The following is a 51198-nucleotide window of genomic DNA, read 5'->3' as shown; positions in this document are numbered from 1 at the left end:
TTCGTTGTGCAGGAATACGTATTGAGGCAATCGAGAGAATAAAGTAGGCATTAGAACTTGTGAATAAACTGACGTAGACGAAACGAAATGGCGAGAGGGACAAACGGCGGATGTACGGTGCCTACTTGCTTAGAAGTTAGGGGCTTGGAATTGGTTGCCGCTCCCCGCAACCATTAAGATAAGTAATGCATGCATGCGTAGTAAAATGAAATTAAACTTCTTTTACAGTCAAGACTTTTTTTTTTTTTTAAATCATCAAATCATTATAAGCTGTATCTGGCATTTTAATTACTTAATTTCTTCTATTCCCATTATAAAATTCTTGCACAGCAAAACATTTGAAAAAAAAAAAAAAAAAAAGAGCTCACAACGTCATTCATTACGAATATGCACGTCTGAAGCTCGTAACTCGCATGTGTTCGGAGATCACAATAATGTCTATCCATCTACTCTTTGTTAGCTTCAAATATATATATATATATATATATACGTACATATGTATATGTATATGTATAAGTATAAGGTACCCTGCAGATCCAAAAAACGCCTGGGGTCGGTGGGAGTGCCGGGAGCACGTGCCAGTGAAGGAGAAAAACATTTCTTGAAACACCCAATTTAGATTTTTCTTTTTTTTTTTTTTTCTCAAACAAAAATGGTGAATAAGCTACTGACATATTCAGACACGGCTCCATGGGACCATGTCTAATGGAGTATCTGATTATGACCAATCTCTGTTTAGTTTCTCCAAATGGCAAAGGGAAGCGTGTAAAGTCAAATCCAGACTTAATTATAGAGAGGACGAGATTCAGATGAACGATTAATACTGGTGTGTTTGGATAGTCAAATAATGATTAAAAATTACTTGTTTACATCACAAATATAATTTTTAATAAAATTTTTTATTTTTTTATCTTACATACATCACATCACAAAAAGTATTACGGTAATTATTTCAATTAATATTCCAAATAATCTCCTATCCAAACACGCTTGAGCAGGCAACCATGGAACGGAAGTTTACCTAGAAAGAGGTAACGAGGTTTATTAATTGATCGTCAAGTTGATTCAAAAACAACAAGATCGAGATCCAATTTTTGCTCTAAAACAGCAGTCCAATGTCCGGTGATTCACACTAATCGAGCATAGGCCCGTTGTCTTAGGATTAGGCCTATTAATTATGTTCCTGAAAACTATCTTCCTTCGCCCAAAAAAAAAGCCCAAAAATCTCAAACCTTTTTCTTTTAGCACAAAAATCTAAAAGGTAGCAAAATTCTTTTTCTAATTTCTCTTGCTAGTTTGTGTGCATGGTATCCTAATCCTAGTTTACTTTCTTGTTGCTCTATATAGCCTTCTTTTTTTTTTTTCCCCTTTAAGTGAGCAGTGTTAAATTTAGAATCTTTCACTTACAATCATTTTCACTTTACCACCCCAATCTAATCCTCGCAAAAAGAAAAAGAGTGAGCAAAAGGAAGATCTTACTTAGTAAGTGAGTGATATTATTGATCTATATTATTAGAGGTTCAAGCATTACTCTATTATACATATAGTTATTAGTTAAATGAGCAAAAAATGTTCCACTTCTACATTAGGTATTCTTAAATGCCTGTAAGTTACAAGTGACCATCTTATCAATTAAATAAAAATTTCTAGTTGAAACACTAAAATATACAACAATTGCAAATTTTGTCAAAGAAGTAGTTTGTTTCTTTTGTCTGCCTTAATATGCAGTATGGCCTTACTTAAACAAGTAATAATCCAAGTTTTTATCAACAATGCCCAAAGAATGCTTCCAACCAAGATCGCATTTTAAGAATGTGATCATTCATGTAATAAAAAATCAGGGTTGTAGACAAGTACAGTAGATTACTGCTTTTGAAAGCATGAGGACGGCAACTTTCCACCTTGCATTGTAAATGCTGCTTTTCGTGATATGAATGTACAGAAAGTTTCTTTTTCCTTCAAAAAAAAAAAAGAAAGCTTGAGGAGTGGCCCTCAAATTTTGGTTTTTTTTTTTTTTTTTAAGCTTTCAGTCCACAACATAAATGTCCCACAAGGATAAAAGTTAGCGCGGAGTTCAAAGCAATAACACCATGGTGAATCATAAGGACGGGATTTCTGACTTTCTTCCAATTCAAATCCTCCTCTTCTCATTCTTTACTAGGATTCAAACACTTGAATTGATAATATTTTAAGCTCAAGATTCATAATCCCCAATTAAATATTTGATTTCCAGCCCGTGTTTCTGTTTATGACGAAACAACCCCTGGCATTTAAGCAAGTTTTACTGCATCATTATCTATGCATACTGCTAATTCAAACCACAATCTTTTTTTTTTTTTTTCAGCCACTGATCTAAACTCAAAATGATTGTTGAATTGCTGACGTACTAGTAATTCGTACTGTAATTATGAATAAGGAAAAAATGAGGATGAAGAATTCAAGTTATATACTCCTACAGGAGTAAAAGAAGTGGTACTCGCTGTTAATAGTTGGACACTCTGGCTTCTGAAGAGTGGCATTGATATTTGATACGGGTAGATCACAAGTGTTCTCCTGGACTTCCACAGTTTCTTCTTCCACCCTCTCTCTCTTTCAAACTTCCCTCCTTATATGTATGAGTTTTTAGAAGACAAACAAGCAACAAGGATAGACTTCTTGAGAGCAAAGTTACAATGGAAACCGACTCAGTTTCCAAATTGGTCATTTTCTTCTTCAGCATTGCGTTGTTAATGGGCGCTCAGCTAATCCAGTGCAGTGTCACTTATGATAAGAGGGCAATTATCATCAATGGGCATAGGAGAATTCTTCTCTCTGGCTCGATACATTATCCAAGAAGTACCCCTGATGTACTTTCCATACTATTCTTGATTTTTTATTTGTGGATGCTGTGTTAAAGTTTGTCGCTTTCTTGTGATTTTAAATGGACAATGTTAATCTTTGTGAAGTATGATGATATGGGTTGTTTGCAGATGTGGGAAGATCTTGTAATCAAGGCTAAAAATGCTGGCTTGGATGTTATTGACACCTATGTTTTCTGGAATATCCATGAGCCTACCCAGGGAAATGTGAGTCTCCTAGATCTCCTTTTGCACTTCTATTCTTTTGCATTTTTGGACAAGAGTCGAGGACCTTTCTAATGCTTTAACAATTTTTTGCCTTTGAATCTTATTTAGTATAATTTTGAGGGAAGATATGATCTTGTACGCTTTCTAAAGACGGTGCAAAAAGTTGGACTCTATGTTCATTTACGCATTGGACCTTATGTTTGTGCAGAGTGGAACTTTGGGTAATTGATGAGCCCTTTATCTTTCCATTCTATCCTTTTTTTCGAAAACCTTGATTTTGTTGATGCTTCTTGCTTCATTATAATTAACTATTTTTTTTTCATGTTAAAGCTTCATTTTAGTGTTTTTTGTCCAATATTTTCTTCTTGAAACTAATTGAACTTCATGAGCTCCTGACTTTTCTGATGCTCTTAATTCAGAGGATTTCCTGTTTGGTTGAAATATGTTCCTGGAATCAGCTTCAGAACAGATAATGAGCCCTTCAAGGTTTTATCAGCTAAACCATTCTTTATTTTTTATCTCCACTCTATAAAGCTTCATGACAATTTGATGTTTACTAATTTTTTAATTCCACGTAACTGAGAAATTTTATAATATATCGGTGTTTTTCTGCACTTAAATGGGAAGGTGATTCTAATTAGAACCTGTGAATGGAAAATGACAGGAAAGTTATCAACTACTAAATTATGGGTACTCATTGACACTCACTTTGTTTTTCTTGGGGTAAAGGTGGCAATGCAGAAGTTCAGCCAGAATATTGTTGGGATGATGAAGAGTGAGGGCCTGTTTGAATCTCAGGGCGGTCCCATAATCCTATCTCAGGTAAATATCATGTAGGTCATGTGACATGATGTCCGAATGTTCTATTCATGTGTGGAGTCTGTACTTGGCAAATGCAAAAGCTGGAGAAGAAAATGGTCAGATATCATTTACAGCATTCAGGCTCATAGCATTGCTTTTCTACTTTGACTCTCATTTGTATAGATTGAGAACGAGTATGGAACAACAGAAAAAAGACTTGGAGCAGCTGGTTCGGCATACTTAAAGTGGGCTGCAGGAATGGCGATTGGATTAGATACTGGGGTTCCATGGGTCATGTGCAAACAAGATGATGCGCCTGATCCAATTGTAAGTACTGCTTCAAGTGCACAGATGCTATAGGCCACCGTTTCTTCCTTTTTAACTCACTTTTATCCATGCACAGATAAATGCATGCAATGGTTTTTATTGCGACACATTTTTGCCCAATAAACCATATAAGCCCACAATGTGGACTGAGGCTTGGAGTGGCTGGTAATTGTTACTTAAGGAATCAGATCCATTGTAATTTGTTCATGATAAAAAGTATGTCCTGTTGTTCAGTTCATTGATTTATGGTTTCTTCTTTTTTCTCTAATTGAGAAAGGTTCACGCAATTTGGTGGGACAATAAGTCACCGCCCAGTCCAGGATCTGGCATTTGCAGTTGTTCGTTTCATACAAAGGGGTGGCTCATTTGTTAACTATTACATGGTAAGCGATTTTATCATGGATAAACTTGAATATATTTCGAATCTTACAAAGTTTACAGCTTGACTAATAAGCTTATGTAGCGTTTTAAGGTTCTTCTATCAATCCAAATTAAGTCATTCACCCTTTTTGTGACAGTTCCACGGAGGGACAAACTATGGGCGCACTGCTGCTGGTCTTTTCGTTACAACCAGTTATGACTATGATGCTCCAATTGATGAATATGGTAAGTGGCAAATCTAATGCAATATTGTTATATAAGAAATTCAAACTTATGCAGGATGCATATTTTTAACAAGAAATACTTGACCCACCAAAAATGTCAAGGACGATGAATGATTAGCAGTAATTTTGTATCTTTTTTTCGTATCTCTATTACTTTTGAAGATATTATCTATGGTATTTGTCTTTTTAGTTGAACCTTTAAGCAACTCTTCAGGTCTGCTAAGGCAACCCAAGTATGGCCACTTGAAGGAGCTTCATACGGCTATTAAAATGTGTGAACCAGCTCTGGTTTCTTCAGATCCTGCTATTACTACTTTGGGAAGCTCTCAAGAGGTCATCCCTTAAATGTACCTTTTATTTCTCATTTAAATAGTAATATGCAAAATATGTTAACTTAGATCTTATTATTGTTTTTCTCTAACTTGTTCTTTCAGGCCCATGTATACTCTTCTGCCAAGGGAGGCTGTGCTGCCTTTCTCTCAAACTATGACAGCAATTCTGCTGTGAGGGTGACATTCAACAATATGCACTACAATCTTCCTCCTTGGTCCATCAGCATCCTTCCTGACTGCAAAAACGTTATCTTTAACACTGCAAAAGTGAGTGGAGTTTACTTTAAAATCAGCCTAAAGCAATCATCAAATTAACATATGTACCAAAATGTGTTTGGTTTAAAGTTCTGTCCATCTAAACCCACCAGAGAAGACATAATCAAACTAATTACTTTCTGACTCCCCTTTTTGAGCTGGCTGAATGGTGCTTTAGTTTTACTAAAATAGATCAATTTATGGCCATGAAGGTTGCAACTCAAACTTCACATATACAAATGTCACCAACGAACACTCAACCACACTCCTGGGAGACCTATGGTGAAGACATATCTTCTCTGGAAGACGGTTCAACTTTGACAGCTGTTGGACTTCTGGAGCAGCTGAATATCACAAGAGATAACACTGATTATTTGTGGTACATGACCAGGTAAATATAATCTTGATCACCTTTAAAACTACCTCCCCAAACTTTAATTCTCCATCTCATATGCTGCTTCGTGATTTCAACTATTAAGCAAAACTTCGGGAAGTACTCCTTGTATGGAATTACAATTTCATTGATATGAAAAGAGGATGGTAAAAACATGATAGTTGCTAATGCATGTTCATCATTAAGTACAAGTGTAGTCTTTCAAGACATTTTTGAGGTTTTCAAGTCATTATGAATGGTAATCTTTTGGATCCCCATCTCCAATGGGTCCAACTTAATAATACTTTTCTTCTTGCAATCCAGCATTGACATCAGTCCATCAGAGTCATTTTTTCGGGGACGACAAAACCCAACTCTCTTTGTGCAGTCAAGAGGTCATGCAGTACATGTCTTTATAAATGGGAAGCTATCAGGTAATATGTCCAGGTTACTCTTAACCAGGACTCATGTTCTTTAACAGTAGATCTTAGCTGAAACCTTCTGCACTTCACTCCATTATACAGGATCAGCTTACGGTACACATCAGAGTATTAGTGTTAGATTCAATGGACCTGTAAACCTTCTAGCTGGAACGAATAGGATTGCCCTGCTGAGTATAGCTGTCGGACTACCAGTAAGTAGTTTCTCAATCAGTTTGCTTCATATTGTAACTTGGTCTAAGACTTATCAAGAAGTCATGATTGACTAATTGAGCTCCATGGTCCTGGTGTTCTTCAAAACCAAAGGAAAGTCAATAGAACTCAACTTCTCTGCTTTCATAAACAAGTAGACTTATCTATGATAAATAATGATGGCATTGTTGCATTACTTTGAAGAACAACGGCATACATTTTGAGAATTGGAACATAGGAATTCTGGGGCCAGTGGTGCTGCATGGTCTTGACCAAGGTCACAAAGAATTATCGTGGCAAAAATGGACCTACAAGGTAATTGCGACAGAGTAGGTCGTTTTTGTATATTCTTGTCAATGTGTCCTAAAATCCCTTTATCTTACATAGGTTGGCTTGAAAGGAGAGTTAATGAATTTAGTCTCTCCAAATGGGGTCTCCTCTGTTGAATGGATACCTGGGTCATTGGTGGTCAATGGTCAGCAGCCTCTAAAATGGTACAAGGTAAAATATTAATAAATCACAGACTATGAAATGTTCAATAGGTGCTGACTGGAGGAACTTGAAGCTCATCTGACACTTGCAGGCTTACTTTGATGCTCCAATGGGGAATGAGCCCTTGGCCTTGGACATGAAAAGCATGGGTAAGGGTCAAGTATGGATCAATGGGCAAAGTATTGGAAGATATTGGATAACTAATGCAAATGGTAACTGTGGCACTTGCCAATATTCTGGAACATTCCGAGTTTCAAAATGTCAACTGGGCTGCGGTCAACCAACACAGCATTGGTAATATTCTGTCATTCCTATCCTTTTATCTTTAGGTACTCCTTGAAAATAAGGTTAGTTTAACTTCAGAATAGGATGTAGTAAATGTTTCTCTTCACCTTTGAACTTGTCTATCAGGTACCATGTGCCCAGGTCCTGGTTGAAGCCATCCCAGAATTTGCTGGTGCTTTTTGAAGAAATAGGTGGAGATGCATCAAAAATATCTCTAGTGAAGAGAGCAACTACAAGTGTTTGTGCTAGTGCGCAAGAGCACCGCCCCACCATAGTAAATTGGCATATTGACAGCAATGGAGAGAGTGAAATGCTTCGCCAGGCCAAAATTCACCTGGAGTGTGCAGCAGGACAGACTATTTCAGGCATCAAGTTTGCAAGTTTCGGGACTCCTTCAGGAACATGTGGTGCCTATCAGCTAGGAACTTGCCATGCAAAAAATTCGCATGCAGTTATAGAAAAGGCACTCATACAAGACTCCTCTTTTTCACTATATGTTTAACATATTCTCACATACTTCAAACCAAATTTGCCAGTGAGATATTTATACTGATGTAGTTGCAATCTTGCAGATGTGCCTTGGGCAAGAAAATTGCAGGGCCACGGTCTCTGACAATTTCTTTGGGTCTGATCCGTGCCCAAATCAGTTGAAGAGATTATCTGTTGAAGCAATTTGTTCAACCTCAGTTTCCAAATTTTCAGATTCCATTATGGGGTGAGTGGTGGTAGAATGTAAAGAATATGGATAGCAGTATAATGAAGATTATTCACGTAGAACAGGAACGAAGGGAGGAAAGAAGCAGTGCTGCTGAAGGTGGATAAGGAAGAGTTTTGACTTTCCGGATTGACAAATTGATGACAGTCTTGAACCATGGCCTTCAGTTGCTCCGAAGTTCACTGTATCCCAATTGTCCATAGTTTTGGAGAGTTCATTAATTTTGGAGGGTAGGCAGGAACGAGCGATAACTTGTTCAAATAAGCCATCAGTTCCAAGTGTAACTATTCTCCAGCAGTTTTGAGCCTAGTTGATAGTCGTTTAAGATCTCCTTCCTCAAATTTAAGTCATCTGAAGATTTTCAGTGTTACAACAATATTCCTAGCCTCAAGAAAATGAAGTAATCCAGAAAATGTCGTATACTGATTTTAGTAGCTGATCTGTCCAATTCATCGGGAAACGGTTAAGAGGACCCTTTGTGCCGATAGTTGGCACTTTTTTGTTGTGCAAGGCTGTTATGAGCTTTAATTCTCTTTATTATCTTAGCCAACTTTTTTGTTGTGCAAGGCTGTTATGAGCTTTAATTCTCTTTATTATCTTATGGCCAAGACCAAGGATGATCCCCTTTCCCTCTTCATTTGAGGCGTTTGGTTTGATTGTAATTGAGGCCTTCAAAGGTGAGCTCCATTCATCGTCTGCCCACGGCCATTCCCAGCCAACTATTTACATTTTGTAGCTCGGGGGTTCCAGAATCCAGAGTGAAGGGTGCAAATTACTTGGTAGGGCAATTTTTCTCTAGACTATGTCGGAGAACTATGCATAAGAGTTACCAGTTAGAACACAATGACCTCTCGAGGAAGTTCGCATCAGAGGGACAAAAGCTGATGAGAATAAGGATTAAGGAGAGTAGTTAACTAGATAAACGAGGAATTTGATTATTTATAGAAAAGTAAAATCTAGCAGACACTGGATGAAAACCATGGAAAAGTAAACACACAATCACATCCACTACATCTAGAAATTTATAACATCCTTGCTACGACAATCACTGACGGATAAAGTTCCTTATTAAAAAGTTTGTTTCCATGGTGAATCAAACTGAAACAGAAGCAGTAGTAGCAGTAGCAGCAGCAGCAGGAGTAGCAGTATCAGCAGCAGTAGCATGCTTGGTAATAACTTGCAGAAGTTCATCTTTCTTTGCACCGACAAATTTCTCCACAATGTTTCCATCCCTGAAGAAGATGAACGTCGGCATTGCCTCCACTTCATATTTCTCAGCAACAGTCTGCACATGCAATTAAAAATTCAGCCAAGAAATCCACTAAAGAAAAAGAGAAAAATCGCTAATCCACTCAGTATGCTAAGCTGTTTATATTTAAAAAAATATTAGTACGATAACACGCAATTAGAAAGAGAAATCCACCTTCAGTTCATCCACATCTACTTTGAGAAAGATGACATGGGGAAGCTTCTTGGCAAACTCTGCTAGAATTGGAGCAATGAAACGGCAAGGTCCACACCATGAAGCTGTAAAATCCACCACAACCTATAAAAAGGATCAAGTCATGGTACATATTAGAACCTTGAAGTAGTGCCAGAAGATTAATGCATAAAAGATGCAGTAATCGGTAAAACACATGGAAGACACTCAATATAGCTGATACAACGTAGACTTTTACCAAAGCAAAGCATCAACCAAAAACAGGCATCTATAACAACGGCAAACTGCAGTGTCCTGCTAGCTCGAGAAGAATACAGGTTTAAACTTTTCATGCACACAAAACATGTAGAATTTAGAAGAGTAGTCAAGAACCTCAAGTTAACACAATTGCTTCAGGTTAAAATCATTAAAAGCATCCATAAGAACCAGTCTCATTCCTCCCTCGGGCATGAAAAATTATACTCCATAGGTATGACCGATCCCACCTCTGTTAATTTGCTGTTGTCGTATGAGAAAGTATTCTATCTCCCGGGAACAGACGCATTTTTACTAGATATGAAGGTCAGTAAGTGGAGAACCAAATCAGAGCACAAGAAACACAAGACAAAGGAAAAGACACGTACTACTAAGCTAAGTTAACAGTAATATTTTGGTTAAATCACTTAGCTTTCAAAATTCATTTCATGCTAACAAACAAACCTGGTCTGAAGCATCATAAGCCAGGATTTCGCAAATGATTGGATTTAAGCCAGGATTTTGCAAATCATTAAACTTAAACCACAACTACAGAAGGAAACAACGCAGAGACATCTCTGCATATAGCATACTATGAGCAAGTAACTCGACCCAAAGCCAAAAAACTACTACATCAACTCCACCAACCCCACACCACCCCCTCCCGCAAAGAAAAAAGAAAAAATCTTTGGGGCAAGCTCACATCTTTACACAACAAAATATGCACCTAGCAAAACTTACCATCTTCAAAAATAAAAAACCAAACGAAGAAAAACAACAATCGAGAGAAAGAATCAACAACCAAAATTTAAGGAATTAACACCAAAAGAACAAAAAAAAAAAAGACGATTAGTACAGAATAGAATAACAAACGCTTAATCAGTAATTTTCCAAAATTCCTATTACAGGTATGCATCCAACCAGAGTAAACCTAATACTATAAAAGCACGAAAATTTTGAGGTACGATTACTGAAGTTCGAGAATCCCATCTCTTAAATTCGACCACAGCATCCAAACTATTAAGGGCGACAATTTCCCAAAAAAAAAAGGCATATAATCAAGAAGCCCCTAAGCTTATAGTAATATAGCATACCAGCTTCTTGGATTCAACGCCCTTGGTGAAATGCTCATTCCATTGATCAACGCTGTGGCAACCGATCACTTGTCCCTCTTCTGCTGCCATTGTTTACTCCACTCTTGGAATCACAGAAAACCCACAAAAAGATTTCTACTTGGTCTGTTTTGTCTCTTGCTTTCTTGGAACGCTAATGCTTTTTTCCCAACGCCAAACCGGCCTTCTTATAGAGGGGGAAAACGGGGACGGTTATTCATTTATTATTGTAATATTATCGTGCGAGGAAATATTGCGGAAAATCCTATTAAGTATTGCTGTATTTACTACAAGAGTATGCTAGAAGGAAAAGAAAATGACAATACTTAGTATTGTGTATTGGTGGTAATACACTTATTATGCTGACCTAATTGCTTACTACAATTTGCAAAATAGTACCTTATGACATGTGGTAGGATGTCATCTAATTTTCTTACAACCGACTTAACGTCACATGTAAAGGCAAAAAGGGTCTTCGTATCTCTACATAGAATGAATGATGAGTAGGCTGCTTGTTTGTGGATTATACCTCGGATAGGACTTTTCTACAGGCATGCATCAGCATCAGCATCAGCATCAGCAGCGGGATTAAATGTATGTTATATGTATAAAAAAAAATTGAGAGTCTAAATTTTGATTTTGTAGATATTTTATGCATTCAAATTTGTGTGTATACATATTAACTGTGTTTAAATAGAAGACTATATGATATAATTACTGTAACGGTTCTATTTCCTTTTTTTCTGTGATATTATTTCTATAAAATAAAAAAAATTAAAAAATATATTTACAATACAAGTAAAGTAATATTTTAAATAATTATAATATCCAGACACACCCCTAATTTATCTATTAGTATAGCAAAGATTTTACACATAACCAATTTATTAATTGCTTGTTTGAAAAGCAATGACTAAGGGATGTTCTCATTGTAAGAAAATATGATGACATAATGACGTTTGGTCACATTACAACAAAGAAATGAATTTAAATTTTAAATGTAAATTTCTCTTATGTGACATTTATTTAATTATAATAATGTATAATACACGATCAATAACGATCATCATGCTTAACCAAATTCGATAGGGAGCGTAAACTTGATTAAATCAGAACAATAGTTTAAAGAAGTGACGAGAAAATTCTAGAATCCGAAACTAGGAGGGAAGCAAGTGTAATTATACACTCATTCTTTTTCTTCCCTAAAAAGAAAACAAAAAAGTGAAAAAAGGACGAAAGAAAAAGGCAGACACGTGCATCGTCTTGGTTGGTTTGAGTGGAGTGTGTGGTTTGGAGAGCAGCAAGTGTGAAACATGCGCAGTATCCGGAAATTATCCACATGGAAATTGTCTGGACTGACTCTGGAATCAAGAAAAGCCATTCATTTTTTTTCGCACGGTCGGCAATGGATGACCTTCCCCATTGCATACTCATGATGGCTCATACGTTGCGTACCCAATGATATTGCAAACCCCCGCTGGCCGATGGCTCAGCGGTTATCAGGAGGAACTTATGTCCCTCTTTGGATTGTAAGTAAGGGTTTAAATTTCATTTACAGCGAAAAAAATTTAAAAATAATGTCATAATACTTTTTTGATCTAGTTGGGTTCGTATACCCACTAACTCTCTATTATAGTCTTCTTAAACTCCCCCTCCCCCCTAGATTATGATAGAATAAGTTATATAAATGTATCGTTGCTGACAAAAAAAAAAATGATATCGCAAACCGATATATGAACATCCAAGAAGCAAATACTTTTTTTTTTTTTGTCATTTGTCGCTATTTTTATCTATATCAAACTCTATCCTAATCTATCTAAGGGAAGGCTCAACTGAACCTATGGGTGACAGGTAGAGACTGAATCACCACCGGACCAAACGGGTGTATTACGCACCCGTCTGAATTTTTTAGAAGGGCCACTACGAAAATGTTGGATTATTTTCTTGTAATGCACCGGTTTTGTTCCCAAATTTTACACTTAATCACAAGGCAATGAAGCTGATGATAACAATATTGATTTTCTTTTTTTTTTTTTACAAGAATATTGATTTTAATTACCATGTTTACATTTTTCAAATCCTCAATTTTTTTTTTTTTGGTTTAAAGGAAACTCTGAAAACTTATTGAGAGGAAGGGAAAATAAGAGGGCTAGGAAAAAAATTGAATGACCTCATCAACTGTTTCATTAATATCGTCATTGCCAGTTAAATCAGCGACAGTTTGTCATCTTTGTGGGACACGGACAACTTGTCATCTTCGTCACGACTCACGGGTCTTTGTCACAGGGCCGCGGATAGGGCATGGAAGCCCAGGACTTGGAACAGCCCATTGATGTGAAAGTAGTGGGCTAACTACTGCCACCATATTCGGTTACGGTGAGCCGTCCAACTAAACTAAGTGCCGGAAAAGTATCGGACAGAACTCCTGTCCAAGCCCAGGCTGCTGCAAGCCCGTTAGTCCAAATGGTTAAAGAAGCCTGATAACTTCTTGAGAAGGAATAAACTTTTGACAAAAAATAATAATAATAATGAATAAATAAATAAGAGAAGGAATAAACTCTTGGAAACATACGCGTTTGTATAAATGATTGTTTGGAAAAAAAATTACTATTTTGAATAATGTTGCAGTATTTTTGGAATGTGATTGATACATGTGAAGTAAAAAAAAAGTACTGATTTAATTGAGAAGGTAAAAATTGATTGAAAAATATATTTATAATACAAGTAAAATAATATTTACCAAATAAATAAATAATGCAGCGTTCAATCTATCTTATTCACCTCTTTAGTGAGTCATAGTTATATGCGACGTCTGTGGATCCCCATTCCACATCCCTATCTTATTAGTGGAATTTATGCCACTTTGAAGTTTGCAAAACCATAAATTTACGAGTGAAATCTCCACCAAGCAAGTTTTTGCATTTCTTCCCTGCCCCATGAAATGAAGAGCTGCAAATATCTGAACACAAATCTGCTTAGATTTTTTTTTTGACTTGAGAAGGTTGAGGAAAATGACGGAAATGAACTCTCGAGTCAATGGACAGGCCAAACCTTCCAAACCATTCACTTCTGAATCATGTTCTCTTCCCTCGCAGAAAAAAAAAAAAAAAAAAACTGAATACTCCAAACATTCATTCTCATTAGTGCAGCGTTTTTTCCAGTTCTCCTCTTATGATAAATTATTAATAATAATAAAAAAGAAAATTTTCAAAATGTCCAATTAAAATTGCACGTGCCCCACAAGGTCCGGATAAATATAATTTCCACGTGTAATCTTCTAAACCACAGCCCAGAAATACCCCACCACAACACAAAATCTCAACTCCCTTGTTCGTATTCTCCCCTCGCATTATTATTAGGGATAATTTCAGAAACCTCCCCTCAGGTTTCTTGTAATATCACACCTGAAGTTTTTAAAATCTCACTTACCTTTATTAGATTGACATTTCTTGTAACATTTTAACTCCTTTGGAGAAAATAGAAGAACAATAAAACTTTGTTTCAATACTACCCTTATATTATCCTACTTATATAATTTATAACAACAACAAAAAATAAAACAAGGTTAAATTTTTATAAGGTGTAAATTTCTTGATATAAACTATTTATTTTAGTTGTATTGGAATAAAAGCAAAATTTATACATTGAAAAATTCACACGTATGACGAGATTATTTTAATTTTCAATATAACTTAAACTACACCATGAATTAAAACATAATTTTCCAAAAAATTTCCTGACTTCCTTAATTGTAACTGTGCATGAAATTTTTAAGGTGTTATTTACTCTCTAAAATCCTCCTAAGTGGTTGATCTTGATTAAATTTAATTTATTCATATCCTTTGCTATTCTACCATGACTTCAATGTAAAGAAATATGGACCATTATTAACTAGCAATTTTTTTAATTTACATTTTTTGCTTTTAAAATCTTATTTTGTTTTGATTTTTTGGTTAAATAGTTATTAAGAGCAATGGTAATGTTGTTAATTTATGACATTTGATAGGAATATTTAGTCTTATCAAGTTGATAATGGAGATAAGTGAGATTTTTAAAAATTTAAAGGGAGCTGAGTGATATTAAAACAAACTTCAAGGTAGGTTTCTGAAATTATCCCTTATTATTTTCCCCACCCCATATCTCAGCTCCCACTCAATACCTCAATTCCACCATCATCACCTTTCTGCATTTGATTAGATTAAAGCCACAGTTTTTATGCTCTTCTCATTCCCTTTTTTTCTTTGTTGTCTGAGGCTCTGAACTCTGAGCTCAGTCACTAACTACTCAGTACTGCTACTACTCCTACTATGCCAATCAACAATTTTTCTTCTCCTAATTACTACTCCTACTATTATTCTCGTCGCAATTCTATTTCCATGCCTTCTTCTTTTCTCATTTTCTAACTTTTGTTCCTCTTTTTTACTTCTTTTCTTTTGATAGGAAGAAAAAAAAAGCTTAGCTTGCAACAATATATTTCCAATATGGCTCTGCCTCAAATCTTGCCATCCACTTCTTCTTCAATAATCCCAAGCAAATCCCACTTAAACCCCCCTGCTAATTCCCACTTAAACCATCCCCTTAAACCCTTCGTTTCTTCCCCATCAGCACCACCGCCACTTCACCACCGCCAGTGGCGGCGCAGACCCAATCTCCTCCGCTGCTCTGCCTCCTCATTCTCCGAGAAACATCACACCAACTCCCCCAAATCCGACGACGTTGTCGAGCTCCCGCTCTTCCCTCTCCCTCTCGTCCTCTTTCCCGGTGCAATCCTCCCTCTTCAGATCTTCGAGTTCCGCTACAGGATCATGATGCATACCCTCCTTCAGACTGACCTCCGTTTCGGCGTGATTTACGCCGATGCCGCCACCGGCACCGCCGACGTGGGCTGCGTCGGGGAGGTCGTCAAACACGAGCGTCTCGTCGACGACCGGTTTTTCTTGATCTGTAAAGGCCAAGAAAGGTTCCGGGTAACGAAACTGCTTCGGACTAAACCATATTTGGTCGCCGAGGTGACGTGGCTGGAGGACCGCCCGTCGGCCAATGGGGACGAAGACTTGAACTCCTTAGCTAACGAAGTCGAGACTTACATGAAAGATGTGATACGTTTATCCAACAGGCTGAACGGGAAGCCCGAAAAGGAGGTCCAAGATTTGCGGAGGAATCTGTTTCCGACGCCGTTTTCGTTTTTTGTGGGGTCGACGTTTGAAGGGGCTCCCAGGGAGCAGCAGGCGTTGCTGGAGTTGGAGGACACGGCCACGAGATTGAAGAGGGAGAAGGAGACTTTGAGGAATACTTTGAATTATTTAACCGCGGCTTCTGCGGTAAAGGACGTTTTTCCATCATCTTGAAAATGTCGAACTTTATACGATTATTATGAAGAATTATATGTTATGGATTTTGTAAATGTTGATAGATGGATGCTGAATTACTATAATGGGCAGCTTTCAAATTTTTTTCTTTAGCTAATCAGATTAATGCAATGCAACATAGTAAATGAATATGAGTCGAAACCGTAAGGTGATAGAATAATACTAATAATAATAATAAGCAGAAAAGAACTTGAGAAACTTTATCCTTTTTTCTTCCCCAGAGTGAAGCTGGGATTTTTTCCCCCTGGTAACAACTATCTTGGATTGTTTGCTTGGTTTGTATCTAATCAACATGTCTTTGGAGTGGTACTGAGTCTGTGTGATATGCGATAGCTAGTGGCGTCTTGTAATCATGAATTTCATGAGGAACTGCTGATTGGCAATTTAATTCTTCTTAATATATTGCATGTTTTGAGTAGTCTAGCAGGGGAGCAAGTGAAGAATACAGGAAATAGAGTAACTAGACTTTCAATACATGATGGAAGTGGATGAGATGGTTTGAAGGAATCCTAAAGTTTGTTCTCTGTGCCTATTGTGGGATCTTTTCTTATGATAAGCACAAGTAGTGATTGATGGTAGCTTTTTGTTGATTGTGATGAGTGAGATGATCGAGGAGATAGGAACATTCCAAGGTGATTTTCTAGTATTATTGCTGTTGATTTATGCCAGTATGTTGTGCTAATTTTGTTTAGAAACATTTTACATGCAATTGGTGCAAGTGACGGTGATATGACAAAGGCAGTTGAGCTTTGTTTTACAATTATATTATGCTCTGGCCTGTGTGATTGAGTATTCGAGAAAAAGTTTGCTGTGACCTTTAAGTGTGGAAAATCTAGTTGCTATAAATCTTGGAACTCCTGACTTTTTGAGACTTTTTCTCAAAGCATACGAAGCATTTGCACTCATTTATTTATTTAGGAATTCTGCAGCAGTCAAGCTTGATGTTCCCTTTTTTATTATGCTTCTGATGGTTTCACCTTTTTTTTTTTTCCCTTTTGGAGGCTTTTTATATATGGCTCTATTGCTTAGAACGGTTGTGCCTCAGATTTTCTGTTCTGTAATCTGTAATAACATTGGTCTTTCAACATGCTGAGTCTTCAAACACTCTTTCAAATCGTCTGAGGTTTCTGTTGGAAATGTGGAGAACATTTGTCACAACAGAGCTTCCACACACAGCGTCGTGGAACTAGCAGATGCCATGGTGGAACTTTTCAGCGCAATAGAGCTCCTTCTGTTGCGCACAATGTCGTGGTGGAACCATCTATCATTTTATTGGAGCTAAGCAGATTTCTTGTGCAATAATTTCAAACTGATACTACTACAGTGTGCTCGTCGAAATCATCCTCTGTGAAGGTGTAGGTGGGAATTTTATTTGCAGGTCGTGGTCCTTCATGGTGTTCCCTTGTCGTCCCAGTATTGTGTGCGTCTCTTTTTCCAATAAAGATTCAGGAGATAGATCCATGGAACATTATTATTCTTTTGTCCTGGAGATATCACCATTTCTGACTGGTATTTATTCACTTTGAAGGTTTTCTGGGTGTGCACGTTCCCGTATTGTAGCTCTACAATTTAAACTGCTTAAGAGAGATCCCAAAAGTTACGTAGCATGCACATGGTTTAGCAAACTGGGAGATTTGTTGCGCATAAAAAGGGGCTATGCCAACTCCTCTCCTGACTTAAAGACAGATTGTTCAAAATTGTTTAGCGTGAGGGTTTGTTTATGACGAAGCAACAGCTTCCCGGACAGTAGAACAGATTGGAAGATGCAGAAAAGTTGTGGCAGACGTGTTAGCACCATTCATCCCAGGAACACAATTGGTTTAAACTTGGAAGTTACTGGTGAAATGCAGGAAAATTCCTTATCTAGTGGCATAAGGCCTATCAAAATGCTCCTTTAAAGACCTCATCAATACCTATCACAAGAAGAAAAGATTAAGGAATGATAATTACGTTACAGATCCCAGACATTCTTGTCATTGCCAAAGATACCACACTCGATCTTAAACATATTAATATCCTGTAAATAAAACGTATTGACAACCAAAGCCAGATGCCTTGTGTTGGCAGCGTACGACATCAGTAGGAGAAGCAGATGCATTTCAAGGCAATAAGATTATACACAGATGAAGCTCCCAACAAACTAAACTCAAATCTCTCGGATGAAATCCATTCTTTTTTACAGTACCAGAGTGAAATCAGGAGCTTCTTATATGAGGTGCAACGAATGACGAGCACCAACTCTACTCAAGATTCAGTGGTAAATACAGCTATACTTCAGTATGTAAAACATTATGTAACTTCAAAGTAATTCAGTACACATTTATGAAAAGCTTATATCTGGTACTGATACATGCTACAAGAAGGCACTATTAGACTACTTCTAGTTCGCAAAGAGGGAACTCCAATCACCAAATTTTCCGGAACGGCCTCCATTCTTGAGCTGTTTAACTAACGTGGAATTCCCCATTCTCTGCAATCACATTTACACCTCTGTCAGATAAATCAAAGAATAAAACTGCAGCGAGTAATCATGTCAGGCATTGCAAATAAGATGGAAGCTGCTTTACAGCATGATAAAGCTGCTTCTATTGAACAAATGCAATGAAGAAGGTAAACTTAGAGCAATCAAAAAGTGTCAGTACCAATGATTATGGTGGCAGTAAAGAAAGGGACAGGATTTTATCACAAGTATGAACATTTGATAAGGCCAGGAGACATCGAAAAGCACAGAAGTGTAATCAATGTCTATGCTACCAAAGGGTGCGACAGTTGCACAACAAAGTAGCTTCAACTGTACTTAAAGATATCAACTAAATGAAATGGGTTGCAATGACATAATTGAATAATGAACCGGATGACGTCGATCTGGGAATGAGTTATGGAGCAAAACTTGAGAATCTCAAGTTAATGATCCACAATAGCTAAGCAGACTTGTTCATCCATTGAGAAAAGTTCAAAAAACTCTCTCCAAGCCTTTAATTTTCTAGCATTCTGCTGCTAATGAATTCAAGGCCTCATCAACCGGATTCTATATGGATGACAGTGTTGCCTTTTCTGCATTAGTGGATGCTAAGCCAGGACACTTGTACTCATTTTAAGCAAGTGGATATGAAGAATTTAAAACGTACCCTGAGACACAAATTCCTTTTGGTGTCACAAATTGGATAATCATGAGGGCAACAGTGAAGACGGTCCTTACAGCAGACAGCAGATTCCAGATCACAACACTTCCATGACAAGCATAAACCCAGAAATTCCATTGAACAGCAGCAGGTTTCACCTGCAGGGCAGGAGGAGAAGAGGCTACATTTTGTGGGACCTGGAGGAGGGGATGGTGGAGGATTGAGGCTACTTTTAGTAGGATAGGATGCCATCATGTTAATCCCACATACACCTGCTGAATTGCCAGAATTTCGAATTATGTGAATATAACCATTTATTCCCCAACTTGTTCCCCACGAATTCTTCACGATCCAGTAATCCGCGCCATTTTTAGAATCATAACCAACAATCAAAACAGCATGGTCCAAAGAGGTAGAGCATGGCCCTGTAAATATCCCCTGCAACATAGTTTTAGAACAGATTATAATTTGGTTTCACCTGGAATTTAGTAAAATGTGATGGAATTTGATAGAAGCACCAACCCCAGAGTATAACTGAAATCCTCTTTCACTGCCACATATCCCAACACTCACAGGTTGTGCTGCTACAGCTTGTAGAAGCTCTTGCTCATTATTTGGTGGTACATCTATGTAACCATCTATACTCACAACACGTCTTTTCAACTGAAATGGTGAATAACAACTGGTTGTCAAGCTAGCTTTGGATGTCAGAAGATGTATGAGAAATTCTAAACTCAAGATCAGATAGAATGCAGAAACTAGAAACCTTGTTACTGTTGCATGTCCCGTCCCGACCTTTAAAAGGGTAATCCTGTTCAGTGTCAATTCCACCATTTTTTACAACAAATTCATAGGTATAGTCCATGAGTCCACCATTGCAGCCATTGTTATAAGATCTATCACAGTCAATTAACTCCTGTTCAGACAGGCTTACTAAAGATCCAGTGACAATCTCATTGATACCTTCAATTGCACCGGTAGCTGAAAATGCCCAACATGCACCTAAATAACATAACTAAGAAGTGAGCAGGACTATGGCAGTTGATAGGTAAGAAGATCAATTGGAGTTCCCTCAAGTAAAAATCAAAAGATAAGGCAGAAATTCTCATCCTTAATCACAAATTCTAAAAATGGAAATTGAAGCTACTACTACTTTATGTACATTTTTCTAGCCAAAACTTCTCAAGAATCAGAAGACATGGAATTCAAGATCCGAATTCAGAGAAAGCTCTCAGTCACCATCAGTGCAATACCCAGTTAAATTTTTTCACCAGCCAAATGAAGTTCCAAATTTCTAGACAAAGAATAAAACTTTGCTGAAAAGCTTGAGGTACAGATCAGGAGTTACTCTGACAATTCCTACAGAGTTGCTACTTGGGTCACTTCCGTCCACTTCTTTCATACTAGATTTGTTTGTTTAGTTGCTACTTAGATCTAGATTACTACTTCGTCTTTTTCATCATTCTGGAAAAGGCTAACCGCTCTCCGCATATACACAGACTTCGACCAACAAACTAAGTACAGGTGATCAACAAATCAAATACCAAATGAAGCCAAAGGTACCGTGCATAGACTAGTAAATTGAAAAAAAAAAAAAACATAAGCATACCATCTTCAAACAACCCCATAATTTTAGATAAAGAGATAAAGACTGAAACTTTGTATCTCAACAAGATCATGATAAGATGAACACAACTCTGGATATATGGGAAAGAAAAAACTATACAAGAAGAAACAATCACATACCACAGCTTCCCTGGTCTTTGACATTGGTGACAGTTCCTTTATTCCTCCAATCCAGGGATGAAGGGATATCATATTTACCAACAGCACCAGAAGCTCCAATTGATGATGACCCACGATTCAATCTAATCAAACCATCGGCAGAAGCCGAGAAACCCAAATACTTAGCTTTGAACTCATGGTGAGTGAGATCGGCAAAGGCGTTGAGGGAGAGGGTGTATGTGGAATTTGCCAAACTGTTATGTTTTGTAACATAGTCATAGTTGTCTTCAAAGACTCTGAGTCTGTACTGTTTTTCTTCCTCAGAAGGATAAGTCTTCCCATGTTGTTTGCACCAATTCTCAAAAAGATCAGCTGTGAGTGAAGATTTGCATATGGGCGGATGAAATACTAGCAAAACAACCGTCAAATACGACCAAAACCAACTCATTCTTCTATTTTGGGAAGAATGATGGAAGGAATTAAGATTGTGATTTTCTCAGTTCTTGAGTTTGGAGACACTAACGATTGATTCTCCTCGGAATGTGGTGGAACCAAGGAGCTGGAGAAACATACGCCTTTTTTATTATTGGTTGGATTTTTGTGCCTAGGAAAGTTCCAGTTTGCCGCGACCAGCAGGGACATAAGGGGATGACCACACACAAGTGTACAGCAGATAACTGTACTGATCAGTCGAAGTCAATTGGTCGAATCCAACCATGAACCTTTTTTTCTTCGTTTGTGGTAATTCATGCTAACAAATGATTCCCTCATTTTGGTGGTTACTCAATTGAACACGTCTTTCTCGTAGGGCACCCAATAAAGAAAAAATCATCTATCGAACGAACCATGCATGTATTAAATCTAGATAATGACTTTTCAGTTTTTCTGCTGCTCGAGAAGTTACTAGGTGTTTTTCCTTCTTCTGTCTCCACCTACCCGTTACCCAGTGTTTTGTCTTCTTTTCTAGCTGTTACCATACACACCACACGGGTGGAATAACTCAAAACTTGCGCCGAAAATTGAATGCTATATCAATTAGCATTTACATTTACCTTAAAATTTCAACCAACCAAGTTAATATGATTGATTTTCCTATAGTTTCTGAGAATTTTATAGCCCTATAGGTTTTCATATGTTAAGTTCCTTTCATTTTTGTTTCTTCTCTTAGGTAATCTTTTTACCTTCCACTAATATCACCTCATAGCTGCCATTGACTTCACTAGAAGAAATGGAAAACCTGCAACCAGCCAAAGTTGCCGAAGGCCATACTGGTAGTACAAAAGTCATTAGCTAGCTTAGAAAAAATATCGGACTGACTTTCTTTTACTACGATTTTCACCATTCTAACATGTTGAAAGTTTGTGGAGCATGGCATGGCATAATGAATATGTTAAGGCAAAACCTGAATGTGTCACATAGGTTAAAGTAACCTGAGTGTGTTACAATCTAGAACCTATTTGCCTCAACAAAAGCTATGGTTTTGTTTTTTTCCCTTAGATTCGTGTGCTGATCTTTTCGCATTTCACTGATAATCTAATTTAATATTTAAATTTAATGGGTTCAAAATTTATGTTTAGATGTGTTAATCGGATTCACGTGTTGATATGTTCAAACGTATATGATAATAACGAATATAAACTCTTAATTAATTAAATGGCTCTGCATTGCTTAAGCAAATCTTACTTAAATAAAAAAAATAGAACGTCTTAATTAATTAAATTTAAATGCCTCTAAATTATTTAGACAAAACTTACTTAAAACAACAAGTGATAAGTTGTTTATTTATCATTTAACGCACAGTACTCTCAAATATTAATATTTCAATACTTAATAATTTAGTAACTTAACAAATTCAAATTTCACTTCAGTTTTTATCAAATGCATATTGAGTCACAGCCAACTAAACAATCATATTGAGTCCACAAGTGCCTCCACGTGACATGAGGAGCTTGTCCAAGGCTATTATACTCTATTCTATTCTATTTATTTATTTTTATTGAAGACTCTAAACCTTGAGAGAGATGGTTGAACCTACCCATATATTACACTGTGAAATTAAAGTTCTCATAAGATATACATCAAAATATTTACAAGTGCTCAAAACTTTGGCTTGATAAAGAAATGTAATGAAAGAGATAGAAGAAATAGAACGAATAGAACCTCAAAATCAAGAAACAGAAGAACGAAAAAAAATCCCTTTTTTCCTTTCGAGAAGAACAAAAGAAGGTAATTTCATTGCAAAGATGGCTAGAAATCATCCAACACGCACAATTGGAAACTAAAATAAAAAATGAAAAAATTATGGATTACGTTAGCACTAAAGCCCATTTTTTTTTTTTTTTTTTTTTTTTGTCGACGGAGTGGATGTTCGGGTCAAGTCCGTAAAGGCGGTCCGACTAATCCCACTCCGGCCCGGTCCAGCGCCCCAACCAGACCTAGCATGTTAGATGCACGGAGAAGCCGATATTGCTGCGGAGGTTCGACCCCAAGACCTGACGGTCCCGAGGAAAAGGCGCCAACCACCAGCCCATTCACGTGGGGGACTAAAGCCCAATTGCCCACGAAAAAATGTAGGGGAATCTAAAGTTCATGGGCTATTTTGTAACAATCCAATGTCTAAATTAATCATCTGGGCTCTTTCAAGGTACATTTATTTGCCCAATGGTAAGGAAAAACCACTTAACCAGCAAGGAGGGTAGACGGTGCAAAACAGCAAATTTGATTTTCTTTTATTAATGGGATAATTTCACAAACCTCCCCTAAACTTGTTCAATCATCCTTGTCAAATCATACCGGTCACAAAAATGGTGCCAAATTTCTTCCTCAATTGGTGCCTTTCTGTAACGGACTATTGATCAGCTTAATTAGACATCAAATTTCTATTATTCTAGTTAAATGTAATTAATTAATTCAGATGCATTTGTTCCCCATATTTACGTTAGTCATTAGTCCCAAATTCATAGGACGAAGCGGTAATTTCAGCTATCACAATGTAAGCAAAGGGCCTCAAATCTCTATTAGGGGAGGTTAGCGAAATTTTTAAAACTTCAAGGGGTGTCAGTGTAAGTATTAGAAACCTCAGGGGAGGTTTGTGAAATTATCCCTTTATTAATTGCGGTTCTCCCACGAGGGAGCATATAAAAATGCGAGTCCAGTGTCATATTTCCTAAAAAAACCTAATTCTGAATCTCTGATCCTATAAAAGTTAATTCTTTTTCATACCAGTATTTTTTTTTCCAGTGCAAATCCTGTGCCCAAAACTATGCTTTAAAGTCTGAAATTGTTATAGTCACCGTCTACCTGGAAAGATCGATCTTTAGCGCCCCTTCCTGGTTAATCAAAAAAGGCCAAATTTCCTAACCATGGACCAGCGTCTACCAGCAGGATACGGTACGTCAAATACGCTGAAGCTATGAGACACGTATCTCTGCCACGCCACGCTATTCTTCATATTTAAGCACACAAGGAAATACGCTACGAACATCCTTTTCTTTTTTTCTTTTTTTATTTCCCTTAAAAACAGCAGCATAGATTCTCCGGATAATATCTTGTCGGTGCCAATTATGGATATTGATCCTCGGCAATACGAGAATGTCGTAAGCTCCGCTTGTTTTCCTCAATCTGGGTTTATCCTATTTCTCTCGATTTTTTTTTTAATTTTTGAATTTGTCATTGATGTTGACTTTCTGAACCAACTCGAATGAGCAAGGGTTTGTCAGTTTTGATTTTAATTTGGGTTTTGGAAATTAATTGTGGGTCTTTTCCTCGGAGCCCAGCAAAAGTATAACAAAGAAAATTATAAGGTACGAGGGTTTTGGAGAACTACATGTTTGTCTTTGGGAAAATTTGTGTCATGCAATGTTCAGCAGCAAGTTGAATTTTTTTAAAAAGATGGTTTTCTTCTCTTCTTCTTCTTCTTGTTTTCTATCGTATTAATCGAGGGAGACCGGAGGGAGTAGACGTGGTTAGTTACTGGAAGATCAGTCTGGAATAAGAATCACTGTACATTGTTGAATTGGATTTTTGGTAAACTGATTGTTTTTTTAGTATTTAAACTGTTTAATCATTGATTGAAGTAAAAGAAAAAAGGATAAATTGTGCAAAGGGAAATTGGACCATTTTGGCTTTTAGCTTTTGCTCCCATGGTCAGGTGAGGAATATACTGATATCGTCTTTGTTTGACATGATCAGTTGTAACTCTTCATTATACCTGTCTCGTTGTGGAGTTTTGGATATTGTTATAGTAAAGTGATGCTTTTGACATACACTTGGACAGAAGATAGAGAAGTTCAAAGGCATGTACTTTCTCAATTGTGATACATTTCAATGTTGATAGGAAAATCTACCAAAAAAAAAAAAAAGGGAATGTGGTAGGAATTAAACGCGGTTAACTACTAATTTATGCACTTCAGGCTTGAAACTTGCTCAAACTGCTAATAGTTAAAAGGCCTTCTTGTGATGCATTACTTTTTGGAATTTATTTTTGCCTATGTTCTTGTTATCTGTCTGTAATTTTAGTCTTTTGCATTAACATCTTAACTATCCATGACTTCATGTTTATCTTGGATGAAACATACCTCTGGAGGCACTCTTCAGTTTGACCTGTTGGCCTTAATCGTCCCAAAGTCTTCTGAGCAGTGTTGATCCCATAGATGTTAATTCCGTACACAATAAAGATCAAAATAGAGTCCTGTTGCTCGTTTATTGAAAAAACTCTATGACGCTCTTCAACTTCAATTTTGCATGCCTTTTTGACAGGCCATTAATGACAGTGATATCCACAACATTGTCCTGTCATATCTTGTCCACAATTGCTTCAAAGACACTGTGGAATCTTTTACTTCCTCAACTACAATGAGGCAGTCAGTTGATCATCTCGAGGACATGGAGAAAAGAAAAAGTAGGTGTTTATCTTTAATTACCAATAGATAGAGTAATATTTGTGAAATGAGATCTATGATTCTTAATCGTCTCAAATTTGAAAGCTTGTGGTAAATCTGTTAAACCTGATATTCTGAATTGGCATATTTTGGAAATGTATCCTGATAATATTTTTCGTGTGTCATCTTCTTTAATAGTTTTTATTTGGCATGATAATATTTTTCGTCTGTCATCTTCTCTAATAATGTATGAGGTGGCTAATAAGTTTGAGGTATCAAATAGTAATCAGTTCTGGACCTACTGTCAAAGTTAATATTTGTTGGTGACTTGCTTTCCCTTTGAAGAACTAGTGGTCAGAAGCTGATGTTGGAGGATACATGGTGGATTGTAGTTCTTTGAATGGCGTAAGAAGTTAGATTAGAGTTCTACAAGCCAGCTTTTTGTGCAGTTTTCTTGAGTGCATTGTGTCCTGATTATGAGTTTGCTGTATCATATTTATTGCGGTTTCCCACATCTTTATATGGCATAGTTAAGTGATGATCTTGCAAATTTTTTGCTCAGAAATATTTCATTCTGCATTAGAGGGGAATGCTTTGGAGGCCATTGAGTTGACTGGACAGATTGCACCTGACTTATTGGAGAAAAATAAGGACTTACATTTTGATCTTTTAAGCCTTCGTTTTGTTGAACTTGTGTGCTCAAGGAAATGGTGAGCAAAGTTGCATGGTCTTTTCTGACTTGCGTTGTGTCTGATCATCTTCTTGGCTAAACTTCTATTTCTATGGCAGCACAGAAGCGCTTGGATTTGCTCAATCAGAGTTGACTCCTTTTGGGAAGGTGCAGAAACACCTGAAAAAACTTGAGGTATGTTCATAAGCTAGCTGAGTTATCTTCAAATTTACCTTTCAATTGCCAGCTTGCTTTCAGGTTACAAACTGATTGTTGATTCAGGATTTTATTGCTCTACTGGCATATGAAGAGCCAGAGAAATCCCCAATGTTTCATCTTCTAAGCTCGGAGTACCGGCAGCATGTTGCAGATAGTCTAAATCGAGCCATTCTTGGTGTGTTTCTTTTAAATACTGTTTGCCTCTTACTAGTGCATTCGTGGCAAAACTTTTCTGTGTTTTTCTCCTGGAAATTATTTTTGCTTAAACATGTCTATATACCTAATTCCTATAGCTTCAAATTTATAATGCTTTTAATTCTTATGTTTGTTTTCCACTGCTTGACTTATTTTAATGCCAGCACACGCCAACCTGCCGAGCTATTCTGCATTAGAAAGGCTAGTACAGCAGATGACAGTTGTTAGACAATGCTTGGGTGAAGAGTGTGGAAAGGTTTGATGTTACACATGGTTTCCTCTTTCTTTTTGTTGATTAATTTGTGAAGTTATGCTTAAGGTTTACTTGTTTCATTTTCTAACAAATGACAGTTTGATGATGCAAAACGAATTTAGAAAGAGCAAAAAGAAGAGAAAGGAAGCAAGGGCATTATATTAGAAGGATTTGCATGGTTCACTTGTCTCATCATCTTAAATTGTAATATTCATAAATGTGGATTGCCCAAGTCTCATTGAGAGGAAACTGCATAATGGTAGAGTGGCAATTGAGGCTAGTAGAAACGTCATTTGATGTAGGATTTAGGTGAAGGTTGAATATTTTGGTTGCTCAGTGTGTAAGGAACATACAATAATGGAGTACCCTCTATTCCTTGCTTTGTAGTTTTTGCACGTTTAGTTATTCATCCTGGGCTCAAATTCTGTATGACTAATTTTTCTCTGAATTCCTAGGAAGGGCATCCGCCATTTTCTCTCAAGGACTTCGTAAAAAGCTAGTTGAACAGTTTGCCTTGCAGTGGAAGATGCAGTATGAGTCAGGATAAAGTTGCCATGCATATGGTTCTTGTTGATCTCGAGTTAATGGACATCTTGCAGATTTGCAGTTATATGGCAATTGCATGGCTTCTGTAGTTTTGTTGTTCGAATGCGAGGGTTCTTCAGTAAAAAGAAGTTTACAATGCAGTAACCTTCTCCTTCCAGCCTCTGAAACCAATTTTCTTTTCCCTCCTGAAACATGGCTACCTTCATCTGGATTGATGAAGGCAAGGCCCCAGGGATCGGTGGCTTTTACTTGTTCCTGACTATATAGCGGTGTAGAGCTGTGGGATGTGGTTTTGCCTAAGGATTGCTGGTATAACAGATTCAATCAGATTTTAGTTGTCTTATCTCCTCTTTGCTTGAACGATTTAGGTGCTGTCCCAGGTTACCAACGAGAAGTTCTGTGAAAAATGGGCGGAGGCATTGCTATTTTCAATCGAGCAAATTCAGCTATAGAGGAATATTTGTTTTTGTTAAATCGTTTTGTTGTATATTCTGTTCAATAGGTGAGTAGTGTTTATCTCTGGTGATGATTTTTTCTGCATTTTCACACTCTTTTGAACTCGATGAATCTCTGCAAAAGGAACGTCTTTACCAGTTTACGTGGGCTCACCTTTAGATAGGGAAAAAATAAGGAGCAACAACGAGCCCTAGTAAACCAACTACCTCTAGAGTAGTTGGCCACCATATGTCTCGTGAGGTGGGATGTTAAGGGTTGAAATCTTGTCTTTTATAAAAATTGTTATTTAATGTGGCTTTTCTTAAATTCATATGGACTTCCGTGACTCTGTTGGGTTACCTTTAAAATGAGTTAGATTAGAACATGGAGTAGAGGTAAATGATGAAAATTGATTAAAAAAAAAAAAGGACAATGAGTCCTAGCAGGATAACAGACCCTGTAGCAACCCGCTAGAACAGGTTTCTTTAGTATTGCAAAGGGCTCCTTTATGAATCTCTTGGACTGCCACCACTATTTATCCCCAATCTCTCTTCACCACAAATTCAACCGGCGCATTTCCTTCGCCTCCTGCTTCCCCTAATCTTCTCCGGAACCCTGATGGGTGGCACGTCGTGTGCCTATAGGCTGTGGATTATTTTGTAATCCTTTTAATTGCAGAATGCACTCAACGACAAGTCTGATTCATCCAAAGTTTCATTTGAAGTGTTAATTTTGATAAATGTCTACCAGAAACAATTTGAGTTAAAGACCAAAAGTTAAAAAAAAAAAGAAAAAAAAAGAGACAATCCCACAGCAATTGGGTGGATACGAGGAATGGCGGTTTCTTCTGGTGGACTGCAGTGGAAGCCGCGACAGAGTTGCATGTGATGTTCCAACAAGTGAGTTATAGTCTTTTCCTGTTGGCCTAAAAAATATTTATCGGACAAGCCGGTGGCCTATTTCCCTTTACGGACCGAGACGTTGAAATTTTAGGTTATTTACTACTTTTCATTTGATTTGACGTCCTGATCAAATAATTTGCTGATGTATTCTAGACGACGGAAAACGAATCCTTTGGGCTTTCAATTTTGAAGTGAACCCAATATCCAAAGCTGCTCAGTTATCTGGTGTCGTCCCCCTACAAAGACTGGTAGTGCACATTAGATTATCAGAAACGGATAATTGGGCCACAATCTGGGACCAACACCATGCTAACAATCGGTTGAACATAAAACTGAGTGCCCAAGTTTTCTTCCTTCGGCCAAGATTACAGCCCGAATCAGTTGAAGCGGGTCGGGTGGCGACGTATATAACGATGATATATCCTGCCCGCGCAGGTACTTCGTCCTCTCTAATCCAAAAGTACACAAACAAACACAGCAGAGCAGAGGGAGTTGAAGATGCAGTGTTTGGTTTCTCCTCCGCAACGGTCCCTGAATCTAAATTCTCGTAGCAATGAAGCGTGGCTCTCAATTTCGGCTTTCTTTTCCCAACGTCCTCTTCCATATTGGTAAGCTAAAGCTCTTATCTTTTTCACTAATATTCGCTATTATCCGCTGCTTCCTGATTTTACTAGTCCAACTTTTGCTCAACTGCGGATGGCGTTGAGCATCTATATTTTTTTCCCCTCAGTTGGGTGGAGCTGAGGAGTCTTTGGTTCCATTTAAATGTAGAAATTAGTTGTTCTAAAGAATTCTCTGTAGATGCTTCCTTGTACTTGCTTACCCTGAACATGTTACGAATAGTATCTGGAGCTCACTTCCACGGAAACAAGAAATCGTCTGATTGTGGAATGAACCAATTCCGATATTCGGCAGAAATGGGCTTTAAACGTTCGGATTGTATTTTGCAGAAATGGCTCTAGTATGTTTAACTATATAGTTTGCATTGTATTTTGCAAAAATGCGCGCCGATTATTTTGATTGTATTACCTCATAATCAGCGCAGTGCTCTATTACCTGCTTTATTTTGACATTTGTTTGGAGCTGATGTGGGAATCCCTGTCATTTGTTTATTTTTTCAGTGTTTATAACAGGAGCAGGTTTAGAAATGCAAGAGGTCGCGGTCTGAAATGCGCTGTTGCTATAAAAAAGGAGCTTGCTTTGCCTTCCGAAGAAACTTTAATTAGAGAACCACATAAGTACTTTGATCAGGTCATAATAACTGTTCGTGCTGGAGATGGTGGTCATGGTGCAATCCTCAGTATGCCAAATCAGAAACCTCCTCCTAAGTCGAAAGGAAAATTTGATAAAGACAAGAACAGGAAGAAAAGTTCGTACAAAAGGGATTTTGATGGCTCTCTCATCCTCCCTGTTGGTGGCCGCGGTGGAGATGTTGTGATTTACGTTGATGAGAGCAAGGATACATTGTTGGAGTTTCATAGGAAGAGTAGTTTTAAAGCAAAGCGTGGGGGAAATGTTGCTGCAATGGGTGTCTTGACATCTCTTTTGCATGATGGGCTTAACGCACCAGATTTGCGTATTCCAGTACCTCCAGGTATCTTGACAGTAACTCTACATCGCTAACTGTAGAAATTATGGTTCCTCAAAAGGAAAGAATCTAAATATGCTACTTTTTCATCTCACCACAACGAAGATGGTCAATATCCATCTGACGTATTTCTTCTTTATATGGCAGGCACAGTAGTAAAGCACAAGAAAGGAAAATTTTTGGCTGATCTAGCTAATCCAGGTGATCAAGTTCTTGTTGCGAGGGGTGGACAAGGAGGGGTGAGAAACTTATGATCTCAAACATGGCAATGAATGCGTGATGTCCATGCCTCTGTCTTCTTCCATTACTTCAAAAGAGAAATTTTAGTCTGATGATGAAAATATAGTATTTGAGTCTGAAAAGTGGGAAGCAACACCAAAGTTTCTGGATTCTGTTTTTAGTTGTGGTTATTTTTGAATGTTGACGTCCCCTTTTCTTCTGGCAGATTAGCCTATTGGAAATGCCTGAGCATAGAAAGAAAAAGATGATGTTTTTGACTACAAATGTAATGAGAGATGAGAGTGATAAGGTAAATATCAATTTTTTCATGGCCATCTTCTGAACAACCATTTTTTGCACAAATTTGATTGTGTGAAAATTAATTTATGTCAAGAAGAATATTTATGCTTGAAGCAAGCTGCGCAGCATTTCTATGATCAAGTAGTGCTCCCTGCATTTACAAATAATTTGAAAGGGGAATGTTTCTAGATTCTGATCTAACTTCTTCATGTGCTCCATACATGTGAAATTGCAACTTGTGGAAGTAGCCACTTGGTGCCAATGGTGCTCTAAATTGGTCTCTTCCCAGTCATCTCATTCCTGTAACCCCTTGTTTAGGAGGATTCCAGAATGGATATTATTCGACACATCTTGGAATTCTATTAACTCCCCAAAATACCTAGTTGGTACTGAGTTCACCAATGCAATATGAAAAAGAATGGTTGCAGAAACTGAAAAGAATTTTTTTTTTTGGTTGAGGAGTGCCTTGGCATGTATTCATAAGGCAAGCACAGTTATGACAATGTGGTTAAGCTTATCTACATACTAAATTACTAGAATATCATACATGTAGATATCATTGTCCAAATACATACAGAAGCATTCATTCTGAAATTCTCTTCTCTTTATTGCTAATAAATGTATAGATGGCACAGGATCTCTGTGGATCAAGCTTAAATACAAGGGATCTCTTTTTATTGTTCCTAATTTAAGCCCTCATATTAGTATTATCATTATGAGATTAGACAGGCACCTTTCAGCTATTTATCTCATTGAGATGAATTCTCTTGGCTGTACCGACTAAGCATAGTTATTGAATACCCAGACCATTTTGACATGTTGACATGGCTTGGTTACTGACACATTATAGTCTAGAAGCATGATTTAGAATTTTTTGCATTTTAATGATGAAAAGTGAAAACCTGCTTAAATAGCATTAAGGTAAGCTCTTGAAATGGGAATCTTTGCCTAGTTAAAATAGCGTCCTAGTCCTGCATTTTCATACATTGACAAACTTTTGATCTCATTCACAGCACCTTGCAGGTTTTAGTTTTTGGTCAGCCAGGAGAGGAGGTTAGTTTGCAGTTGATATTAAGAGTGGTAGCAGATGTTGGTCTTGTGGTAAGTATTTCTTTACCCTACTTATCCTGGTTTATACTTAGCTTCTCCGTTTGCATGAGTATAGCTTGGGTGATGCACTCAACAATCAAGTAATATATACTTATTATCTGGCGACATCATTGTTCCTTTGAATTAACTGATTGTCCGTTTTGCAGACCAGCGTGTGGTCTGAGTTTCTCCTGTCTGAGAATTTGTTCCGTCTTTTGATTTTCAGGGACTCCCAAATGCTGGAAAATCCACACTATTAGCATCCATTACACTAGCTAAGCCTGATATTGCTGATTATCCCTTCACAACATTGAAGCCAAACCTTGGACGCCTTGATGGTGACCCTAGTTTGGGTGCGCAGCAATATTCATCCGAAGCAACTCTGGCAGACTTGCCTGGACTTATTGAAGGTGCTCATCTAGGGAAGGTAAATTGGATATTACAATCTCGTGAACACATTAATGGTTTGGCATTGCCTTACATTAGGATTATAGCTATGATTGAATTCTTCATTAATTTCACTAGACTTATCAAAGGTTTGTCAATTTTCAGGGTCTTGGTCGCAATTTCTTGAGGCATTTGAGGAGAACTAGGGTGTTGGTCCATGTTGTTGATGCAGCTTCAGAGGACCCTGTGGCGGATTATAGAACGGTAAAAGAAGTATGTGTCACTAGCTTCAACCATTTCTTCTTTGTTATTTTGTTCGCAACTGTTTCTCCTGAAAGTTTTTCTTCTCTAAGGGATCTTTCATGGACTTTGGTGTAAAAGATGTATTTCTGATGATGGTTAGTGGTCTCAATTTTGTGTTGTCTCCTGGCCCTACTTGCTACCTATTGGGGTCACTAGACATACTCTTTAAAATATACAGGATTCTGATAATAAGCTAGAATTTCCAATGAATGTAAGCATATTAAATCTGCACACGAGGCAAACTGCTTTGCTAATCTTTCTGATACAACTCTAAAATTCTATAGCATGAATCACAAATGTGGACTGTAGATGTATACTTCACAGTTTTATTCATTCTCATGTAAAACAGATTAGGGAAAAAGGATGAATTTTGTGATAACGTATCTAATTGATTCTTCTAAGCAATGATTTTTAGTGATTCTTTCTTTTTTTTTTTTTGATTTTTGATTTTTAGTGATTCTTAATTTGCAGGAATTGCGGATGTACAACCCTGAATATCTTGAACGACCATATATTGTGGTTCTAAATAAGATTGATATTCCTGAGGTACGTAGTTGTAATTGTCTGGAACACGCATTTTTTTATGTCCTCATGTTAGTTATTTCATGATACAACTATGGAATTTTCAAAGTCTTGAGCACAAATATGAAAGTGATTTTGACTGCTTTTTAGGCAATGGAGAGGTTGCCATCATTAGCTGAAGAAATAAAGAGCATTGGAAGTGATACTGGGACTGCAGTTCAATCTGTTTGTGATGATGGAGAGAAAGCTGATGGTCTCTCTTTGGAGATACCTGATAAAGAGCAGAAGATCAAAGGAGTTGAAGATTACCCACCCCCTCTTGCAGTGGTGGGAGTTAGTGTTCTGTAAGTTCAGTATTTGCAATCTTTTCCTTCTCTACTTAGGAGTTAGATTTCATGTCCTTGTGTTTTAATAAATTCTAGATGCTAGACTGATGCAACTGTGTTGAAGTTAACATTTATGTTCTTATTGTGTTCAATATAATTGTGGGACATATCTTAAATGTCTCAACAATTTTACGGATACCTCCAAACTCCAGAAAAAGAAAGGGAAAAATTATTAAATTGTAAAAAGATTGAGAGAGATTTGAAGGAAGAATTAACTCCTTTTAGATTATGATAATCAGGAATTAGATTTGGATTTTTTTTCTTTGTTTTTTGATGCCCAACTGCTATATTAAGTAATCTTTTTTTTTTGCTTTGTTTCTGTATCATGTTTGCACTGTATGCAAGTGCAAATGTATCTGTTGGTCATTGTTTCAACCAACATTGGTTTGGCTGATTTGGGTATATTTTCCTGAGTAGGGCGACTCAGCAATCTTTGCATTCCTTTTCTCGTGTCTAATCTGAATTGCAGTTACATCATGTTTAAATGTGACATTTTGATGTTATCCGGTCAATTGTAGATGGCTTTTCTCCTTGCTTCTATACTCTAAAAATTGTAGAGCATGTGAACCAACTGAAATTCATGTCAATTTGAATAAATTGAATGACCCTGGGATCCAAAAACTGGATAACTTGTATCTAGATCTTGTGGATTTGTTTAATTGTGAAGATATTGGCCTGTCACATGTACAATTTGTTTCCTGGAGTTCTGAATATGGCTGAAGATCTTGTGAAGATGAAAATGGCTGAAGCCAAATACTTTTTATCTTATTGTTGCACTGGGTTAATCTCGAAACCGCAGAATGTGCCTCATGAAATGAAGAACGTAGGCTGGTTCGCGGAGAGTATGAAAGTTGTATATTTGGCTTTGCAGGAAAGGCTTTAAGGTGAACGAGTTATTGACGGAGATACGAGCCGCCTTGCGTAATTGCCAAGTCAAGAACAATGCAGCTTCAGAATTATCCGTGGTGCAATAACATCTCTGATGACTGGTAAAATTAGGATACGTTTTGTCTCCATCAATGCTTCAGAAGCTTGCGCGACGCGACGATATGTGTGCTTGGTGCATTGCTGCGGTGAAGAAACAGCACCGACTCGGTCGGAGCTCGAGGATGTTGGGATGTCCGAAGTTACACTTCAGTCAATTCATGCTGTAAAAATGCCAACACGAGGACGGCACTGATTTTACAAGTGCATGCTTGGCTGCGCCTCTGTTTTCTGGGTCAATTCATGTGGGCGGCTTTGCTGCTTGTTCCTTTTTTCTTCTGTCTCTTGCCTACCTATAGGCTTGTAAATGAAACTAACTTCAAATGTTTGCCATGATTTCCTGGAGGCTATTGAAATACGAATTAGTTGAGATTGTTTTTTTTTTTTCCTTGAAGAATCGACATCGAGAAACCCATTGTGCTGAAATTTTTTGTCAGGTTCTTACTGTAGGTCTACCAAAATTTTGTGTTCGATCACCCAGCAATGAGCTACTGTCTATGTTTCTCCTTTTTGGTTTAACTGCGCAGTGTTTGGGACTTTTCCGCGAAGTTGCACGTTTTTTCTCGATTAGTTTCACTTGCAATCAACAATGGTTTCGTACAGATTTTGCACGTGGTTGCTCTCACTTTGCTATCTATTGCTATATAAAAAATGTATGATAACAATGGTGGTTTTGCACAGATTTTGGTTACTCTCACTTTAGCTATCTATTATCTAAGTATGAAGAGTTTTGATATTGTAAGTTGTAAGCCTTTTTATTTTTGAAGTTTTTGTTGCACACATATACCCTCATCTTTCAATTAGAGTTATTGTATTTTAATTGTCATAGTGATTAAAAATATGAAACATTCCATATGATTAAATCTCCGTAATAATGGTAATGAAAACAAAAAAACTCCCTATTAAAACTATTTAGCGACCCTTATACCCCGTTTCCAATTCTTATATACGTCAAAGATTCTTACCCAAACCAATTTCTTCCTCGAAATAGTGTGACCAATTGCATTAACCACAATTTTAAATTTGTGAAAAATATTAGTATGAAAAAATTGGATGCTCTTAGAACAAAAGAAAAATATATAAGAAGAAAAGAGTCTATATTCATTTGGAGAATCTTACTATGAATATCATGAAATAGATGTATAATTATGTACTTTTTTCACTATGAAGAAACACTGAAAAAAAAACAAAAATGAAAGAATCCAACTATTTCTATCAATTCACTGTTAATTAACAACTAAATAGTCGATCTAAAATAATTAAATAGTATATATCATTTTCATTCTTTACTAACCTCAATAACACTTAGAAAAAATGTAAATAATCCAAATTCAACAATGCACATCATATTATTCAATTCAAATTCACAAAAAATTGAAAAGTTCAACTAGAAAAATTTAAAGTAGAATAATTAAATGTTCATGCAAAGTTGGATATGAGCACTATTCATATATTTTATTCTTAAATAATTAATTCATTCTAATTGTACAATTGCATTCCATTTATCTTAGCAAGGAAAAAAGTACATCAAAATATTGATAGAAATTTTTTCATTTACTAAAATTTGTTGATTTCGTCAGAAACTTAACCATGGTTTTAATTTTTAAGTAATAAAAAAGGCGCATCTAGACTTTGGCTAACAAAAGAGCTTTCCAAGAGGTAAAGAAAGGGATGATTGTAGTAAAAATAAGTAGAACGATAAAATCTACCAAGCCAATTTATTTACTCTAATATCTCTCCAGAAATTGATTTTACAGTTAAGTCTTTATTTTGGTAATAATTGTGAATTCTATTTACTGAACTTACACTTGATATGTATACATGTATTTATATGAAAATAGGTAGAGTGATAAAATCTAACAACCAATTTATTTACTCTAATACCCCTCCAAAAATTGATTTTACAGTTTAAGTCTTTATTTTGCTAATAATTATGAATTCTATTTACAAAGCTTACACTTGATATTCATACGTGTATTTCTTGTTCGGCAACACCTTTTGTACAATATTAAAAAAATAATATTATGAATTAATGGTAAAAATATATTGTAAGTATAAAACAGCTTTGATGAACCATAATTGTATTAAAAATTGTTTATCAAACTTGAATCCATAATTTATCAAAAAGTTCAAAATAAATTTAGAAAAAAAGAAATATCGAAATGAATTCAAATATCAGTAAATCAAAGAGTTTGTATTTAGATAGTCTTTGTAACAACAATTAGTTTAAAAAATTGAAAAAATAAAATATTCTATTACCAAGTAAACAGTCAAATTTTACAAAAAAAAAATTTATATCTAAGATATGTTATATCTGAATTCATATAATCACGTGCAGAGTACGTGAATGGAATTAGTTTTGTAATTATAGGTCAATTGTTTATCATGGCAAACACACACGGACACGAAAACTTATGAATAGCTTTCGTTTGTTCGTATACTATCTATCTGGAATCCTCATTCTATTTTTTTTTGTAACATCAACACTTTGGATGAAATGACCTTGGGAATCTCCTTGTATTCTTTCTCTGGTGGGATTTTTTTTTTAAATTTCTAGTGCTTCTTCCATTATGTTTAAGACAACTCAAAGACAGATTGTGCTACTACTTCGCTCATTTTCTCTTTAGTTTATAATGGAAATTGTTCCGGTATCCAATGGCAACTTTCCATTAGAAAAACATGATACTGGGAAGTGCTGTTGAAGAGCTTCTATAGTTGGAAAAACAATAAAGTTCATAAAAAGGATTTTTAACTCTTTCTCTTGCACAGCTCTATTTCCGTATACCGTGTCTTATGATTCTGCTTTGTTGTTGCAGGACAGTTGCGGATGCAATTTAAACTTGGACTGTGGAATATGGAACTGCTCTATTAGGGGTTAGAATAGTGCACTATTTTGGATTCTATTTAGCCATTTTAACCTGTTTTGTCTGGGGGAGAAAAGAGAGATCGTAAAACTTCACCTGACGTACGTACAACTCTTTTTCAAACAGTGGTGTTTTGAGTATTAACAAGTCATGATACTAGTAATCCAGTTTATAGAGGATGCCATTTGATTTGCTTTCTCTTATTATTTTTTGTTGATTGGCTATTGGAGGAAGGTAGTTCGAGCTTTGGATGGTTCAAAGATTATCTAGATTTCAGATTACTTATCAAGGATTTGGGGTTACATGCATTCATGGTAAACATGAGCAAATAAAAGATTCTCAAACGACCAAGTCGCAATTGTTCACAGCACTGGAAGAAGAGTTTCGTTTCTCATTGCACAGACTATTCGTGCAAGAATCGGCCAACGCGACATTTCGCACGAATCATGCAAGTCGAAAATTTGGTTATCGCGGTTATTTTGTTGTGGGGGTGGCATTTTATGCAATACATTGTGTACTTGCTTAATTCCTCTTGCGCGGAGCTCATTTCTCTCTGTGTTCTTTCTTTTTTTTTTTTATGCAATACATTGTAACTCCTGTCTTCACCTTAATTCATCACTGAATTTTATCTTGCCTTAGCATTTTGTCATTATTGCTTTTTATCACAATTCATGGGTTTGATTGTTGAGACTCCTAGTGCCTACCCCAGGAGTTAAGCTGCCCCTTTAATCGTTGGCTCGACAGATATTTTTTTTGGGAACTTGATAAATTATATTTTATACTTATTTTTACTTTACACTAAGAGGAAGGAGTGGATTCAAAAGTGTCAATGAAAAATTTGAAAAAAATTGAACCGTCATCGGACCAGACTAGTGCCTTTACACCCGCTGAAAAAATTTTAAGAAAATTCTGAGCAAGGATACCAAATGAACCGACCTAGAGTAGTTGGTTGCTCGACAGATACTCAACTTGCGTCAATAAGTGGAGAAACTGTGGGAATGTCAACCTCATCGCAGAAAACAGTTTTCCATCTTTGGTTCTCGCCTGGGTTCGAGGAACTCTTGTACCGTACTTATTTGATAATTTCTCCATTTTGAAGCTGTACTTATTTATACCCCTACATCTCTGACTCTTATTTATACCCCAATTTGGTGTGCCCTTTTACGTAGCGGCCAAAGTTACGCATGCAGACGCCAACTCGGACTCGCGGCACGGACGGTTACAGGTGCAACCGTCCCAGGCGGTTTTGGTCATATTATCAACTGCGCGTAACTTTCTTTGTACATCGCGTAACTTTTTTTTCACAGGATGTATTTTCACAACAGATAGTGATGAACCCCACACTTAGCACGGAAATCGAGTTACATGGTGTAATCTCAGCCGCACAAAATTTTGAGGGCAAATCTTGGCCCTTAACCGTGCAGGGACAGTCATCAGTATGACCGTCCCTGCCCCAAATCCCGCCAACTCTTGGTCGTCACTTACGGCTTATAGTTGACCAATATACTCCACGTGTCAAGGTGGGAGAGCTCCATGTGTTGCCCCTTGACTTCACTTGTGGGGGCTGAGAAGGACAAGTGTCATCACAGGAACGTGCCACTGTTCTGTTTTAATCCAACTACATTGACCTAGACACTGGAATGCTTTCAGGTTTTCTTGCGAGTAAATGCTTCCTAGGTCTGGAGGAGTTTTGACTGCTAAGGCATTCTCATTTGAGCTGCTTGGTGACAAAATTTACATCTTGTGGCTAAAACTGTAAATCTAGGTACTGTAATAGCTACACATTTATTCTGATAGGAAAATAACTATAACTTCACGTTTGCTAAATTTTCACCTCGTTCTCGTCTGTTGTATTTGATTAGATCATTTTTCACAATTTTCTTAATTCATATGCTTTCTAGGTCATTTAAGCATAGAATACAACACATGCATGATGCCTCGCATCAAAATCATTTCATTTCTGTCGTAATGTAACCTTTTTTTTTTAACTATGCGTTCAATGAAAAGTTAAATTTGATACATATACGAATTTCATATTCTAATTTGGAGTGCAGTTTAAGTTAGAGGAAATTTACACCTCAAACAACTCATGCCAAATGAGGGGGAGATTATAAAATGTCAATTCGTGCTGAAAATAGGTCGACATGCACAGATGTTGCACGGATTTTCTACATTCTCCTTTCCACTTTAATTCGCTGGCTTGTTGCTGATGAACTGGTACTCATTCGGTTGTGTTGGGGTTCTGTTATGTAGAGTCGTACATATTGTCATTTAGAAAGAGCAAGAAGACCAAATAAAAATAAAAATAAGGATTTGTCTAACCAGTGCTAAATAGAGAGACATTAAGAGGGATTTCAAGAATTAATTTTTCTGAAAATGAAGTTAAATCGAGCAAAATATTTAAATCTAAAGAGCGATCATAAATGATGGTTCATCACTGGACATTAGATGGCTTCCCAATTAAGTTAACTAGCGAGAGAATAATCACTGTCTTCAAGACTCAACTTAATTACCTCCCCTTTCTATTCTTCTGTAAGGTCGTTTGGACTTTGGAGTCTTTATAAAACAAAAAAAAAAAAAAAAAAAGTGTTTTTGGTCCTTTCACCACTCTATGCATCTAGATTATACAAAAATGTATCTAGACTCTATAAAAACAAGGGCTCAGACTTTACGTACAAACTTGCGTGGATATAAACTTGTGTCTATATTATATGCATAATGCGTCAGGGAACAAAGATGCGTCGTTGATAGCAATGGCGCAAGGGAACAGAGGCGCTAGGGAATAGCAATGACGTCGCAAGGGAACAAAGATGCTATGATTCTTCTTTTGCGTCACTGGTTCTTCTTAAACCACAAAGACGTTATCAATGGGGCAAAAAATACAAAGATGTATCAATGAGGGAATAAAAAGCAATGAAGGTGCCCAAATTGATCTGGTTTAGATTCATAATTTGACAGCACTTAGCTTTACTAATAGGGACCTTATTTGATAAATTAACTGTAGTTTCGAGTGGGAGACATCAACCTGAAATGACGAAGGACCTTTTTTGTTAGCATTCTCTCCCTTATTTATACCCCAATTTGGTTTACCCTGCTCTCTAGTGGTTATATTGACCAAAAAAAAAAAAGAAGTTGCTTGGTGGTCAAAGTAACGCATGCAGACACCATCATTTAGTAGACGATGAACATTACAGTGTCAAGGTCGGAGGAGAGCTCCATATTTTGGCCCTTCATTTTCTAGGACCTGAGAACAGGTCTCGTCACAAGAACCTGCCACATTTCTTATGAATATTCCACCTGTAGTACTCTTACTAAGTTAACCTAAACATAATGCTTTGAGTTTCTCTTCCACGTAAATGCTCCTAGGCTGGGGAGTTTTAACTACTGAGGCCAATTGAGATGATTGGCGACAAATTTTAGATCTGCTGGCAAAACTTGTAAATTTATGTACCCTAGTAACTACACACTATAACTCTTCAGTTCCTAAATTTTTAGCCTCATTCTTGCTTGCTCTACTGATTCGAACATTTTATGCAATTTTCTTGATTCATAAAAATACATCATATCAAAATCATTTCATTGTTTGTAATGTAAACTTCTGCACTAAAAACGAATGGAAAGTTAAATTTAAGGCATCTATGAATTTTATATTACAGTCTTGAACGTAATGAGGTTGAAGCAAATCTACACCTCAAACAGGGAGAGGGATATTATATAATGTTAATTCGTGCTGAAAATAAATCAGCACAAGTGTTGCACGTATTCTCGTGATTAATATTAACAGGTTGTAGAAGAACAAGGAGGAATGAGCTAGCCTTCTACCTAAGCTCAAGCTTGCCGTCAACCGCTTCTACTGCTTGGCAATGCGATCAGAATTTTCACTGTTTTGAAACGAGCATAGATCAACTGCTGCCCCACTGACTCTCCATTGAAACGAGTACTGTTTTTTTTTTTTCTTCTCAACTATAGACCCATGCTTCGTACCCCAACATTTGCTTTTCTAGGAGGTCATTCATATATAGGGCATTTCAAGTCGCCTTGTTCCTTGCGTTGGAAGTTAAACCAAGATTTTAATTCCCCATTGCTTCTCGACCATTCGTGCTAGGAATTGGCCAACACCAATGTCGCACGGATCATGCAAGGGCAAATTTGCGTCTCGCTTTATATAGTCGGTTATCGATTGTAGTAATTTAAATTTTTTCGAGCGTCATTTTCCCTTTTTTTTTTCAGATTTTTTACGGTTAGAGTTATAGAGAGGATGATACTTATAATTAATCTTTGTCGGCCACGCTCAATTTGCATTGAATATGTGGACGATGATTTTTTTTTTTTTTTTGCCTCCAACGTGGACGATGATACTTATAAATTTTTTTTATTCAACCAAATTCTTTATAGTGCTGTACTATATCCAGTGTGCACTATTGGAACCAATTGAGAAACCAATTATTTGATACTATTTTGAGTTTGATTGAAGGCCGCGCCTTCAAAGGACAATGATTAGGAGGATGTTAGATTGTTGAAAAAAGAAAAAGTAAATTTCTAAATTGAGAATCATCATATAGAAAAAAAAAAAAATTGAGAATCATGTTTACATTTCAAAGCAAAACAAAAACAAAATTGCATATATTTAAATGGTAAATAGTATACAAGTTACTTGACCCGTATCCAAATATTGTATTACATTATTATAAAGATAAAAGACATCAAACACCGCCAATTGCGTTCGATTTGTTCTCAAGTTCCTACCCAAAATCTTTGTGTAGTTGGGATTATTTGTTAGTTTCAAATATTGGTGCACACTTCAAAATAAATCATGCACTTGGTAAAATTAAATCGCTTACATAATTTATGTGAAGAGGTGAAAATATCTTCATTTTGGATTGTTTGAGAGAATCTGGATATCATTTTTAGAAACTACTGTTGGTTTCTGATGACGGTAAGAAATGAAAATGATCCTCCGTGTAGGTTGGATATAGGCTTCCCAACGTGGTTTGGTGGAGCTTATCTAAAAAAGATGGTTGATAATTACAGTTTATCGAGCTTGGACGGCTTTGTAATTAACTAGTGAAAATTACTAAATTAGTATCGTTCTTTAAGTGGATTAAAAAAAATTTTCTGCATTTTAGGTCAAGTTTTGAAAATCAAAGAGCATGCCTATAGGTTATCATACATAGGAATTCAAGAGCAATGCATCAAGTTAGTTCATGTTAAATTTGATCGTATAGGAGATAGAATGGTTAACAAAGCTGCTAGAGGGCTTTATCCATTGTTCTAAAACAAGATCTGAGATCTCATTATATTGCTCCTAATCTTCCTTTGTCTATAAAATCCTTTTCTTAAAATTGATTGTCACTAATAGGAACCCATTCCGTTAAATGGTTCAAAGATTTTGTACATTTCAGATTACTTATCATTTGTCAGCATTGAGGTTATTTCTTTGTTAAGTTTGAGCAAATAAAAGAACTGCAAATAACCAAGTCGCCATTGTCCCTTACATTGGAACAAGATTACATTTCTCATTGCTTCCGACTAGTCGTGCTGGAAACTGGCCAACACGGATGTCGCACGAATCATGATGCAAGTAGAAATTTTCCTTCATCCTGCATTATTCTGTAGTTTGTAAATCGTAAAGACAAGTGATTCCTCCTGCGACTAATCTGAGTACCTAAAACGTGTATGCAATTTAAGAAGCGCTTATGACTAATCTTAGGAAATAAAAAAAAACTGGCTGAAATGTGAAGACGTAGTATGAATTTGCACAAAACATTCATCTAGTGTTGTCAATTGACCAAGTATATTGAAAATTTTGAAATCGCTCGATTCCAAATAATATAGTCATCGATACATTGAAGGGTTTACAATCCAAAAAAAAAAAAAAAAGGGGGGTGAGCATTAGACCTCACACCTTGGAAGTTGGAACCACATCAAAGGGACGAAAGGTGGCAGGAACGATTCCTTCAACAAAGAGAGAATGATGGCCTCTATAAATATCAAATACTGCCGAGCGTCGTTTAGCGCTTCCGTCGTTTACCCATTAACGATTGAAGATCTGAAGTTTTGTCAAAAAAGAAGAAAGAGAAAAAAGTTTTGTCGTCCGTTGGTTGGCCATTTTGTCGTGCGGCGGCGGTAACCTTTTTTTTTTTTTTTTTTTTTTTAGCAGTAACGTCCATCGATTGACCAATTTGTCGTCCGTTGGTTGACCATTTTGTCGTGCGGCGGCGGTAACCTTTCTTTTGTTTTTGTCTTTTTTATATAGCAGTAACGTCCATCGATTGACCATTTTGTCGTCCATTGCCGGTAACGAAATTTTTTTGTTTATGTCATTATTTTTTTAGAGCAGCAACGTAACGAACTTCTTTGCGTGCTGAATTCGTGTTGCCGTGTCCTCTTTTGCGCTCAAGTCCTTTTAGCATTTTTTGCTGATGAAGGCTTCAATTGCCTGTAGAGCTTTGTCATCCGAGTACCATTTTTCCCCCTCTTTTAATATAAGGCACCCATATAAGGATGCGTTTGATAAAATTAAAATTTGAAAATTAAAATCTGAAACTTGAATTCATTAAATTATTGAATTGTGAAATATTAAATTTAATACGTTTGAATCATTCACTTATCATTTAATTTTAGGAATAAGTTTTATCTAGAAAATTCAATGCCACTTAATTAATTCACATATTCAAAGTTTTGGTTATCAAACGGTCTGAATATGTTAAGATCTGAATCCATTCAATTTAAGTACTGAATTAGATTATCAAACAAGGTCTAAGTTGTCTAAAGATATATTTTCACTGTGAATAGGACTACAAATGAATTAAGTCAAGGGGAGTTTTGGGTTAATCAAGTTGAGTTTGACTTACTTTTTTTTAACAAATTCGAACTTGACAAATTCTCAATATAAAAGCCTGAACTCAAAAAAATAAAAATGATTATTATATTCTTTTAGAATAGACAAAATAGGCATTTTACCTTAATTATTAATAAAAATATTTTAACATATATGTAATTTTACTATTAAAAATAAAACTAATAAAAGCATATGAATTCAAGCCAAGTCGATGAGCTAACTAACCAATTATCTCTATACTCGAGCTTGAGCTTGACAACTTCACTTGGTCGGTTTGAACTTGGTATTGCTGAGTTCGAGTCGAGAGTCAAGTTTTGGTCGAGTTGATTTGCGAGTACTTGCAAGCTAGTTTGATTCATTTACAGCTTTAATTGTGAACTATAGGAACCAACTGAGAAACCAATTATTTGATATTATTAATTGGTATTTTGTCTGAAGGGCATGTGTGCAACAGACATTGATTAAGAGGGGTTTTGGATGTTAGATTATTAAAAAAAAAAAGAATTATAATTGGGAATTATGTCTAAATTCTAAAGCAAGAAATAAATATAAACATGTTGCAATTTTAAATGGTTAACAGTGCACAAATTAGGTATACAACCAGTATCCGTTTAATACTCGGTAGAAGTATTATATTATATCTTAGAAGGATAAACAACATCAACTAGCACCAATTGTGTCGAATAATGAGGGCATTGTATTGGTGACTTGTACAATTAGTATCAATAACTCATATTAATTACTAACATTAGAACTTATACTTCTTGTGAGGTTTAGGGAATCAAAGAGCGCGCCTATAAGTTTATACACTTAGGAAGCCAAAAGCAATGATTTTACTTTATCTCATGTTGAATCTGATCGCAAAAGAAATAGAATAACCAAGAATTGAATTCTCATTGCTCCGAATCTTTCTTTGCCTATAAAATCATTTTCTTAGAATTTGATTGTCACTGATATGAACCCATTTCTTTCAATTATGTAACAAACTAAACTAAAGTGATTTGTGAGTATTTGATGTACGAGGTCAGAATTACTTAAATTGGTATGAGTTGTTCTTAAACCATCAAAGTAAGTAAAAGTCATTACAACCATAATCAATCAAGTCTCCCTTTCTCGGCCTTTTTGTAAATTAGAAAAAGCAATGTTGATTGGTTAATTATGAGAAGTAAAAGCTGGCACAAACTTGACTTAGATTATTGTCCTCCGAGATGCATGCAAGTAAACATACTTAGCTAAAGAGTCAAATCCTCTCTAGTTGAGCCCCGAAAGGCAATAATAAAAGATAGCTCAAATTTGTTAAGTACCGTCAATGTTGAACTCAGGTTTCGAGCACTGCAAGCCCACAGTTTTTGTTGGCAATATTCAAGTACATGCAGTGGCAGTGAGTGCTGACGAAATCCTTTGAGACTTTGAGGAGTAGAGGGGAAAGTTACATCTGTGCTTCGGTCCCTGCAGTTTTTGTTTCTTTCTGAGGATTCTAGAGTGGTATTCCTACGATGTTCTCCACAAAACAACCTAGCCAAGTATTGAATGTTTACTAGATTCCAAGGTCTCAACACCTCAACAAGAACATTTAAAAGAACGCAACAGTCACAGTGACAGCTGCCAAGTGCCTACCTACGTATCAATCCTGGGCCTTTGTTGCAATGCAATATATCTCAGCTAGCTCACTAATGAGTTTCAGGAGAGTTGGCCCCCTTTTTTTTTCTTTTTGTTTGAAGTGGGATCAAGTACTGAGAGAACTACTAACAAGTTTAGAACTTTTCCACCTTGGTTCGGCCGTTCTGACATCATTTTGCGGAGTTATGATCGAAACTCAACTAAAACCTCATTCAGCAGCACTTAAATGCATGTGAAATATATATCCTCAATATTTCTCCACAAAACCATCCAAGTGAGATGAACCATCCCTTCTTTTCTTCTACGCCACCTGAGCTTAATTTTGTCTGAAAGGGGAAGAAAAGTGAGAGAGTAAAAGTTTGAGTTCGCATTTAATCTAACGGAAAAAGTATACAAAGAAAAAAGAAAAGAAAAAGAGGTAGGCATTATCCTACTGCTTGGTGTTGCCAAGTATCAGTTTCATTCCATGGACGTGGACACGTAGCCGACAGTGCTTCCCTTTCCTTCATCACAACTCTCTTCTTGCATATCCTCCTCCTTCACTACTCCTTGTCTTCATTCTTCCCGAGCCTAGTATAAAATTATGTATTTCTCCATGCAAATGCAACTTCCATTCCTACATTCTCCTCTACTCCTCTGAAAGCTCTCGAAGGAAACAATATCAAAAGATGGAAGCTGACCGTAGTGGAAATGGAAACGGAAGGCCAGGAAAGAAGCCAGCACAAGCCAGTTCAAGAAAAGGCTGCATGAGAGGCAAAGGCGGACCTGAGAATGCTTCTTGCGCCTACAAAGGAGTCCGGCAGCGCACTTGGGGCAAGTGGGTGGCTGAAATACGCGAACCCAATCGTGGTTCGCGCCTCTGGTTGGGAACTTTCGACACCTCTCACGAGGCAGCCATCGCTTACGATGCTGCAGCACGTAAGCTGTACGGGACAGCAGCCAAACTTAACCTACCGCATCTATATCGAAGGCCTCAGCACATTCCTGTCTATTCCACTCTCAACACCACCACTCCGATCGACACCGGCGGCGAGAATCAAACTGGGTTGCGACCAGTTCCGTTTCAACAAAGTCCCTTCCGCAATTTTGCATCCAGTAGCAACTCCAGTTACCCACCCCAGTGTCAGCCAAATGAAAGGCTGTTTTTCCAGACGGAGACAAATGCAACTACAACTGGTTACCTTGCGGGTACAACAACTGCTGGTGTAACATCAGTTCCGAACGACAATAACAACTTTGTTGACGACAACGGAAACGAGGCAGTCGAAAGCGAGGAAGGGACTATGAGAGGAATGTGGAATAAACTCAACGCAAATTTGCCAGCGATTGATGATTCTTCCATTTGGGCTGAAGCCCAAGCTGCTTCCCCTTTTCAGGCTGCTGTGACTGATCCAGGGATCTTCGGTGGCAACTTCGAAGATAGCAACTACCCCTGGAACTGAAGTGCATGGTCTTCTAAATAGGTTTAATATAATAATATATAGCATATTAGTAATACTATATAGATACATAATTAATTATAGGATAAATAAATGTGTAAATATTAATGGCCGCTCGCTATTTAGGTATATTATTATTATCCATATGTTTTAAGAGAAAGAGAGCGAACATATATGTATGTATCTGCATGTTTGTTTAATATATTTGCCGCTTGGCTGTGTGTTTATTTCTGTCTTGCATGTTGGTTTATTTCTTTTTTTCTTTTGGTTACCTTGGAAAGCCTAAAGGCCCGTTACACAGAAACGGCAGCCGACACCCCGATTAAATCATATATAATTCAAAAAAATTTCCTCAGCTGATGTATTGAAGACGGCAACCATTTAAACTCCTGGTTCAGGAAGCAAGCTCTCCCTGGCTAAATAGTCCGCATTTGTATTCCCTTTCCTCCCAGTTTGAATAAGTTGGAGTTCCCAGTCTTTCTTCATCCGGAATTTGATCTGCGTTAGTAGGTTCGAATAGGGACTGCTCTGTGTGTGTGATTCCGCCGGTGACAAAGTTATCTTAAAACCAGTTTTAACCAGTATTCGTCTCTATCCACCTCCGAAGCCATGCACAGCCCATAAAACAGCCTCATAATTTGGTGGTTCGACGTCAAGGCTCAAGCATTATTTCTGTTTTGCTTGCTCTTCTGTACGTTTACTTGTGTTTTACTATAGGGAAAATATTAAAATATCATTAAACATCAGCGCAAATTTTCAGATGCCTTGCTCCATAGGAGGACGTTTATTATTTGATATGTTGACACGTCTAGGTTTGACCAAGATTATAATTTCCAAGAAAAATTCTTAAGATTCTTAAGTTCCTCTGTAAAAACTTGATAAAAGCATAAGATAATCAACTATTTCGTGCAACCGCCTTTTTTGGGAAGCAAGTGAAGGAGATTTTTTTTCCCTTACTAGCTCAATTACTGGATCAAGTCACCTTCAGCTATCTTTGTTGCAATAGCCACAAAACCTCCTAAAATTTGGCCACAATAAAGCATTTGCACCACCTGGATGAGCTGGATTCTTATCTATCAATCTCAAGCAAGGTAAGCTATGAAATCATGTCAAGCAGAGAAGCAATTCAGGTGTTTAGTAGAATTTTGATGGCTAAACTACTGTAACTACTAAATTAATTATAACTTTATAAAAGAATGGATAAATATATTTTCCTATTTAGAAAAATTGAGATACTAACTTTTTCGTAGTTTTTGTGTCATTATAATGTAGTACAATTTGTTGTTGTGCTTTACTGTTTTTGAGTAGTTTCATAAAATTTCAAAATCTTTGTGGTTCGTCTGGACAAAGAGTTTTTTTTGGATGTTTGTATAAAATTTTACTATAACTTATTATAGAATTTGTGGAAAACTTGAAAAAAAAATTATTTTTTCTTTTCCTTCTCTTTCCTTTTTTTTCCTTTCTTTTCTCTTCTTTTTTCCCAGCACCACCCCGCTTCAACCTTAGACAGTCGACCGCCAGCATCTCCACCGCTTGGACCAGATCCACCGGCATTTTTTTTTCTTTTTTCCTCTTTCTTTCCTTCCCCCTTCCTCTTCCATTTTTTCCTTCTTCTCTTCCGATTTGCCCCTCCTCTTTCTTCCATCACCACCTCCTCTTCTCCTCTTCCTCATCAGTTTGCAACCCTCGCCCCCTCTCTTGTTGAATTTGAACCAAATTTGGTGCTCACCTTCCCTGCCAAATCCGGTCTAGGTCCGACAGGAGAGGGTAGCAGTGGTTGCAGAAGGATTAGGGAGGGAAAAGAAGAAGAGGAGATGAGGTGGCAAGAGAAAGGAGAGGAAGGAAAAGGGGAAAGAGGAAGATAGGGATGGAGGGTGGGAAGAGAAGGGGAAAGAGGAAGTGAGAGAGCAGAAAAAAAGGGATAAGGAAAGTGCTAATGGCGCTGGCGGAGGTACCAGCCGACAGCGATTACCTAGTGCTAGCCAACGGTGGTAGGTTGAGATGGAGAAGGAGGAAAAAAAAGAAAAAATTAAAACAAAATTGTAAAAGAAAAAACTTTAGAAGGTTACTGTGGATAAAAAGTTAGTATATCTCTACAGCACTCATATGCACTATCTAAGCCACTAAACAAGTATATAAACAAGGGTGAAATTGGAAACCAAGTGAATCAGACAATAAATCAATGCATTATTCATAAAAATTGTAACTCCCAAATTTTTTGGGACAAAGGGAGTATTAAAATATGTTTATTAACCACATTACTCTTTATTTAAAAATTTAGTGCTAATTACAAAAATATACTATAGCAATATGATATATGTGAAGTAACAAAATGATCAGAAAATGTGTTAAGAGAATTTTCATGTGAAATATCGAAATCCAAACGATACCTAATGCAAAAATCTCTCTTTACTTCCATCTCACACTCATATCACCACCTCCTCTCTTTATCAATTGATCTCTGTGGTACCATTTTTATTCATGTTCTTCAAGAGCCTCTTCCTCATTTCTGGATACCCGATTTTAACCCTCCCATTCAATCCATTCTAAAGAGAATAGAATGACTGAAGAGAAAAGAAATTAAAGACATAAATAAAAACAAAAAAGAACGAAAATTTTTAATTTGAAAATAATTCCTTAATTGTGGCAAATGCAATTCCACCCTTCTTAGCAAACACTTGGAAAAGTTGAAAGAAATTATCCAAATTGCATTTCATTTGCAAGAGAAAATAGATAAAATGTCTCACGTGTATATTTCATGCATACATGTCATGCCTGGATAAACTTGAACATCAATCACGGGCTTGTTTGACAAACAAGTTTTGGCCAAGTTTGTCTATTATAAGTTTTTTAACAATTTCAACTACAGTAAGCTCAAAAAATTTCTCAAAATTTTTAAACTAAATATTTCAAAATATCCAAAATTTACGCACTTTAAAAATTTTTCTTACAACTTTTACAATAAGTTACAGTAAAATTTTAAACAAACACTCATAAAACTCATTTATCAAATGGCACCACGATTATGTGAAAATCACATAAAATGGAAGCAATTATTTGAGGTCTTAATGGTTAGCACAAAATGTTTCAAACGTGCTCATTATTCAATTTAGAGTAAATGCATTTCTCAAACTATTGGTTTCAGCGTAAATTTAGCTTCATTTCAATGTTATCTAAAAAATTTTACCCAAAAAATATGAATTTGAAGGAAGTTCAAATTGCTCCTCTAATGGCAAATGCAATCTTATTTAAAATTTCTTACTCCAAAATATTGCCAAAGAATATGAATGCTGATGGAAATTTGAAATATCGCACAAAAGAAAATCCATCATGTTAGAAATTGTTACTCCAAATCAAATATATGTTGATAGAAAACATGAACATTGATGAAAGTTTGTTATTCCTCTAATACCATAGGCCCATTTAGCAAATGAGTTCTTTTTGAGTGTTTAACTAAAACTTTATTCTAAAAGTTGTAGAAAAATTTTTTAAAATGAAAAACTTTTTTTCCTTTTCTTTTTTCTTTCTTTTTCTTTTTCTTTTTATTTCTTTATTTTTTCTTTTCTTTCCTCTCTTCTTCTTCTCCTTTCCCCTCCCACGTCGGAAGTTGCAGTAGCAACAACAATTTTTTTTTTTTTTTTTTTGCATTTTTCTCTCTCCCCCTCTTCCCC

General features: G+C 36.7%; 7 protein-coding genes and 1 long non-coding RNA gene across 12 annotated transcripts; 6 read left to right on the top strand and 2 right to left on the bottom strand.

The window, feature by feature from the left end:
* The first annotated feature begins 2181 nt into the window (after window positions 1–2181).
* Window positions 2182–8448, top strand: LOC113713391 (beta-galactosidase 3-like). The gene is made up of 19 exons (XM_072069105.1): window positions 2182–2846; window positions 2970–3065; window positions 3174–3286; window positions 3485–3551; window positions 3795–3887; window positions 4050–4193; window positions 4270–4358; window positions 4471–4576; window positions 4712–4799; window positions 5013–5131; window positions 5233–5397; window positions 5598–5776; window positions 6083–6192; window positions 6283–6392; window positions 6595–6705; window positions 6778–6891; window positions 6974–7176; window positions 7294–7630; window positions 7740–8448. The coding sequence occupies exons 1-19, from the start codon at window positions 2673–2675 to the stop codon at window positions 7884–7886; spliced, it is 2565 nt and encodes an 854-aa protein (XP_071925206.1). The 5' UTR covers window positions 2182–2672; the 3' UTR covers window positions 7887–8448.
* Window positions 8449–8797: 349 nt separating this feature from the next.
* On the bottom strand, window positions 8798–10883 carry LOC113715093 (thioredoxin H-type-like). The gene is made up of 3 exons (XM_072069106.1): window positions 10652–10883; window positions 9306–9428; window positions 8798–9167 (listed from the first exon to the last, which is right to left on the bottom strand). The coding sequence occupies exons 1-3, from the start codon at window positions 10739–10741 to the stop codon at window positions 8976–8978; spliced, it is 405 nt and encodes a 134-aa protein (XP_071925207.1). The 5' UTR covers window positions 10742–10883; the 3' UTR covers window positions 8798–8975.
* A 4058-nt stretch (window positions 10884–14941) lies between these two features.
* On the top strand, window positions 14942–16064 carry LOC113714575 (uncharacterized). The gene has a single exon (XM_027238484.2). The coding sequence runs from the start codon at window positions 15151–15153 to the stop codon at window positions 16015–16017; it is 867 nt and encodes a 288-aa protein (XP_027094285.2). The 5' UTR covers window positions 14942–15150; the 3' UTR covers window positions 16018–16064.
* A 1259-nt stretch (window positions 16065–17323) lies between these two features.
* LOC140016322 (uncharacterized) lies at window positions 17324–17811 on the top strand. The gene is made up of 2 exons (XR_011822719.1): window positions 17324–17458; window positions 17567–17811. It is a non-coding gene; the product is annotated as an uncharacterized lncRNA (long non-coding RNA).
* A 307-nt stretch (window positions 17812–18118) lies between these two features.
* On the bottom strand, window positions 18119–21491 carry LOC140016321 (low-temperature-induced cysteine proteinase-like). Its single transcript, XM_072069849.1, has 5 exons — window positions 20907–21491; window positions 19927–20162; window positions 19683–19823; window positions 19167–19598; window positions 18119–18508 (listed from the first exon to the last, which is right to left on the bottom strand). Exons 1-5 carry the CDS (start codon window positions 21331–21333, stop codon window positions 18419–18421), a joined length of 1326 nt encoding a protein of 441 aa, XP_071925950.1. The 5' UTR covers window positions 21334–21491; the 3' UTR covers window positions 18119–18418.
* Window positions 21492–24058: 2567 nt separating this feature from the next.
* LOC113713525 (uncharacterized) lies at window positions 24059–28244 on the top strand. Of its 4 annotated transcripts, none has more exons than XM_027237261.2 (7): window positions 24059–24275; window positions 25644–25785; window positions 26328–26475; window positions 26555–26630; window positions 26718–26829; window positions 27014–27105; window positions 27558–28244. In XM_027237261.2, the coding sequence occupies exons 2-7, from the start codon at window positions 25740–25742 to the stop codon at window positions 27600–27602; spliced, it is 519 nt and encodes a 172-aa protein (XP_027093062.1). In that variant the 5' UTR covers window positions 24059–24275; window positions 25644–25739; the 3' UTR covers window positions 27603–28244. The 4 variants fall into 4 exon arrangements, with proteins under 4 accessions (XP_027093062.1, XP_027093061.1, XP_027093060.1 ...); XM_027237260.2 differs by having other exon boundaries at window positions 24059–24481; window positions 27201–28244; XM_027237259.2 differs by lacking the exon at window positions 24059–24275 and adding an exon at window positions 24282–24481.
* Window positions 28245–29206: 962 nt separating this feature from the next.
* Window positions 29207–35133, top strand: LOC113713360 (probable GTP-binding protein OBGC2). 2 transcript variants are annotated; one of them, XM_027237078.2, is made up of 10 exons: window positions 29207–29593; window positions 30107–30579; window positions 30721–30812; window positions 31019–31102; window positions 32116–32193; window positions 32408–32608; window positions 32734–32841; window positions 33343–33417; window positions 33544–33737; window positions 34651–35133. In XM_027237078.2, the coding sequence occupies exons 1-10, from the start codon at window positions 29484–29486 to the stop codon at window positions 34751–34753; spliced, it is 1518 nt and encodes a 505-aa protein (XP_027092879.2). In that variant the 5' UTR covers window positions 29207–29483; the 3' UTR covers window positions 34754–35133. The 2 variants fall into 2 exon arrangements, with proteins under 2 accessions (XP_027092879.2, XP_071925034.1); XM_072068933.1 differs by having other exon boundaries at window positions 29208–29593; window positions 30119–30579.
* An 11441-nt stretch (window positions 35134–46574) lies between these two features.
* LOC113714957 (uncharacterized) lies at window positions 46575–47747 on the top strand. Its single transcript, XM_027239103.2, has one exon. The coding sequence runs from the start codon at window positions 46757–46759 to the stop codon at window positions 47528–47530; it is 774 nt and encodes a 257-aa protein (XP_027094904.2). The 5' UTR covers window positions 46575–46756; the 3' UTR covers window positions 47531–47747.
* The last annotated feature ends 3451 nt before the right edge of the window (window positions 47748–51198 follow it).

Source organism: Coffea arabica, chromosome 10c, assembly GCF_036785885.1.
Source record: "Coffea arabica cultivar ET-39 chromosome 10c, Coffea Arabica ET-39 HiFi, whole genome shotgun sequence".
In the NCBI taxonomy this organism is placed as follows: domain Eukaryota; kingdom Viridiplantae; phylum Streptophyta; class Magnoliopsida; order Gentianales; family Rubiaceae; genus Coffea; species Coffea arabica.
Note: the sequence above shows the minus strand (reverse complement) of the source record. Positions and strands in the feature narration are given on the sequence as shown.

Bases quoted from the DNA above. Each gene is read 5' to 3' on its own strand.
- LOC113713391 (XM_072069105.1), top strand. From the start codon at position 2,673: ATGGAAACCGACTCAGTTTCCAAATTGGTCATTTTCTTCTTCAGCATT. The intron at 4,577-4,711 runs GTAAGCGATTTT...TTTTTGTGACAG, and splicing joins CATTTGTTAACTATTACATG to TTCCACGGAGGGACAAACTA. The intron at 7,631-7,739 runs GCACTCATACAA...GCAATCTTGCAG, and splicing joins CGCATGCAGTTATAGAAAAG to ATGTGCCTTGGGCAAGAAAA.
- LOC113715093 (XM_072069106.1), bottom strand. From the start codon at position 10,741: ATGGCAGCAGAAGAGGGACAAGTGATCGGTTGCCACAGCGTTGATCAA. The intron at 9,429-10,651 runs GTATGCTATATT...TCCTTTTTATAG, and splicing joins GCGTTGAATCCAAGAAGCTG to GTTGTGGTGGATTTTACAGC. The intron at 9,168-9,305 runs GTGGATTTCTCT...TTGCATGTGCAG, and splicing joins TAGATGTGGATGAACTGAAG to ACTGTTGCTGAGAAATATGA.
- LOC113714575 (XM_027238484.2), top strand. From the start codon at position 15,151: ATGGCTCTGCCTCAAATCTTGCCATCCACTTCTTCTTCAATAATCCCA.
- LOC140016321 (XM_072069849.1), bottom strand. From the start codon at position 21,333: ATGAGTTGGTTTTGGTCGTATTTGACGGTTGTTTTGCTAGTATTTCAT. The intron at 19,824-19,926 runs GTTTCTAGTTTC...TCACCATTTCAG, and splicing joins GGACATGCAACAGTAACAAG to TTGAAAAGACGTGTTGTGAG. The intron at 19,599-19,682 runs GTTGGTGCTTCT...ACTATGTTGCAG, and splicing joins GATTTCAGTTATACTCTGGG to GGGATATTTACAGGGCCATG.
- LOC113713525 (XM_027237259.2), top strand. From the start codon at position 24,449: ATGGATATTGATCCTCGGCAATACGAGAATGTC. The intron at 24,482-25,643 runs GTAAGCTCCGCT...CCTTTTTGACAG, and splicing joins CTCGGCAATACGAGAATGTC to GCCATTAATGACAGTGATAT. The intron at 26,631-26,717 runs GTATGTTCATAA...TTGTTGATTCAG, and splicing joins AACACCTGAAAAAACTTGAG to GATTTTATTGCTCTACTGGC.
- LOC113713360 (XM_027237078.2), top strand. From the start codon at position 29,484: ATGCAGTGTTTGGTTTCTCCTCCGCAACGGTCCCTGAATCTAAATTCT. The intron at 30,813-31,018 runs GTGAGAAACTTA...TTCTTCTGGCAG, and splicing joins CGAGGGGTGGACAAGGAGGG to ATTAGCCTATTGGAAATGCC. The intron at 32,194-32,407 runs GTAAGTATTTCT...TTTGATTTTCAG, and splicing joins TAGCAGATGTTGGTCTTGTG to GGACTCCCAAATGCTGGAAA.
- LOC113714957 (XM_027239103.2), top strand. From the start codon at position 46,757: ATGGAAGCTGACCGTAGTGGAAATGGAAACGGAAGGCCAGGAAAGAAG.